The sequence below is a fragment of the Crinia signifera genome, chromosome 2 (assembly GCF_055691185.1).
Source record: "Crinia signifera chromosome 2, ASM5569118v1, whole genome shotgun sequence".
Lineage (NCBI taxonomy): Eukaryota > Metazoa > Chordata > Amphibia > Anura > Myobatrachidae > Crinia > Crinia signifera.
The window spans coordinates 89,872,294-89,944,382 of NC_139218.1; the positions used below are offsets into that span (position 1 = coordinate 89,872,294).

At 47.6% G+C, this 72,089-nt stretch overlaps 2 protein-coding genes across 9 annotated transcripts; one reads left to right on the forward strand and one right to left on the reverse strand.

Moving 5' to 3' along the window:
• Positions 1-1,878: 1,878 nt before the first annotated feature.
• LOC146059904 (uncharacterized) lies at positions 1,879-21,564 on the reverse strand. The gene is made up of 6 exons (XM_083172555.1): positions 21,446-21,564; positions 10,412-10,693; positions 8,137-8,303; positions 6,842-7,013; positions 3,064-3,155; positions 1,879-2,296 (listed from the first exon to the last, which is right to left on the reverse strand). The coding sequence occupies exons 2-6, from the start codon at positions 10,641-10,643 to the stop codon at positions 2,126-2,128; spliced, it is 834 nt and encodes a 277-aa protein (XP_083028681.1). The 5' UTR covers positions 10,644-10,693; positions 21,446-21,564; the 3' UTR covers positions 1,879-2,125.
• On the forward strand, positions 21,011-57,472 carry LOC146059905 (uncharacterized). Of its 8 annotated transcripts, none has more exons than XM_083172556.1 (7): positions 21,020-21,111; positions 30,609-30,671; positions 35,101-35,254; positions 35,557-35,649; positions 41,076-41,183; positions 43,384-43,491; positions 57,236-57,472. In XM_083172556.1, exons 3-7 carry the CDS (start codon positions 35,202-35,204, stop codon positions 57,372-57,374), a joined length of 501 nt encoding a protein of 166 aa, XP_083028682.1. In that variant the 5' UTR covers positions 21,020-21,111; positions 30,609-30,671; positions 35,101-35,201; the 3' UTR covers positions 57,375-57,472. The 8 variants fall into 8 exon arrangements, 6 of the variants coding, with proteins under 6 accessions (XP_083028687.1, XP_083028682.1, XP_083028686.1 ...); XM_083172557.1 differs by lacking the exon at positions 21,020-21,111 and adding an exon at positions 21,271-21,479; XR_014470331.1 differs by lacking the exon at positions 35,557-35,649 and having other exon boundaries at positions 21,017-21,111.
• Positions 57,473-72,089: the final 14,617 nt, after the last annotated feature.

The window sequence follows — 72,089 nt, forward strand, 5'->3', positions numbered from 1 at the left end:
GAACTAGAATAAGGCCCTATGTGCACTGCAGGTGGGGCAGATGTAACATGTTCAGAGAGATTTACATTTAGGTGAGTTGTGTTCAAACTGATAACTAAATTGCAGTGTAAAAAGAATGATGTCAATCGTCTGTGGGCTACATGCAAAAGCAGCCAGTATTTACCCTGCAGAGAAACACTATAAAAGTATTTGCTCCCCTTGCAAAACAACATGGTTTGTTCCAGACACAAAATAACTGGCTTTTCTTGCTTTACTGAAATCTTCTCTATATACCTGGAAGGTGCAAAAAGCATTCTATTAGAAGTATAGATTGAGGGACAATCTACAGTACATCACCTTTTCTGCATATTTAAAAATTAATTGTCATGAAAATGAAGACTTTGGGCCATATTCAATGAGAAAAATTTGCCGTGTTTTATGGCGAGTTTGTGCTATTTTCGCGTTGGAAGGAGCATTTTGCTCTCCAAAAGTGAACCACCCTATTCAATGTGATATTTTCGCCGTCTTTCTAAGTGATTTTCGCCGTGTCTCTCCGTGTAGCAATTCTCCATCTTTTCATGGAGAACTGGAATGTGAACTTTTAAACTAAAAGGTTTTTTTTTTTATTTTGGTGTAAAAAAATCAGGAATTTTTTTCTGTGAAGGGGCATGTTATTTTTATTCATGTGCTTATAGCACATGAATATATATTTAATTAAAAATATATATATATTTTTTTAATATTTTTTTTTTACACAGAGCAGCCAGCAGGGGGCCGGAGCTCTCGAGCCGCTCATTAGATATTCATATATTCACTGCACCCAATCATTAAATATGCATGGGTCCCCCGCTGGCTATAGGGGGGGGCAGCTTGTGCTGCCTGGGTCCCGGGGAGCCCTCCTCCCCGTCACATATGTTCTGGGGCAGCCAGGGAGACTTTAATCTCCCTGGCTGCCACCGTCCCCCGGCTCCCTGCCAGCTCCCTGCCGCGGACGTTCGTCCGCTGCAGAGGTTAAGACTCACCGTGAGTGGCGGCGAGTCTTAACCACATTGAATAGTGGGAGCAGGAGTGGCAGCGAGCCCTCTGGAACAGGGCGAGTGCATGGCGAGAGAAAAAATCTCTCGCCATGCACGGAGAATATTTCTCATTGAATACTGCCCTTTGCCTCTCTCACTGACCTATACAATAAATGCCTGCCTTAAATAACCTATAAAATGTTGTGTACCATAAACAGGTTGAGTGCATTTTTGCAGAATACATACTTATATTATACTGTAATAGGGTTTTTAGAATGCCCTGTGTTCTCTAGCTTTCTTCCTGATGGACTCTGATCATTTAGTGGAGGACAGGTCCTCAATCTGATCACCCCCTCTAAAACAATGTATTATTTATTCATTAGTGTGTGTGTATGTATATATATATATATATATATATATATATATATATATATATATATATATATATATATATATATATATATATATATATATATATATATATATATAGCACACACATATATTCCGCAGCATTTTACAGAGAATGTTTGAACATTCACATCAGTCCCTGTCCCAGTGGAGCTTATAATCTATATTCATTACCACATATATACGCACACACAGACATTGTAGGGTTAATTTAGTTGGGACCCAATTAACCTAACAATAAATTTTTGGATTGTGGGAGGAAATCGAAGTAAAACCACACAAGCACTGGGGAGAATATACAAACTCTGAACAGTAAGGGCCATGGTGGGAATCGAACCCATGACCTCAGTGCTGTAAGGCAGTAATGCTAACCATTACACCATCTGTGGAAAACGCCTGCTTTCCGAGCATTGTCTCTTTTTGAAATTGAAGACATTTAAGCCACAATACATTTTAGCAATTCTGTCCGTCAACAACAAGGAGCATTCATTAATGAGATCAGTAAAAGTTCACATCCAGACAAGGAGAATGAAGGTACTTCAACACATAATGCCTAAAAACTACAGAAATTTAATGTTTTGCCAAGGTCATATCATTTTGTAAAAGTGCTGGAGGCTGATGTAAATAAATACAGGACCTGGCTTGAGCCCCAGTCAGAAATATATTTGAAGGCAAGATGTACTAAGCCTTATCAAGTGATGAAATGTCCTTATGATGTAAATTTAGGACAGCATTGTTCTTCTATAAAACCTATATGGCATCCTCTTATAGACCAGGTAGTCCAATAGCAGATGGTCATCTTCCATGTTTGGTTTATAGTTCTCGACTACTACTGCCTCTGTTCTTCTCCGCTTCACCTGGGGTGGTGCTGTGGCGGGGTCAACTGCAGGAAACTGTGGAAGTGATAATACATAAAAGCATTTTATAAAGGTCCAGTGGCTTCAGAATGAGAAATTTTACAGTGACATGGTGTCAGACCAAAATACTAAATTATATACATTTGTAGACTATTTGATTTGCAAACTTTGGTGCTCAATTACCTCATAGCAACTTTAGTATTTTTAGGAACTTACTATAGTTACTATAGATTTCAGCACAGAAAATGACATTATCATCACAATAACCTGTACCTATAATAACCCACACCAGTAAAGGCAGCCATCTCGTAAATTCAGCTACCAATGTCCTAGGAACATGGTAGCATGACCCTGTTTGTCAGTGAGGGCACTGGTTTTTAGTGAACAGGCAGGCTACATTGTTATAAACATCAGCATAGTTTATAACATGATGAATGTGTGATTTATGTTGCTTCACTGTTCAGTTGCAGAACCCTAATGAAGAATTTATACTGTATATTCCAAAAATAAAGGACCTCTCCTCACTTCCAGGTGGCTGCATTCTCACGTCACAGCTCACCTACCTCAGGAGAATATGAAGCAAGGAATTCCCAGGGCCAGGTCACCAGTTGTACGGCCCACTGTTCTGTGCTCTCTCCACAGAGGAAAGAGTATAGAAATACTGTGGGGGATTTTTTTCTTTTTACAAGCAATAAGTGCACTAGGCTTATGTTAAATGACTGCGTATTTAGCTGAGATGTAAGTTTTTCTATTACATTTGTAAAACTAAACAAAACAGGTGAATAAGTCAAAGGTTTCCTTACGGGTGCCACACTTGGTGTAAACGTAATATCTGTATACAAGCGTTTTCTGGCAGCTTTAGGAGGTGTTTTTATATTCTCCACCTTTGATTTATCTGTAATGAAGAATACCGGTGAGCTCGTTTACACAGATAATAAGCAAAATACATCTTACTGTATTATACTTTCTATAAAGTAACAATTCAAAACAAAAAATGAAGAAACACAATAGTTGGGAATAAATCCAACATCTTTCTGATTTGTACAGGGTGTCGGCAGTCAGAATACAGATGCCGGTGGGCACTGGAATGCTGACATTGATGTGAATGCCAACGCTGAATTCCCAAATGCTGGAAACCTGAATGGAAGTATGCGGAGAGGGTTAGCATGCATTATGTGGCAATGCAAGAGATAAAAATACATATTTTTCTACATGCAGGGTAAATATTGGCAGCTTTTGCATGTACTCTGGACAGCATTATTTTTATACTCCTCTTCTTAATCTTAAATCTACTCTAACAGCAGTTATTGAAGCAGGGAGTGATAGATTTATCCACACCTGTGCACCATGACTCCTGCAGAGCAGGAGACTCCTATTGTAATCATGGCTGATGACTAAAGAATAACTCTTTCAAATTAAGGTAACCTGGAGGTTGCCTGTATGGACGAGTCAGAGAACTTTTAATGAATCCCCTTATTTCTTATGCTATAAAAATGTCTGCAATGTTCTCTCCTGGATTTAGCAGTAAATTATGTAATTGTAGGACCTCCGTAACAATGCCATTACATACCTCCCAACAGTCCCGATTTTAGAGGGACAGTCCCGATTGTCAGGGCCTGTCCCGCTGTCCCACCCGCGGGCGGCAGTGTCCTGCGGTGTGTGGGGGCTGTTGGGAGTCCCCCCTGTCAGCTGCTAAGCAGCGGGGAATAAACGCTGTGCGCATGCGCACAGCGTCTATTCCCGCAGCCAGGGGGCTGGGGGCATGGCTTGAGGCTCACAAAGCCTCTGGGTCATGCCCCCATAGCGGCAAAATGGGGGGCGTGGCCTCGTGGGGAGCTTCGAGCATAGGCCACGCCCCAAATTAGGCCACGCCCCCGAAAATTTCGGCGCGCAGCAGCAGCGTCCCGACTACTGAACTGCAAAAGTTGGGAGGTATGCCATTAGGCTCCCTCCCTCCCTGTTCCAAGGCACAACATTTATAAATGGAGGACTTTAGGCAAGTTCCCTCTTCTGCAGAGCTGGATTAAGGGAGGTTCACTGGGTACTTAACCAGGGCTCCCCTGTCTCTTAAGGGTGTCCCATCAAGCAATGCACTAAGCAATGTATACAGGCTTGTCTCTGTCTCTGCACTCCTCGGACGGCCTCTCACGTGGCACGATAGTTGCAGTGCTGCTGCTCCTGGCAGAGAGAGCTCTCTGCATATCGCAGGCACCAGCAGAGGGAGCTACTGAGCAGCCGTAAAGATCAGCAGCAGCTCCAAGCTTACATGGACCCCAATATTGGTTGATGTCCTTCTGCCCTCTTTTGGTTAGTTATGTGTTTGTGTGTATACATGTATGTATTCAGTGTGAGTGTCTGATGTATGTATGTATGTATGTATTATTTATTTACAGTTTCAGCATATTCTGTGTGTGGTAGGGCATTCCATAAGGTGGGTGCTGCCCGACAAAAATCCTGCAAGTGTAAGTGGGAGCAAGTAAAGATTGTGGATGAGAGACGCAGATCTTGTGCAGAGCGAAGAGGTCGGGTGGGAATATATTTTGAGATAAGCAAAGAGATATAAGTCAGTGTAGTCAGAGTGATGTCTTCGTATGTAAGTAGAAGTATTTTATATTGAAGACGGTAATATACAGGCAACCAATGGAGGGACTGGCAGAGCGGATCAGCAGATGATGAATATCTAGCCAGGAAGATCAGCCTTGCAGCTGCATTCAAAATAGTTTGTAGTGGTAAGAGTCTTTTCTCAGGAAGACCGGTAAGTAGGCCATGGCAATAATCAATGCGTGATATGAGTGCATGGATTAGAGTTATTGCCGTGTCTTGTGTAAGGTACAGACGAATTTTGGATATGTTTTTTAGATGCATGTAACACGATTTATAGACAGATTTAATGTGAGGAATGAAGGACAGTTTAGAGTTGAGGATGACCCCTAGGCAGCGAGCTTGTGGCGTAGGATTAATTGTTGTGTTCTCAACAATGATAGAGATATCAGGTTGGTAACTACTCTTGGCTGGTGGGAAGATAATTAATTCTGTTTTGGAAATGTTGAGTTTGAGGTGGCGAGATGATATCCAAGAAGAAATGGCAGAAGGACATTCAGAGACACGGAGCAAAACTGACGGTGACAATTTCTATGTACTGTATGTATGCAGTGTACGTATGTTGTGTATGTATTTATGCAGTCTATGTGGTGCATGTATGTGTATGCTGTGTTTGTGTATGTATTTATGCAGTCTATGTGGTGCATGTATGTGTATGCTGTGTTTGTGTATGTATGCTGTGTGTGCTATACAGTATGTATGTATATAGCCCCAAAAAGCAGCAGTACATTGAATTAGATTTAAAGGGGTAAATATAATAAGATTGGAGTTCTGTTGAAGATGGGATGTTGCCCATAGTGACCAATCAGATTCTATTATCTTCTAGTACAGTGATTCGCAAACTTCTTTGAATCACGGCACCCTAGAGCATCAAAATATTTTCAAGGCACCCCTAGGCCAAATGCTTCTTATTGAGAAATTCAGAAAAAGAATATTAAATTAAGTGCATTGTGTTTATATGTCCCATTTATCTAGGGAGGGACAGGATTTGCTCCTGTTTGTCCACATATATTATGATTGGCAGCCACCAGCACTGGTTTTGCCTGGTACATTGACCATAAATTATATGAATTGATCTTGGTCCACCAACCCAAGGCTCCCCTGCAAGTGTCCTGAGGCACCCTAGGGTGCCTAGGCACACAGTTTGGGAACCACTGTTCTAGTAGGTACTGTATAGATAGTATAATCGGATTGGTTGCTATGGGCAAAGTCCCATCTTCAATAGAACTTCCATCTTAGTAAATTTATCCCTAACTTGTTAAGAAGATTACGTGTAAGATGCTGTCATAATCTCATCAGTCTAATCCATGTTTGTATGCAATGCCTATGTTCATATAGATTGGGCATGTGCCGGGATCACACTGCGCACGCACCAAGATACTGTCATGTTCTTGCTTACAGGTCCTGCTCCAGTTTGCTTGGTAAGCTGCAAGGATCTCAGCTTACTGAGCGCCTGTGACTCTGCCCCACCAACCTGCTGAATACATGCCCCGCACCCCCCTCGCCAATTCCCCTCACTCCTATGGGAGGGGATGTGTAACCAAAACACATCCCCTCACATGCCTCCACTGCAGGAGAAATCATTTGATGGTCACCGACCACATGATTTATCCTGGCTTTACAAATAGAAGTCAGTGGTAAACTGACTTTTTTATTTGCGAGCGCCGGGACAAAGACGGGGCTTGTGGCTGACATCCTGTGACGTCAACCGCCTTCCCCCAGCACACATCATCCCCATCCCCCGCATACCCATGGGAACGCCCAGCTTTTTCATGGGGATGCCCATAGATCGATGGGCGTTCCCATGGACGATCCCCGTCCCCACCGCTTTCTGCCCCGATCCTTGTGAACGGCTTGGTGACTATGCACTATCACTTGTGATGATTAGCGATTCCATAGCCTTAACATTTGCTACTATGAAGACATGTGCAGTACAAGCATGAATCAGGCCATAAGTACTATTGCCAATATTCAACCCACCTATGGTTATTTTTAATTCCATACAGACATCGGTCTTCAAGTCTGTCTCTGATGTTCCCAAGATCTGTCTCTGATGTTCACCAGCTTTAACAGAAGGCTCCTCTACTATTACTGCCTCAATGCTCCTTCGCTTTGCTGGCGGTGGCACTGTGGAGGGGTCCACTACTGGAATCTGTGGATGTGACAATACATAAAAGCATTTTAAAAAGCTTCAGAGTGAGATCTTTTACAGGGACATGGTATCAGACAAGAATACTAATATATATACACACTTGGGGACTATTTCATTTCCAAACTTTGGTGCTCAACAGTCTCATAGCAACTACAGTATTTTTAAGAACTTTGCTTACCTGATAGTATATACATTGTACTTAAAATAACATTTTGAATAGTTACAGCTTATGCGGGGTACACACCAGGACGACCCGCTCACGATGCACATCGTGAGCGGGTCGTCAGTGTTTGTTCCGACCCGCTCACGATGACGCGGGGGGCATGACCCGCTCACGATGTGCACTGTGAGCGGGTCTGATCCGATGGCGACCCGCACCCTAGAGTATGGTCTTTATTCAGATCCTACCTGCTGCAGGTAGGATCTGAATAACGGCAGACCGACCCACGGGACCGCGTATCGGATCGGTATCGGTCCACACCAGGACAGAAACGGGCCCAATCACCACACAATCTACATCCAATCGGTCGGAATTGGATCTAGATTGATGGGATCAGACCCTTGTCGTCCTGGTGTGTACCCAGCATTACTACAGAGTTCATCACAGAAAATTACATTTTCATCACAATAACCTGTATCTGTAACTCACACTCAGTAAAGGTAGCCATTTTGTAAATTCAGCTACCAATGTCCTAGGAACATGGTAGCATGACCCTGTTTCTCAGTGAGGTCACTGGTTTTTAGTAAACATACAAACTGCATTGTTATAAACATCAGCATAGTCCATAACATGATGAATGTGTGATTTATGTTGCTTTACTGTTCAGTTGCATAACCCTAATGAAGCATTGATACTGTATATTCCAAAATAAAGGACCTCTCCTCACTCCTCACTTCCAGGTGGCTGTATTCTCACGTCACAGCTCCCCTGCCTCAGGAAAATATGAAGCAAGGAAGTTCCCAGGGCCAGGTCACCAGTTGTGAATGTACGGCCCACTGTTCTGTGCTCTCTCCACAGAGGAAAGAGTATAGAAATACAGAGGGGGATTTTTCTTGATTTTTACAAGCAAGAAGTTCACTAGTCTTATGTAAATTAAAATATTTCTATGTAAAATGACTTCACCTGTAGCTGAGATGTATGTTTTTCTAATGTAAAACTGAACAAAACCGGTGAATAGGAGGCAGGTTTCTTTACAGGTTCCCTCAGGGGTGCCACTTTTGCTGCAAAGGTCATATCTGAGTATCTGGCAGCTTTAGGAGGTGCTGTTATTTTCTTCACCTTTGATTTATCTGTAATGAAGAATACCGGTGAGCTCATTTACACAGAAAATAAGCAAAATATATCTTACTATACTTACAAGAAAGTAAAAATTCAAACCAGAAAAAAATGAATAAACACAATTTATAGTTGGGCATGTCACTACATCCAATATCGATCTGATTTGTACAGGGTGCCGACAGTCAGAATACAGATGCCAGTGGACAGAAGACTGGTGCTGGAAAGCTGACATTGATGTGAATGCCGACTCTGTAAAAATCCAAACTGCTGACATCCTTAATGTAAGTATGCGGATAGGGTTAGTGTGCATTATGTGGCAATGCAAGAGATGAGTATACAGCAGTGGCGTAGCTATAGCTCCGCAGCCCCCGCGGTGGCGGGGAGGCGCAGAGAACCTGTGGGTGACGGGGGTCTGCGGGGCTATAGCTACCACTTACCCGCTGCTGTCCGGCCGCATCTGCCTGTCATGGTCCCGTGTCTCCCGGCGCCGGCTCCTGCTGCTATAATGAAAACGGACTCTTAGAAAATGGCTGCCCCCATACTGCAGACAGTTTTCTGTCTGCAGTATGGGGGCAGCCATTTTCTAAGATTCCGTTTTCATTATAGCAGCAGGAGCCGGCGCCGGGAGAGACGGGACCGTGACAGGCAGATGCGGCCGGGCAGGTACGTCGAGGGGGTCGAGGGGAGGGGGCGCCGAAAAATATGCGACGGGGGAGCGACAATTAGGTAGTTACGCCACTGGTATACAGTACAGTCCCACTCTTTGCTTGCAGTTATGGGATCAAAATATATTTAGAACAGTGCAGAGCAACAGAACACAGAAGATAGAGCAATTGTGAAATCCAGAATGAGGCCGGATGTTGAACCTGCACCGATCATGTCCAAGACGCAGAGGTACATGGAATTAGATTCTAAGGGGTAAATTTACTAATACCCCTTTTAGACCAAAACGAAGGGTCGCACCCGGCTTTTTGGACCCTGGTTGAAGCCGGGTGCGACCCGGCGTTTAGGGGCATTAACACCGGACGGGCTTAAACGCCCGCACCCCCCTCCCGCCCCTTCCCGGCGCTTGAAGATGACAGCGCAATGTCATCTTCAAGCGCAGATCGACGCCGCCGTACCCGGAACGCTGCTGGGGGCAGCCCAGCACTAAGGTAAGCTGGTAGGCTGCCCCCAGTCCCTGCACGCACCCCCCCGCCATTGGACAGGAGGTGAATGGATGCCGCACACAGGCATCCATTCACCTCCCTCCCCCGCCAACACTGCTGTCTGCAGAGTATAGCAGACAGCAGCGCCGGCTGTCAGTGTCAGACTGACAATACGTCCAAGCTGCGGTCCGCAGGTTGGACGTTCCCCATTCATGTAAATGGGAGCCGGGTCATCTGACCCCCCGTTCCCATTTACACCGCCCTCTACCCAGGTCCTAGCCGTGTTCTACCCAGGTCAGGACCTGGGTAGAAGTCCCGTGTAAAGGGACACGGCGTTAGGGATTTACACCGCCGAAGATCCAGGTCTGACCCGCCGCTGACCCGGATTTTTCGGCGGTGTAAAAGGGGTATAAGATGGGAGTTTTGTTGAAGATGCTATGTAGACTATAGCCTTCAATCAGATTCTATTATCTTCTAGAAGGTACTAAATAAATAAGAACTCTAATCTGATTGCGTATAGGCTGTGTATGTGTACGCAGTTTCAGTCTGACTTTGCCAGGGTTCCAGTGCCCTTGTAGTTTCTATTCTGTGCAGCCGCCTTACTTGTGATGATTCCATAGCCTAAACCTTTGCTATAGTGAAGGCATGTGCAGTACAAACATGATCCCTAAGTACTATTGCCAATATGCCGCCCATGTGATAGAAATAGTGTTCTTAGCACTATAGATGACTAGAACACATAGCATAAGTATTAGTTTTCTAGCAGCAGAATACAACCTGCCAGTGGCGTTGCAGTGAGGATCAGCATGTATGAGTAAATGCCCGGCCATGTAATAAGAAGAGGAAGCAATTACAGGTACTCTGATAAACACTATAGAAGACTGGACAGTGAAGGGCAGGTATTGGTTATGGCTGAAATTTAAGCACCAATGAATTACAGGTCCTTTGAGTTTAAGGACTGTGCGCATTACCTGCTGGCTTGGAAATCTGCTTAATCTCTGTAGAACCTGTCGCCTGTAAGCCCGATGAAGCCTCATCAACAGCTTTTTGGCGCTTGAGAGCCTTTTCCTGCATAATCTCTGCAAACGTCTTTACTCTCACATGTTCTACTGATTTTGATGCGTCACTGATCGCTTTTAAATTCAAAATGGTCTTCTTTTTTGGTCCGACATTGCGGCCAAAAGTATTGTCCTTGCTGGACATTTTATCACTGCTGCTTGGCAGGGTAATACCTGCGGCGCGTCCACAACTCTCTACAGAAGAGATGGTAAAGAAATGGAATTAATGATGAAACAAATCTTGACAACACATTGGTTAATATTATCTGCATTCATTTGTTATGTGTGACGTGCTATGGCCAGATGACTCAGCCTTCACCATGTTCTTGGCGTTATTGTGCTCGTTAAGCAGTAACCTATAATTATTATGATTCTGTAATGATGTAGTTACATTTTCCTGGTAATGTTTAGGTGCAGTGACCAGGGGCTTAGGGAGGGCGGAGCCGGTGGAGCACAAGCTCCAGGCGCTGAGAGCTCCAATGGCACAAATGCAGGGCAGGCGGTAGTTGCAGAGCGGAGAGCAGCACCGCTCCCTCCTCCGCCCGCTCCGAGTCCCTGCTCTGCCGCTGGAGAGACAGCGCTGCTCTCTTTCTCTACCGCCCCCCTCTCCCCCCATCCACTTTGGTGCTTACAAACGCACATATGGGATATATATATATATATATATATATAGACGTGGAGTTTTGAGCCCTCTCCACTTTATCAAACCCAGTTATATCGGTGTGGACCACTTGATCTTTAATGTTACGTCCACGTGTGTAGCACGACATTGGCCGTGCGGATTTGAAACATGGAAGAGTGTGGTCAGATTTGACGATCGGCCACAGCGCCTTAGTGGCCCGTTGGACAATGGGGCTGGATCTTGAAAATTGTTGCTTCCATGGAATGATGTTTTTAACTGCCCGCTCTTTGGTTGCTAACAGGGTTTGACGTGGGATGGACAACACCTCATGCTGCTGGGTGCGTAAGGTTCTTAAATTGTAGCCTCTTTCTGTAAAGCGCTGAACAACCTGATTGGTCCCCTCTATGGCTCCTTCCTGGGTGCTTGCTATTCTTGCTACCCTCATCAGCTGTGATTTCGGGAGTCCTTTCTTTAACGGTCTCGGATGATGGCTGGAAGCCAATAGTAAGTTATTACGATCTGTTTCTTTTGAATACACTTGCGTTTGGATCAGGCCATCTTTTAGGTTAACCTGCACATCCAGATAATTGATACTTTGTAGCTGTATATTATAAGTGTATTTTATGGGGCTGGCACTGAGGTTGATAGCTGCTATATGGTCTTCCAATATTTTTGTAGGGCCTGACCACAGACAGAATAGATCATCAATAAATCTAACAAAGAAAATTATATGGTGGTTGATTGCAGGGTTACACAAGAACTTCTCCTTTTCTTCTGAGAACATAAAGATGTTTGCCAGGCTCGGTGCCACTGGGCTTCCCATGGCACACCCATTGTTCTGCTGGTAGTAACTGCCATTATACAAGAAATAATTCCTTTCCAGGGTCAATCGTAGTAGTTGTAAGAACAGGCCATGATTTACGTCTTGGATGTTACAGTCTCTCATGAACTGTGCTACCGCTGCTACACCTGCTGCCTGAGGGATCGAGGTATACAGGCTATTAACATCCAGTGTTACCAACACTGTATCGGCTGGAATCGATGTCAACGACTGGAGTCTGAGCAAGAAGGCTGTGGTATCCTTAATAAATGTTTGCTGTTTTTGGACCCATGGCTGTAGGACTATGTTAATAGCCTGTATACCTCGATCCCTCAGGCAGCAGGTGTAGCAGCGGTAGCACAGTTCATGAGAGACTGTAACATCCAAGACGTAAATCATGGCCTGTTCTTACAACTACTACGATTGACCCTGGAAAGGAATTATTTCTTGTATAATGGCAGTTACTACCAGCAGAACAATGGGTGTGCCATGGGAAGCCCAGTGGCACCGAGCCTGGCAAACATCTTTATGTTCTCAGAAGAAAAGGAGAAGTTCTTGTGTAACCCTGCAATCAACCACCATATAATTTTCTTTGTTAGATTTATTGATGATCTATTCTGTCTGTGGTCAGGCCCTACAAAAATATTGGAAGACCATATAGCAGCTATCAACCTCAGTGCCAGCCCCATAAAATACACTTATAATATACAGCTACAAAGTATCAATTATCTGGATGTGCAGGTTAACCTAAAAGATGGCCTGATCCAAACGCAAGTGTATTCAAAAGAAACAGATCGTAATAACTTACTATTGGCTTCCAGCCATCATCCGAGACCGTTAAAGAAAGGACTCCCGAAATCACAGCTGATGAGGGTAGCAAGAATAGCAAGCACCCAGGAAGGAGCCATAGAGGGGACCAATCAGGTTGTTCAGCGCTTTACAGAAAGAGGCTACAATTTAAGAACCTTACGCACCCAGCAGCATGAGGTGTTGTCCATCCCACGTCAAACCCTGTTAGCAACCAAAGAGCGGGCAGTTAAAAACATCATTCCATGGAAGCAACAATTTTCAAGATCCAGCCCCATTGTCCAACGGGCCACTAAGGCGCTGTGGCCGATCGTCAAATCTGACCACACTCTTCCATGTTTCAAATCCGCACGGCCAATGTCGTGCTACACACGTGGACGTAACATTAAAGATCAAGTGGTCCACACCGATATAACTGGGTTTGATAAAGTGGAGAGGGCTAACACGTCTTTTTTGAAAAAACCTCCGGGATGCTACCGTTGCCTCAACTGCACGACGTGCAAAAATCTGGTCGTGTGTAGGTCCTTCAAACACCCACACACGGAAGCTATCATCCATATTAAGCAGGTCCTGACATGCCAACTGACTCATGTAATCTATCTTTTATTTTGCCCCTGTCAACTATTCTATGTCGGCAAAACGATTCGCACGATCAAAGACAGAATGGCACTGCACAGATCGGCTATTAACCAAGCAATCCGCTTGGGCAAAGCCGACCAACCAGTAGCCAGACACTATCTGGAGAAGGGCCATACAGTGTCTGATATTAACTTTATACTTATTGATCACATCCCCCCTTTCCGCCGTGGAGGTGATAGAGATGGTTCGTTATTAAAATTGGAGGCGCGATGGATCCATAGGCTACAGACTGTTAGACCGCACGGTCTCAATGAAAGATTCAACTGGAGCATATTGTACTAAACACTACCCTTGTGAATTGCACCGGTGGACTTCTAGTACAAACATCAGTGCTCTTATAACGCAAGCATTAGTGGACGCTTTAAGTGATGCTTTATTTTGTTGTTGCATATTCATTATTCTTGCATATTTATTATTCTTGCTTTAATTTGCCATCACAGCTATGCTTGCTTATGTTGTACTATTGCCTGTAGTCATTGAATGTACCTGTCATTCATACAGGTTTCAGTGTATCCATACTACGTGCTCCGTATGGTAGATTGTGATTGGCGGCTGGGGACAGCGCCTCTGGTCTGACGCGCACCCTAGCAACGGACACACAGAGGAAGCTGTCAGCGCTTCTCATGCCTCATTTCCGGGGGCGTGCGATCGGCGCACCCGGCCGCCGGTCAGAATCATTAGGAATGGTGAGTACATATAATCTCATGTCTGCATGTATTGTTGTTTGCTACCTCACACCACACCTTGAGGAAAATGTCTGCGGACATTGAAACGTCGGTGGACTGGTGTTGATGGTTATCTGATGTATTGATTTATTACATATATATAAAAAATTCTGAAATAAGTCCCCTGGAGTGACGCTGTCTTTTGCTAAGTATATATATATATATATATATGCAGGGGTCACAGGTGGGCGCTTTGACATCATGCAAGTCAAGTACTTTACAAACATAGGTTGGTGCCCCGACGTTTCAATGCCGATGTAGGCATTTTTATCAAGGGCCCATGTTGTAATCAGTTGATGCAATCATGGGCCCTTGATAAAAATGCCTACATCGGCATTGTAACGTCGGGGCACCAACCTATGTTTGTAAAGTAATTGACTTGCATGATGTCTGAATAACCTGCTTTAAATACAAACAAAAACTTCATTTACAAGACCCTTTGAGTGCCGCAAGTCTTCAAAAAACTTGCATTTACCTTGTTGGAGGCACCTGGGCAAAATACAGCAAATTGAGGAGAGTGCCGGATCACCAGGAATTATATATATATATATATATATATATGTGTGTGTATGTATGTTATTGAAAATAGCGGCAGACAGGGCTAAGCTAAGCTGGGCAGAGCAGGGAGCGGGCGGGGATTGCAGGCTCCAGTCCCACTTGGCAACAAGCTATTTTAGTCCCCCTTGGTAACGAGCTATTTCGGTCCCCCTTGGCATCGAGCATGAACTTCCTAGCAATGAGCATGTAGGTAAGTGGCACTTATGTGTAATGGGCATTACTGTTTGTTATATAGTATGTAATGGGCATCAGGTGTGGGGCATGTGGCTTTATGTGTATAATGGGTATTACAAATTTTGCTAAAATGTGCAATGGGCATTACGGTGTGTGGCATAATGTCAGGCCATGCCCCCTTTTTGCCGTGCAAGAGCCACGCCTACTTCAAATCGGGAAAGGGGGGGGGGCGCGAAACATGCCCTGAGCACTGTGGCACCTAGCTACACCACTGGCAGGGACTCGCATTGAAGCCAAGATCTATGCTATATGCCATAAAATAATATGGAATGATCTAATGTAGCATCATGTGCAACATGTATTTCAGAATAACAGTGCACCCAATCAGGGCAGTAGAGCAGTGGTTCCCAACCCTGGTCCTCAAGTACCCCATCAGTGCACGTTTTCCAGGTCACCCTGCAGGTGCACTCATTATTCAGGCACGTTTGAAAAGATCACAGGTGGAGCTAATTATAGCACTTGTGATTCTGTGTGGATACCTTCAAAACATGCATTGTTGGGGGTACTTGAGGACCAGGGTTGGGAACCACTGCAGTAGAGGGACCCAGGTACTGTGGGGCATGGCCTAATCATGGAAGGCATGGTCATCCTTAGAATAAAATTGAGAAACAAATAGCACTTAAAGCACCTCCCTGGCCACACTGCAGTTGAGTAGAGCTGATGCTGCCCCACTGGGCCCCACTTGAGGAAGGAGTTGTGTGTACTGAGTGCAGGGATGTGTGAGGACCACAGGCTAATAGTGACAGAAGCCACATTGAGTGCAGGAGGGATGAGGGTAATGAATTGGAGGTGACAGAGGCCACAATCATTGTGGGGGAGGTGTGTCAGGGCATGATTGGGGTGACGGGCAACATTTAGTTCAGTGGTGTGTGATGAACATAGGTTGGGATGATGGGGGCCATACTTTTTGTAGGGGTATGCGCAGGCCACATTGTGTAAAGTAGTGTGTGTGTAGGGGATATATGAAGGATAAGGGGCAGGGGCGGATTTAGGGGTCAAGCCGTTCCTAGGCACAACATTTTTGTCTGCCCCCCACCACCCCCATATTAGGCGTGTGGCGTGATACAGGACACATACCCTGCACATCACCTACTGTAACTGCAGCCTCCTGTGCCACTACTAAGGGCTCCCAGGTAGGGATGGCCGCCGACCATCGATGATTCAAAATCATCTATGGTTCATGGCCGATGTTGAATACTTTTGCCATCGATGGGGGAGAACCAGATGGTTTCCCTCCATCGATGGAACAGCAAAAGGTACTTGTTTCCTAGCACGGCGCCCATCGCATACCATCGTATGCCTTAATTAGTGGTATGCGATGGTATGTGATGGACCCGATTTTCGGGTCCTAAGAGCCCCACTGTACAATTTTTAAATCGCATCTCATCGCATGCCATTAAAATGGCATGCGATCAAAATGATGATTTAATTGTACATTATATAGTGTGGCGAGCGCAACGAGCCACCGAGCCCAAAGTGTGGCGAGCAGACGCGTAATACATGCAAAGTTATCCACGTCCCCTCGCGGGGCTCGATACGCTCGCCATGATTCGGGCTCGCTGCGCTCTCCACACTATATAGAATCAACTCCACGCCGACGTGGATAGTGGGCCTATGAAAAGGTCGGAGGACGCGTACCGCCGCCCCTCGCGGGCTCGCCACGCTTCGGGTTGGCGTTAATTGTGGCAGTGACGTTAACAATGGGTGTGCATATAACATACTAATCACCCATCAGGGTGATTGTACAATGAAATCATCGTTTTTATTGCATTGATCGCATCGCATGCGATCTGGTCGTGGGCGCTGTGCTAGGAAACAAGCACCCAGCAAAACAATGTTTTGCTTTTTTTTTCTTCAAAGTGCCGGGACACGGAGCATAGCTCCGTCCCCAGACACCCGAGAAGCCCCGCCCCCATGTTTTGATTGGCCCACATGCCAATCAATCAAACACAATGGATGACCATCGATATGTAAAAATATCGATGGTCAGCCATTGCATAGTTTAGCACTATCGATGGGCAGTTGCAGAATTGCCATCGATGGCAACCATCAATGGCAATGGAAACAATGGCCATCCCTACTCACACAGGAGACACTCTTTCACAACTCGGGGCCCGCTCCCACCACCCCGCACACCCTCTTCACCCAGCATGAGGCTGTGTATCACTGCAGGCTCCTTTCTTCAGTGGGGTCGTTCTCTCCGGTGACCCGTGAGAGGAGGGGGATGCGTTGCCACCCCAGCGCAGCCCTGCAGAGATCGCCCCTCCCCAAACTCTCTTCAGGAACCCCTTCCCCCATGAAGCTCCTCTCCTGGGCCCAGCTGTTACCCAGGGGCGCTTGCCACTTGTCACGTTTCGTGTGCTTGGTGAAGCACCAGCCAGAGTATAACGGAGGCTGGGTGCTTTGATGTAGGGCTGTTGCATGAACGACAGAGCGGAGTGAAGCAATTGGTTAAAATTAAACCTTTTTTAATGAAGATACTGCGTTACAAATTATATGATGATGGCACAATAATATAACTGTAGATATTGGATGAATGAGACAATAATAATAATTTGTTGAAGAAGATTGAGAAGGATGGCAAATGAAGAAGTTGTTGGAAGGATTGAAGATATTGATGATTTGAAGAATAATAATGAAGGATTGAAATAAGATGAAGTCAAATGGAAGGGATCTCGCTGATTGAGGTCGTGGCTGCTATGATATCAGGGATACTGGCCACGGATGATGACCGTCAGGAACAGAAGGAGGAAGATGACACCTTTGGGGTGTTTAACCTAGGGATGGCCATCGTTGCCATTGCCATCGATGGCAATTCTGCAAGTGGCCATTAATAGTGCTTAACTATGCAATGGATGACCATCGATATTTTTACATATCGATGGTCATCCATTGTGTTTGATTGATTGTCCTGTAGGTGTCGGGGCGGAGCTATGCTCCGTGTCCCGGCACTTTGAAAAAAATAAAAAAAGCAAAACATCGTTTTGCTATTCCATCGATGGAGGGAAACCATCTGGTTCTCCCCCCATCGATGGCAAAAGTATTCGACATCGGCCATGAACCATCGATGATTTCGAATCATCGATGATCGATGGCCATCCCTAGTTTAACCTTGTCCTTGTATCCTTAGAGGCGGTAAAGAAGATTCCATGGTAGAATATGGTTTAGGCAGTGGACGACCAGCAGGAGTAGATAAAGAGAAGACTTCACCCAGAGGATAGGAGTCAGCCTGCAGCGGAGACTGCAGGGATTGCCAGGGATGCACGGAGATGCTATCTGGTGGACAACATTGTACTGACTACCGGTCTGGCCCGGCTAGTCAGTATTTAAGTGCTGAGCGGGATGATGATTGGCCGCAGGAGTGACATCACGGCCTCACGCTACCCGGAGCCAGCACGCCAGGACCCTGCACACCAGAACCGACACCCGGCAAAGGGACACGGAGCCCGACTGGTGACAGAGTGACAGAATGTAGCATGTCGGCGCTGGCATCAGAAGTGGAGGTAAACGCCAGAGCAGAGGGCATAGCGTCAGAGCACTGCATGTCTGAAACAGCACAGGGAGCAAGGGTAGCTGCAATGGTGGTCGTGACACCACTTACACGCTGCACTTACATGCAGTTTGCGTATCCGCCGGCCAAAGAGTGACAGGTGCCAGCATGTGTGCCCTAGGCTCCACTCTCATGTGCCGGCTCCCCCTGATGCCGCTGTCTGATTCAAATGCAGCAGTGACAGCCAGCTGCACACAGCACACACGAGACAACCCCAGCACCCCGGCATACATGCACAGGGGCAGCCGGGATCACTGCCACAGAAAGCTCCTCTCCTGGCTGCTGCGTGCAGTCAGATCGGAGCGCTCCTCTCTTGCTGTGTGAGTGGGAGGAGGGGCCAGTGTGTGAGCAGCCTCCGTCTCTCCTGTCACGCTGGCTGCTGCCGCCACACACACCCCTCACACTCTCTCTTACATGGTGTGGTGGCTTACGTCCTGCCCAGGGGCAGGCCCATACACACTTGTAGATTTTCATTTCAAAAGACTTTGCCAAAATCTCTGATAGATTTATCTTTCACCAAAGTAGTGTGTACACACTGAGCCATTTTCCCCAAAGAGAAAAATATTTTCAGGAGGCAAAAGACTTTGCTGAAAATCTTTCATTATAAGGCTATTTACATAATGGGCGGGGTTTAGGACCCATTTTATTCACTGCATTTCTGTTCTTGGGGCCTGATTCAGAGCTGATCATTGGGCTGCGTATATTCAGAGCCCAGTGATCAGGTAAATCGAGGGCCAGCGCCACCACTAGACAGCTTTAGGTATTTCCCTAGGGTGCTAGCCACTGGAGGGCGGCATTTGGGAGCAGCTTCCCTACTTGGTTGGAGCCAGGTGAGCGTCGCCCCACACCAGCTCCCCCAAACGAGCATCAAACCCCCCCCCCCAGACTTGGAGGAGGCAGCCGCATCAAGCTCCCCCCCACCCCTGGATTTGGCGGCTGCAGGGGCCGCTTCACCCCCTGGACTCGGAGGGGTGGCCGCATCAAGCCCCCCCACTTGGAGGTGGCTGCTTCACCCCACCCCTGGACTCGGTGGCGGCCACCACATCACCTCTCCCCCGGTGAGCAACGAGCCCCCCCTCCCCCACCTGGGGCTATGTGGTGCGTTGCACTGGCCCTGGGTAAACGTGGCCCCATGCGGCACCGCCAGGGTGAGATCCCACCCACCTACAAGGCTGCGATTTAATTTGCTGCCCTGCACATAGGTAGAAACAAAACAAACATACATTGGTGGGCAGTGGTGCCAGTTATATATACATTGCTGGCATGTGCCAGCAATGTATACATTACTGGCTTATACATTACATTGGTGGGCAGTGGTGCCAGTTATATATACATTGGTGACATGTGCCAGCAATGTATACACTACTGGATAATACATAATGTTGGTGGGCAGCGGTGCCAGTTATATATACATTGCTGGCATGTGCCAGCAATGTATACATTACTGGCTTATACATTACATTGGTGGGCAGTGGTGCCAGTTATATATACATTGGTGACATGTGCCAGCAATGTATACACTACTGGATAATACATAATGTTGGTGGGCAGCGGTGCCAGTTATATATACATTGCTGGCATGTGCCAGCAATGTATACATTACTGGCTTATACATTACATTGGTGGGCAGTGGTGCCAGTTATATATACATTGCTGACATGTGCCAGCAATGTATACACTACTGGATAATACATAATGTTGGTGGGCAGCGGTGCCAGTTATATATACATTGCTGGCATGTGCCAGCAATGTATACATTACTGGCTTATACATTACATTGGTGGGCAGTGGTGCCAGTTATATATACATTGGTGACATGTGCCAGCAATGTATACACTACTGGATAATACATAACGTTGGTGGGCAGCGGTGCCAGTTATATATACATTGCTGGCATGTGCCAGCAATGTATAAATTACTGGTTTATACATTACATTGGTGGGCAGTGGTGCCAGTTATATATAAATTGCTGGCATGTGCCAGCAATGTATACACTACTGGATAATACATAACGTTGGTGGGCAGTGGTGCCAGTTATCTATACATTGCTGGCATGTGCCAGCAATGTATACATTACTGGGCACTGGCTTATACATTACGTTGGTGGGCAGTGGTGCCAGTTATATATACATTGCTGGCATGTGCCAGCAATGTATACACTACTGGATAATACATAACATTGGTGGGCAGTGGTGCCAGTTATCTATACATTGCTGGCATGTGCCAGCAATGTATACATTACTGGGCACTGGCTTATACATTACGTTGGTGGGCAGTGGTGCCAGTTATATATACATTGCTGGCATGTGCCAGCAATGTATACATTACTGGCTTATATAGTACATTGGTGGGCAGTGGCTTATTAATAACATTGGTGCCCAGTGGTGCCAGTAATATATACATTGCTGGCACATGGCAGCAATATATATATTACTGGCTTAAAAATAGAAAACATTGGTGGCCAGTGGTGCTCCGTGTGGAGCAGGGCGGAGGGGGGCGGGGCGTCAGCAACAAGCCCCGGGCGGCTGAAGTTAACACAGTCACAATGCTGGGGGACCAGCGCGGTGGAGCAGGGCGGGGCATCATCAGCAAGCCCACCCCGGGCGGATGAACATGGAGCCGGGAGGACGTTATCGGGGGACCAGCGCGGTGGACGCCGTGAGTATGCAGCAGGGGGAGGGAGCAGGGCGGTCCGCCCGGCTGAAAGTGGCTCATCTTTCAGCCTGGCGGCCGCACACACACACAGCGCGATGATTGATGACAAACCATCCATCATCGCTGCTGCACCAGTGGGGGGACAGGCGGCCAGAGAGGGCGCTGCAGCATTGTGCTGAGGGTCAGGCTGCGGCTCTCTGTCCCGTGCACCCAGCGCCAGCACCGAGCCACACACAGAGGTCACAGTATACTGTATATGCTGTATATAGGATAGATCATTTTTCTACTACAACTTAATCTCCAGGCCTTGTACCTAATGATGACTTTGATATTTTACCTATTCCTGCAGTATGCTCTGATCCTTGGGGCAGGTAATTCTCCCACTATAAATGTGAAGTTTAAACTCTTCAACAAATTCTCCTACGATGCTGTATGCATGTGCTGCTCTGAAGTAACGTCAGACAAAATTGAGACCTAGTGGACAGGGCAGCATTGTGATGTCACCATGCTGCTCAGGCAACCAACCAATCAGCTCATAGCTGTTATTTTTCAAACACAGCCTGTAACATGGCAGTTACAGGTAGGAGCTGATTGGCTGGTACTTTGGGGCAGATGTATTAAGTGATCAACTGGTCAGTGTTAATGCACCTGCCAATCTGCTTCTAACTGTCAATTACTTTTCTACATACCGTATGTGAGTAACATGTTTCACAGAATAAAAGTGTAAGGACTCTGTTACTAATACCACTGTCATACCTGCAGCAGTGGCCAGGGCCGTTTCTAGAGGCAGCAGCCCGGGGCGCCTGGCAGCTCCCCCCCCCCGCCATCGCCACCTCCCTTTCTCCCCCTCTCCCCGGCCACCACAGGCTCAGCTGATTTCTCAGGGGAGGGGAGGAGAGCGCATCGCGCATCTCTCCTTCCCCTCGCTCACTGTGTCACTGGGCTGTCAGCCAATCAGAGCTTGCGGGCCGGCAGCCAATCAGGAGCCAGCCCGTGAGGTATGAATGGCTGACGGCACAGATACACAGTGAAGGGGAAGGAGAGACGCGCGATGCGCTCTGCTCCTTTCCCCAGGAAGGCAGCAGCACCATCAGAACCAACACCAGTGATGGCAGCGGCGGGGGACTGGAGGGGGAGACCCAGGGCCACAGTGAGTTGTGCTGCTTGTGGCACTTTGGGGGAATATGTGTGGCACTGTGGGGGCATATCTGGCACTGTAGGGCAGGGATGGGGGAACCTTTTTTGTGCCAAGGGACATTTGTATGGGGGAAAAAAATCCTTCGGGGGCCATGTTTAAAAATTTCTCATACAAATTGTCCTGCTGCAGTCGTCCCACACTCCGGCGGCTGCTGCTGACTAGGACTGACAGTCTCCGGCTGCTGTTGATAATTTTTACTGTCTAGTCTAGTGTGTAGTGTATGGGGCTTAAGTACTCACAACAGGTGTATACAGTATAGAGCAGGGCTGGGCAACGCCAGCCCTCCAGATGTTGATAAACTACACATCCCAGCATGCCTTGCATCAGTTCCAGCATGGCCACATAGCAAAACTAATGCAAAGCATCCTGGAATGTGTAGTTCATTAACATCTGGAGGGCCGGTGTTGCCCAGCCCTGGTCTAGCGTATGTACATTCTATGTAATATGTACAGTTAGAGAGAGCACAAAGGATGGACAGTGTGCAGATGGGTACAGGTGTGTCTTCATTACCCATCCATTCTGTGCCAAGTGGTGCGAGACGAATGGTTTGACTTAAGCTGGGTACACACCTACAGATTTATCTATTCAATCTATCTGGCATGAGCAAAAATCAGGAAATGTATGGGAGCATACAGTATGAGAATTGACATTTGCTCCCAGAACTGGAAAACAGACAAATTGGATAAATACATTTCATTTAACAAATTTATAGGAACAATGTTTTTTGGCCATTTTCCAGTGTTTGGGAGCAGATCATTGATAGTCATTTGCTCCCATACATTACCAGATTTATATTCCCACCAGACAGATAAATCTGTAGGTGTGTACCCAGCATTAGACGCCCTTCCAGTCCAGTGATTCCTGGACTTTCATAACGGTTTCGGGCAGGCTGCTGGCAATTTTGACTAAGCAGATTTTGGCTTATGGTGAATACACGCGTTTAGGTTTCCACTTATACTGGAGAAGCAAAATTGAATGGGCATCCATTGGTTTTTCCTCATTCATTGGGAGATGCGCTTGGATGGAAATTGAAAAGGAAAATAGACTTGCCAGGCAAGACTGTATATAAGAAATTGAATCGAAAGCGATATCGAATCGACTTTGTCATCTAACCGTGTGTACCCACTATTAGAGCACTAAATGATTTTGACTATGAGTGATTTAAGCCAAATACACACAGACGTGTGGCTTAGTTAAAATTGCCTTGCCTTGCATAGTCTATCGCAGTGCACACACACACTGTGATTTTGGCTAACCTTCTAGGCGATTTTGACTTTCTAATCAAAAACTCCTGGGCAAATCACACCGTGTGTACATGGGTTTAGTAGTCCATACTATGTGATTGGGTCCGAGGGGTCTGGATTTATCTCTCTAGTGATTCCATGACACCTGAGTGGGTGTGATCCCTGCAAAAAAAAAAAAAGAGACCGAACCAACCTCTGAGGGGATGGGAACGGGGGGCGCTTGGTATGAGTGGTTTCTGAGCAGCTGCTTAGAACAGGTTAGTTAGACCTGTATAGGTATAACGAAGAAAAAACAAAAGTGCAGCGCTAGTAGAAAAAATGAAATTTGCAATTGGATGATCTTTACATGAACATTTTTAATAACCAAAATAAAAATACACAACTGAGTATATGGCCATAATAAAGAAATAAAAAAATAAAACAGTATAATAACAGTGCCTACTTCCACAATTTTAGCAGCAATACTGGAGTGTCCGTTCCTATTAATGCCCAAATAGTGTTAGTTTGATGGGTAATAGTTACCGCCCCTGATGGTATAGGCTGTGGGGCACAGAGTCCAAGTTTTCAGCCCAGATGTTGGCAAAAATTAATGGTCCCATTGGATGGATGTTTGAGGTAGTAAGGTGGAATGTCCTTGATTCCCCAGTTGGGAAGTGCCTGGGGGCCGGTAGTCTGCAGATTCCAAATGCTGCAGCGGCATCAGATGGAGAGCAAGATGTGAATCCTGAAGGGCTTGTCCGGACTACAATCCAATGTATGAGGGTGTAAAGCAGGTAGCAGCAGCGGCTGACGCGTTTCGCTGCACTTGGCAGCTTTATCTTTGATCCCTGCAAAGGAGGGTGTAACTGACAATAAACAAACGCTGCTTTCCTTCCGATCACCTACAGTAGATCTCCCTTTCGCCCTCCCTTATATGAAGTGCACACTACAAACTGGAAGGTGAAATAGTTCCCCGCTCTCCATCTAGCTAAGACCGCAGCAACAGGCCAAAAATCAAGACGTCTCTCTAGAATCTGGACACTTGGGAATCCTGCCATTGTACTGATTTATTTTCCCCTTTCTGCATTTTATTTGACTATGATTTGAAGCTATTAAATACTTGTGTTTGCTTGATGTGTAAACTTTTGCAGATCATATGCAGCACGTTGCTCTGTAAATACATCCGTTTATGTATAGAAAATAAGCATTTCCCTATAAAACAACATGAGCATGTGAATCTAAACCCCCTTCATACTTCTGTGCCTCCAAACACCATCATCCTCCTTTGTGGGTGGGGATTATTAGATAGACAGTGTCTAGATAGATAGTTAATATGACAACCACAAAAGGTTGACGGTCAAAAATTCAACATGATCATGTGTCTACATTTTTTATGTTGACATTTTGACACTGTCGGCATTTTGACCCTGTTGACCTATTGCATTTTAAGCTTTTCATGTTGACATTTTGACCCTGTTGACCTTTTGAATAGACCTATTCACTGTCTAGACACTGTAGATCTATCAACCTGAACCACTACCTTATTTATGTGGTACCACAAGATAAGGTCAGGAGCTGCAGATAAACTAAGCCGTGCTTATAGGAAGACACATACAGTATATACCTGCCAACAGACATTACTGGCCTCCCCTTCAGAATTGTCTGTAACCCCACTTTCTCTGATCTTTTCCCATTCTTCTTCTCCCTGCTGCTCTTTTAGCCTTGTCATTGTAGCATTCCCTTAAGGCCCATACACACTGGGCAATTTTGAGTGGAAAGCAGCTCAAATCCGCCCAGTGTTTTTGCCCTGGCTGGCGATGAACGCTGATGCGCACTGCCGTATCATTGTTGGTCGCCGCCATTCATCTGCTGCTATTACCAGCCGAGTGGACGGCTCTCCATAGCATCCTGCTATAGAGAGCCGTCCACCTCCGCTTGGGCCATCATTTTACTATCGTTGCTATGTATACATGCTGGGCAGAAACGCCCATTGTGTTTGCACCGTAACTCCCTCCACCTTCTGCCCACGTTCACACTGTATTATTCCCACACCATCCCTGCATCCCCCTCTCTCCTTCCGGCCTCCCATAGTATTCCACCTGCTAGCATACTTTTGCTTCTTCTACAGTATATACAACCCATATAATTTCTTATTCCCCCAGCTCATTGCATCTTCCTTCTGTAATGTCATCTCTGCTAAATTGCATCTCCTTTAAAATTACTGTGGGCTCAGCAACTACGGGGACGGTAGAAAAAGGGGTCTGATAATGCCCATAAAGATTTCCACATCTTCTGCACAAGTGTGGGGCCAGTGCATGCACGCTGAACCCACAAATGTGGCTTCTATGCATTTGTGTCACTTTGATATGCTCAGAAATGTGATACATTGGTATGGGATAAATTTACTAAGATGGGGGTTCTGTTGAAGAGGGGATGTTGCCCATAGCAACCAATCAGATTATACTTTTTATTTATTTTTCACCTTGTAGAAGATAACAGATAGAGGGCCTAATTCAGGTATGATTGCAGGGCAAATTTGTTCACAAAATGGGCAAAACCATGTTGCACTGCAGGTGGGGTTCATGTAACACATGCAGAGAGTTAGATTAGGGACCGAAATCTAACTCTCTCTGCACATGTTACATCTGCCCCACTTTTAGTGCACATGAATTTGCCAATTTTGGGAACAAATTTTCCCTGCAATCAGGCCTGAATTAGGACCAGAATCTGATTGGTTGCTATGGGCAACATCCTATTTTCAATGGAACTCCCACCTTATTAAATTTACACTTCTTGGAGAGTGGATCAACACTCTACTGTATGTGCTACTTGCTCTCTTCCGAACACTAATCACGCTACTTCCCAATAACATTCCACCTTCTCCTCCTATAGCCAACGTGCACACATACTTTTTTTTGTTCAATGATTTTTACTTAAGGTGCCCATACACTTATACAATATGGCCATTTCTCACACAATTTCAACCCATCGGACCGATAAATTGTGTGAAAAGTGCCATATTGTATGCGTTTTACCTCCAGATCCGATCATATGCGCGGTCCCATGCACATCAAATCAGATCTAGAAATCTCCATGGCTGCCACAAGGATTAGTTGTCTTCTGTAGCAGTAAGTACCTGTCAGTGCATATGATACATTGTATACAGAAGGAGTTCTATCGCCAGCCCCCGCCAGTCGCCAGCCGTTGGAAGGGGGCTCTCGCTCGCCCCGTTCTGATGGACCTCCCCCCGGGTCCTCACCGACCAGTTGCAACCCCTGCCCCCACCTCCCCGCACCCCTCTTAACCCTACCCATCTCCCTGAAGCGGGGACGGTCAAAGTCCTGCCGCCAAGAGACTGGGATGTGCATGCGCGTGAGACGCATGTGCGACCCAGTCTGATGGAGTCCCTCTCTGCCGGCTCTCGCCAGCAGGGACGTTCTGGCGCGCGCCGGGCACAGAAGAGAGGGGCTCCATCTGTATGTATATCATAAGCGATCGTGCAGCCCAGGAGCATGGAGGCTCCCTGGCAGGTAGTTGTCAGGTAATCGCAGTGGTATATGGGCGCCTTAAGTCTTATATGTACTTTCAACATACAGTATTAGGCTAGGTGCACACTAGAAAGTGTGATGTAACATGTGAGAGAGTTAGATTTGGGTGTTTTAATGTTTCTGTGCAGGGTAAATACTGACTGCTTTATCTTGACACTGCAATATAGATCTCACTTTAATAAAATACATATGATCAATGTGTAGACCAAACACTAGTGCCGCATCGCGTAAGTTCCTCTCTCTCTGTCACAGTATACACAGCAATGCTGATTTACAGCTGTCCTACATATACATTTTACGGTACTTGTTTCCTAGCACGGTGCCCCCGATTTTGATTGTATTACATCTTATACAATTGCATCGCATGCAATATAGTGGCATGCGATGCTATGCGATCGTATACGATTTTTGATTGTACAAGCACCCTGATGGGTCCTTACAATGTTAAATGCCCCCCCCCCCATAGTCAACGCCACCCCCACTATCAACGCCAACCCAAAGCGTGGTGAGAGCGGTGATACGCGTCCTCCGGCCTTTTCATACCCCCACTATCCATGTCGGCATGGAGTTGAGTTTAGATAGTGTGGCGAGCGTAGCGAGTCACCGAGCCCGAAACGCCCCGAGCCCCGCAAGGTGACACGGATTACTTTACATGTATTGCGCGTCCCCTCACGGGGCTCGCTTCGCTCGCCACGCTTCTGGCTCCTATTCAGCGTCCTCTCGCCACGCTTCAGGCTCGGTGGCTCGCTGTGCTCGCCACACTATCTAAAGTCAACTCCACTTCGACGTGGATAGTGGGGGTATGAAAATGTCGGAGGCCGCGTACCGCCGCCACTTACCACGCTTCGGGTTGGCGTTGATCCTGGGGGTGGCGTTGACTATGGGGGCCATTTAACATTGTAAGGACCTATCAGGGTGCTTGTACAATTAAAAATTGTAAACGATCGCATCATATGCCATTGTATGTATTGTACAATATGGCGTCGCGTCGCATCGCATCCCATCGTATACCTTATTTAGTGTTATAGTATACGATGCGATGGGCGCCGTGCTAGGAAACAAGTACCCATTTTACACATAAATTATAACTAGTTTTACATGGAACTTGCAGTTTAAAAAAAACTGAATAGCATGGAAAATCAGAACATAAAAGCACTAGTATCTTCAATTATGTGGAGAGCGAGCAGCTCTCCACATAATTGAAGATACTAGTGCTTTTATATTCTGGATCCCAGGATATAATCACAGGATCCCACGCACATTATTACAGTTTCTTATATAGCTCACACATATTCTGCAGAGCTTTAAAGAGAATATTTGAACTTTCACAGCAGTCCCTTGCCCAGCTTACAATCTATATTCCCTACCACATGTACACGCACACAGACATTCTAGGGTCAATTAACGTACCGTACCAGTATATTTTTGGAGGAAACCGGAGTACCCCGAGGAAACCCACACAAGTACGGGGAGAATATACAAACTCTGCACAGTTAGGGCTATGGTGGGAATCGAACCCATGACCTCAGTGCTGTGAGGCAGTAATGCTAACCATTATACCATCCGTACTGTCCCATAGAGAAATCTGTCAAGAAAAAGAACATAGGAGCAATTTCCACTGTCTAACTACACACTTCAGATTTATTATACCAAACCCATTTGGGACACACATGACCAAAAATATTATGGTAAAATAAAAAAAATGCTAAGCCTTAAACAGTCAGTTTAGCTGGTACTCTAATTATATTAGACTCGTTAATCCACCCCCCCCCCCCTCCCAAAAAATGACCGCTTTTCATTATTGGGCTATTCAATTGAAGCCTGTTTTTTTCCTCTCGGTATAGATGTCCCATGTGATGGGATCTGAGATAAGGCATACAGGCCCAGAAGACAACAAATAGGCCAGTATCCCAAACCCCTCCCACATCTCATGTATGCAAATCTCTACCTACAATTTAATTTGTTCCTCCGGCGCAGGGGGAGGACAGACTGCTGTGCCATTACCTAGGTAAATGCCACTCGTGCATAGTGGGAAATCCGACGCTGTGTACCATGCCATTTTATAAATATATAATCTACTAAATTGGTGAATTAAGCCAACCAATTTTCTGTCTTAAAAGTATACTAAAAGAAATAGATGTGCATAAAGCTGTTCAGAATTTGGTACTTGTGTACTAGCACGGCGCCAGCGATATTTGGTCGCACACCATATAATCGCATCACATGCCATACACCCGATGCACTGCGATGCGATTTAAAATTGTATAAGCCCCCTATACAATGTTTAATTGTAAAAGCTCCCTAATGGGGGCTTACAATGTTAAATGCACCCCCACGCCACCCCCAGTATGAACGTGAACCCGAAGCGTGGCGACCAGTACGCGTCCTCTGACCTTTTCATACCCCCACTATCCACGTCGGCGTGGAGTTGATTTTATATAGTGTTGTGAGCGCAGCGAGCAACGGAGCCCGAAGCGTGGCGAGGGGACACGTATTACTTTATATGTATTCCGCGTCCCCTCGCGGGGCTCGCTGCGCTCGTCACGCTTCGGGCTCGGTGGCTCGCTGCGCTCGCCACACTATGTAGAATCAACTCGACGTGGATAGTGGGGGTATGAAAAGGTCGGAGGACGAGTACCGCCGCCCCTCGCGAGCTCGCTGCGCTCGCCACGCTTCGGGTTCACGTTCATAGTGGGGGTGCATTTAACATTGTAATCCCCATTAGGGTGCTTATACTATGTAAAATTGCATTGTATGGCATTGTATTCCATATACAATGCTATACAATTTTAACATTGTATGACATCGGGGGACATCTCGTCACATCGCATACCATCGCATGCCAGTCCAGACTGAGGAAGCCGCCGACTTCACGAGCAGGCGGAGAAACGCGTTTTTGAGCCCTATCTTTGCCGGTCCTGTGTTCATCTGCAAGTGCACTTTGAAAAATCCGTGGATTACAAATACTACCAAACTGGCTGGTCCAGTAGGTGAAGGTTCCCAACACAGCTTCTTCCGGAGTGCATCTCTGGTAATATACCAGTTGGAGAGACTGACCTTTATTATCCACCACAGAAAGATCATGCAGGACTGGTAATTATGAGATTATATCACTGCCTATAGTAAGCCTCTTATTTTCATTCCTGATTCAGTGACTTTAATACTCACAAGAAAAACGGCAATCCCAGCAAAATCAGCTTTTTTATTGCAAATATATGTTACATGTTGTCTGTCATGTCTGTCTGTTGAATTGTGCACAATTGTATCGATATATGAATTTTTATGTGGATTGATTCCACTTTATATATATATTTAATAAATTGATTTATATATTTCTAAAAACTGTAAGGACATTCTAATTTTTTCTGGGCAGGATTGCGCTTCTTAAAGTGCCAGATGCTTAGGTATCTGACACTATCTTTTGACCTTATGGTCTGCGATGCGATGGGCGCCGTGATAGTACACAAGTACCCAAAATTTCTTTACCTTCTTTGTTCTGACTTGGAAATGCACTTATCACTCCTGTTTCAGATTGGAGCATATGGCCAGCAAATATGGGAGAAATCCATAGAACAGAAGGAGATCAAGGTGAAGGTAATGCACATTTCTGACCTTGGGCCTTATTCTAGTTCACTCTTTCTGACAAATTCCTTCTTAGATGGACAAAACCATGTGCTCTGCAGGTGGGGCAGATGTAACTTGTGCAGAGAGAGTTAGATTTGGGTGGGGTTTAACTTCAAAGTGAGATCTATATTGCAGGGCAAAAATAAAGCACCCAGTATTTCCCCTGCACAGAAACAAAATAACTCACCCAAATCTAATTCTCTCTGCACATGTTACATCTGCTCCCCTGCACTGCACATTTGTTTGTCCATCTAAGAAGGATTTTGTCAGAAAGAGTGAACTAGAATAAGGCTATGTATGCTAAACCTTCCAGTATAAAATGTAAAAAAAATAAAGTTCTGGAGTCTTCTATAAATTCAGAATGACCCCTGTCACAGTTATGTAAGAACCAGGTACACACTTGGTAGCCATTCTTGCAACCTACAGAACATTATCCTTTCCAGAAGGCAGACATCCTGGTATTTATAGCCTGAAAATGTTAAAATAAAAAAATAATGACATATTGTATGTGCAGTACATAACATTTATTTGTGTTAACAATAATCCATAGGGGTACCTGTGGAAGGCAGATGTTTCATCTTCCGCGCCTCTCCTCCGAATGATTCTATTGGACGCCTAGCGGCCAATCAGGAGCCGAGAAAGTCCAATAGAATCATTCGGAGGAGAGGCGTGGAAGATAAAACATCTGCGTCTCTCCTCAGTACTTCGCGGGTACCGGCCGGAATAGTCCGGTGTTTGTTATTTTCTGAAGACCTGGACTAAGTCGGAACGAAGAGGACAGATCTTCGCCGGATGACCTTGGTGAGTTGGATTTCCTTCCACATGTACCCCGTTGGATTTCTTTGGATCCTGGAACCCCGGACTTTACAGACCTGGAGCCCCTGGACCGGACCCAGGAACCAATTCCCCTAAATCTGCAGCCCAGGAACCAAGACCCAGGACCATGGAGCCCCGCGCCCAGGAACCTACCTACGGTCTCAAGATAGGTAAGTATCAGTATGTATGGGCTTTGGATGTATTAAAGTTTTATTTTTCATGTGTCAGTGTGTGTTTATTTGACAATTTTTAATACTGTGAAACTACAAGTGCCAGCAGGCCCTTTATTGCCCGCATGCTGAGACTTGTGGTTCTCCAAGTCCCCGCTTTCGGGGGGGGGGGGGCTTGCTGGGACTCATAGTTCCACAGTATTAAACAATAGTAATATCTTTTTACACTGAATCAGCCCGGTGACCACCGCTCCAGGGTCACCGGGGACAGCACCAGGCTTCAGCCTGGTCAGGTAAGTCTTGGAAGGGGGGGACCCCTTTATTGGGGGGTCCCCACTCCCCCAGCTCCCCTGGTCAGGCTGACTGGTCAGTAGGGTTAATGTTTTGGCCGCGGGACCTTATATAATAAGTGTCCCCTGGCTGTGACATTACCCTGCTGGCTGGTTTGGCCTGGGGCTGGTTCTTAAAATACGGGGGACCCCTAGTCATTTTGTCACCCGTATTTTGAACCAGCCCCGGCCCTGGAGCCTGGGGCTGGGTTTAAAAAATCGGGGAACCCCTATTTGCCAGGTTTCCTGATTTTGTTAATACCAGCCCCGGCTCTTTCAGCCTGGTGCTGGTTACGGCTGTGGGGGGGACCCCACGCCGTCTTTTTAATTTTTTTACACACTGCAGCCTGCACGGATCTGACTGATCCATGCACACTGACTATACGAATTCGTATTAGCGGCCGTATAGACATAGTTTACATAGTAGGTAAGGCTGAAAAAAAGGCTTGCGTCCATCTAGTTCGGCCTAGTTATGCTGTATATTATGTTATTATATTTTAAAGACAGATTATGTTACTTATTTATAACCCTAGATATTTTTAGCTAATAAGTGTTTGTCCAACCTTATTTCGAATGTATTTATTGCGGTGGCCGACACCACCTCTCTGAGGGAAGAGAGTTCCAGAGTTTGACTGCTCTAACCGTAAAGACATTTTTTCTGCTAGCTGAACAAAATCTTTTTTCTTCTAATCTGTACTCATGCCCCCTCATCCTAGATTCCTTTCTAGTAGAATAATGGGTGTTTGACAGTTCCTTATATTGGCCCCTGATATATTTGTACATGTTGAGCATGTCCCCCCTTAGACGTCTCTTTTCTAATGTAAATAGTCCCAAATTGTTTAATCTCTCCTCATAGATTAAATTCTCCATTCCCCTAATAAACATTGTTGCTATTCTTTGTATTGTTCTAATTCAATGATGTCCTTTTTATAGTGTGGGGGGCCAGAATTGTACTCCATATTCGAGGTGAGGTCTAACCAATGCCTTCTACGGGGCATAATTACTTTTGATTCCCTAGTTTCCATGCCCCTTTTGATGCATGCTAGAATTTTCTTGGCCTTTTTTGTTGCTACATTACATTGGGCACTACACCCCAGTTTGCTGTCTATTAGGACTCCTAGATCCTTTTCGAGTCATGAGTTACCCAGTTCCTCCCCGCTAAGATTATAACTAGCACACTGGTTGTGTCTCCCAAGGTGCATAACCTTACATCCACGTTGAACCTCATCTTCCAATTATTAGCAGATTCCTCTAGTTTTTCAAGATCTTTTTGGAGCGTCGTGACATCTTCCGATTATTTAATAATAGCAAAGATGGATACATTGCTGAGCAACCCCTTCCCAATATCGTTGATAAACATGTTAAATAAAATGGGCCCTAAGACCGAACCCTGAGGCACTCCACTTAGTACCTGAATCGTGTCTGATACGGCACCGTTCACAGCCACTCTTTGTTCCCTTTTACACAGGCAGTTCCCTACCCATCTGCAGATGTTCTTACCCAATCTCATGTCCTCCATTTTATTTATCAACCTCTTGTGTGGTACCGTATCAAAGGCTTTAGCAAAATCTAGGAACATCACATCCACAGCGTTTCCGCTGTCAAGATTTTTGCTAACCTCCTCATAGAAACCTAGTAGATTAGTTTGGCATGAACATTTTTTTATGAACCCATGTTGGTTCGTACTGAGTAAACGGTGAAGGTCTAAATATTCCTGGATACCATCCCTTAAAAAAATCCATCAAATAGTTTACCCACTATTGATGTTACACTTACAGTTCTGTAATTAGCTGGATCCTCCTTTTTTCCTTTTTTTTTTAATATTGGTACTACCTCTGCTATTCTCCAGTCTTTTGGTACTATACCTGTTGACAGGGAATTGCTAAAGATATAATGTAGTGGGGTAGCTAGTTCATCCCTTAATTTCATTAGTACCCTGGGATGCATCCCATCTGGCCCCAGTGTTTTATTTGTTTTTATTTTGCTGAGCCTCAGTGCTATTTCATTGGGCGTGAAATCAACAATGAGATCTGGCTTGTTTGTCCCATTTGTAGTAGATGTTCTTTCCTCAGTCTCCTCTCCCTTAGTAAACACTGATGAGAAGAACTCATTTAACAGTTTTGCTTTTCCTTTATCCTCTATAACACTTTTTCCATTGGTGTCCGTTAATGGGCCTATGTTTTCCTTAATTATACGCTTACTATTTATATATTTAAAAAAAAAAGGGGGTTGGTTTTGCTTTCAGTGGCTATGCGTTCTTCATATATTCTTTTAGCTGCTTATTTTTATAGAATTTAAATGCTCTTGTTTTATTGTTGATAGCTGACCTTACTTTTTTGTCTAACCATGGTGGCTTTTTTTTATTGAATTTACCCTTATTTACTTTTGGAATGTATTTAATAGTTAATGATTTAAGTACATTTTTTAGAGTATCCCACATTTCTTCTGCATTTTTTCCCTTCATAACAGTTTCCCACACAATTCCTTTAAGGGCTTCCCTGAATAGTTCAAAGTTCGCTTTTCGGCCGGCTAATACAAATGGATACACCATCGGTGGGTTACAAAGCAGTCGTATTTGACTGCTTTGTAAATTACCCTCCAGAACACGAATTTGCATACGGCTGAAACAGCCGTATGCAGTCGTATTAATTCATATTAAGCATACGAATAAGAAATTTTGTATTCTTAGTAAATTTCCCCCATATTGTGTAAGGGTATTGTGGTGTGTAGCATATTCTGTAAGGGGCATGACAGTGTGTCGCATAATGCATAATGGGCAATGCCAGGGGGCATAGTATTTTCCTATGGGGCCCACAAAGTTCTAGTTACGCCTCTGCTGGGACCACTTCCTGGCGCATACCATGCCGGAGGGCTGGCTAATTGGTAAGTGAGTTATCAGTGTTTTGTTAATTTTTGTAAAATTAACCCTACAAGCCATTTAGGGTTGCTTATGTTCAACATATGAATAATGCCATTTATGTTGATTAATTTATTTAGAGCAATATAGTGTGCAGTGCTACTATTACTTGCTAAATTCCCACATGAAATGTGACCACAAAATCACTTTTTTTTAAAAATTTGTAGGTGACTCAGGATATGGGTGTCATCCGTTGCTCACGTAACCCACAAAGCCCTGCACAGCACCGCTACAACGCTGCACACATTGCCACCCGCAATGTAGTGGAATGCACCTTTGGGGTGCTGAAAAGCCGATTCAGGTGTTTGGACAGATCAGCAGGTACACTGCTTTACCACCCTACCAAAGTAGTATTGATCATCCAGGCTTGCTGCATGCTACATAACATAGCTCTGGGGCAACCTAATTATGTTGATGTTGGCAATGCAGCAAGTCGTGCAGGAAGCTGAAGCTACACAACATGTGGTAGTTAGGAGTACGTGGAGGGGGGATGTGGTTCGGGCAGAGATGATACGCCAGCATTTCTCGGGTATTTTTGCATGCAAACCTTCACAGTTAAGCAAAACACATATGACATTGTGTACCTTACAAAACAACCCACTGGTTTCTTTTACATTGCACAGGGCCATTTGGGGAATAATGCACACCGCCTGCAAGTTCTGCCATAACTGCTTTGTCATTTCTTTGAAAAATGGTGGTACCTATGACAATATAATGTAAGTAATCCTAACATGGTTGATGTATACAATTCATTGTTAAAGGTAAAAATCAAAGGTGCAAGGGGTGGAGGTGCCATGGAGGCCTGATCTGAGGGGATTCAAATGTAATGGTTAAATTACATGGTACTTACACTCTGCAGTGGTAAATGCTGGACCATTACAAACTTCTGACATAGCCCCTAATGATATCTCATTAAGCCCATGGTAAGTGTTAAACAACCTTTGAGGGTCATATTGAAATATTCAAACACAAAACAAAGTATGCTTTCAGTATTCAACGGAATCACACCAAGGTTTCATTGTGAAAAAAATGTTTACTTGCAGAAAAAGGCACGTTTTAGCAAATGTAAAAAAATAGTGCCATATTACAATGTAAACATCCATATGGATGCATGTAAATTGACAAAACAATCCACAATTTGTATACCCTTAAGCATTTTTGCCCTGAGACCGGGAGCTACCACCCTTAGAAATAGAGCCAATCCCACCCCTAGTACGTATACTACAACGCGGGGAAGTAGTGGGTGACCCACTCATGGGTGTTGAGGACACACTGCTGCTTTGAGTTGATGTGGTTTGTTGCTGACCTAACACATTGGTTGCGATTATGCTTAACTGTGTTTTGTAGGGACAGCAATGCATTTTTGCTCAAAAATCGTATGCGATGGCATCCGATGCGATGCGATGGCACCCGATTACGATTTTTACCGATTTTTGAGCATTTTTGCTCAAAAATCGGATGCGATCGCATCGGATGCCATGCGATGGCATACGATGCGATGCCATGCGATGGCACCCGATTTTGCACTGAAATGCATCAAAATGCATTGAAATGTGTATTAAACTTGTGAAATGCCCCCAAATGCCATTTTTCATAGTGCACCACCCCCACTATCAACGTCAACCCAAAGCGTGGCGAGGGACGGCGGTACGCGTCCTACGACCTTTTCATACCCCCACTATCCACATCGGCGTGGAGTTCAGAATAGAAAGTGTGGCGAGCGCAGCGAGCCACCGAGCCTGAAGCGCGGCGAGCGGACGCGGATACCTGTGAAGCCCGCGAGGGGACGCGTATAGCTGTGAAGGTATCCGCGTCCCCTCGCGGGGCTCGCTGCGCTCGCCACGCTTCGGGCTCGGTGGCTCGCTGCGCTCGCCACACTTTCTATTCTCAACTCCACGCCGACGTGGATAGTGGGGGTATGAAAAGGTCGTAGGACGCGTACCGCCGCCCCTCGCGGGCTCGCTGCGCTTGCCACGCTTCCAGTTCACGTTGATAGTGGGGGTGGTGCACTATGAAAAATGGCATTTGGGGGCATTTCACAAGTTTAATACACAATTCAATGCATTCTGATGCATTTCAGTGCAAAATCGGGTGCGATCGCATCGCATGCGATTTGATCGCATGCGATGCGATTTTTAGCATACAATCAGCATACGATGAAGGTCGTGGGAGCCGTGATACTCCACAAGTACCCGAATTTGTGTTCGTACACTTGCTTGCAGACTTTGAGATACATTTCTCATTTGTTGACCAATGCTTCGCACATACCCCTTTATATGTTCAATTTGGAGGCTTTTTCGACTCCATAAAAAAAAGTAGCTTTTCTTTAAATGTGTGAATGGATCTGGCCAAATCATTGGCATTTCTAGGAATGTTGGTGTGAGGTTAGCAAACTGACCGTAAGACTGTAATTATTATATTTTATTAGGTGTAGTAATTAATGTACTATTTTAGTCCGTCGGTACCCTCTTGTTCTCCATATATGTCTATATTCCCCATAGCTGCGTGTATTTCCAGATCAGATCACTCTTGCCCAAATATGGTCTGACAGGAAATAGCCAGGATAGAACATTGCATGGATTCACCCATATGTTATGTCCACAGGGGGTAATCAGGACATAATGTAATCAGACTGTGTTTGTGTCTCTATCTTCAGTTCCTTTGTGTCAATACCAGACTTAGTGGAACCGGGCACCACAGGGGGTGATCAAATTCCCCTGCTATCAACAGGAAGGTTGTCCACAGGGGGTGACCACCACACAACGTAATCAGCTGGTTATTGTTCGTTGTATTGACACTGCTCTGCATATCTCTGGCCACTTCCAGACTTTCTGGAACCGACCCCAGCAGGGGGGGGGGGCAGCAGCAGTAGCTGGGAGGGGGTGATACCTGACTCTTGAATCCACCAATCAAGATCCACTGCAAGCCCACTTTCGGTTTGTGCACCGTGGGAATTGAGAAGTTTTTAAAATGACTTGCAGACAAGCCAGGAGAAGATTTGATGGACTGTCCTGGACTAAGAGGTTATGCTCTGTCTAGGTATCGTGTGGACTTATCTGCTATCACTGCTGTGGGGAGGAGTGATAGTTTTGTGCTTTGGAACTGCTGCTACAAGGACTGCCATTGGACTGCTACCCGATAACGTTTATATGCTACATTTGCCTCTTGTTCCTGTCTTTATCTACATGTGTGTGCTGTGATAAAAATAAACCATATTTTGGTTTCATCTGCTCGGTGTCTGAGTGATTGAAGAACCCGTATCTTCACATTTGGCGGCAGCGACAGTGGGATCATTCAGACACCAACCATCGAGCACAGAAAGCACAGAGAACAGAGATCAGACCATATGTAAGGAAACGGAAAATGCAATAAGGTGAAGTTCTGTAAGTGAGCAGGTGTCATTCCTGTGGAAAGGGAAAATGTTTCCAAGGAAAGAAAATCGATGCCTCAAGACCCCTGGAGCAGAGGAGCTCAGGGATGGAGGTTCTTCAGTGTATCGGCAGGCTGGGAAGCCGGATCTGTTATTTATTGTCAGAAAAATGCAGTATATCTGGGAGTACTGGGAAGAAGCTCAGCAGATGATCAGCGTGTGGAGAGTATCCAGCATACAGGACAAGTTGTGTTACCTGGGGGATGCATTCCTGCACTGTAAAGGTGAGGCCACCTCGTGGAATCTGCTGGGGGAGCCAGAGTTTGTAGAATTTACAGAGGAAGTGATTGCTACAGTTACCCAGATGCTACAAAGAGGACAATATTCTGAGGCTGAAGGACAAGTCCAGAATAAATTGATGCCCCAGATAGAACCAGAGGAAAGGTCTAGAAGGGGGCTACTGCAATCTGGGCAGACAACCGAGGGGTCTGCCACAGAATTAATTGTTACCGCAAGAGAAGGGTCGTTGTCAGGGGGGCCCCTAACTGCCCTTGAAGAAATGAGTATGGAGGAGCTGATAGCAGAATTTCAGCTGCGAGGTATATCCATCCAATCCTGCACTCGCGGGGAAATCCTTCAGCAGATCCTTCACGATCAGGGAGATCCTACAAATGCATTTGCTGATTATCGGGCATGGATCCTCCATTTCGGTGCACAGTTGAGTGTGTGGGAACAATTGCAGTGTCTGGAGGAGTGCTTCGTGGTGGCAGAGGAAGAGGCGATTGATCGCGGGCTCCTGGATACCCCAGCATGGCAAGATCAGTGTCGCAGGGGGCGTGATGAAAGGCACCGCCTGCAACAGCTTCTCCCACAGCCTAGGGGAGAAGCTGCTCAGTGTTCTATACAGGGGAAGGTTATCCTCAAAATGAAGGAAGTGGGGCCTGTGAGCCAGGCACCCCTGGAGGAGCTGCACTACTGCTTCCCTTTTGCTGAGGTGGGAGATGCAGAATTATTAACCTGCTGCCAGGGGATCTATGAGGACTGCGTCCAGGAGGAGATCACCGTGGTTAGAGGAGTATCCGACAACATCCAGGCCACAAGCATACCAGTCGCAGATGATGTCGTGCTTCAGGCTGCCCAGCATATTCAGCTGGGGAAGGTGGTTATCCTGGAGACTGAGGACTGCGCAGAGGAAGCGGCAGGTGAGACCCAGGCTTTTGAGGGGGTAGGACTGGCCTTGGACCAGCCTGCCCTGCAGCCACCAGCGGAATTGTTCCTGATGGAGGGTCCCTTCTCAGCCCTGGGCATTGAGACCAAATGCTGTACTGAAATTTGCCATGCCCCTAGTTTGGGTTTGAGGGAGGAATGACTTGACAGAGTGGCGGAAGTGCCAGGGCCAGGGCTCCAATATTGGGCTGCCATTTGGCAGATGTTCCTTGGGCAAGAGGGGGAGGTGGAAACTGCTCCCTGCCCCATTGTGCCAGAGACAAAAGTATTAGCACACCCTATAGGTGTGCCCGGTGTGAAAGTTTACGATGTTGCAGAGGGGGGGTACCCAGCATTTGAGGACGGGGGATTGCTAACTCACTTGGTAGTTAACATGCATAACTTATATTGTGATATTGCCCTTGCTGATTCTGCAAACCAGCCGCCTCTTCCAAGATGGGTTTGGTATGATGTCACTCTGTGGGACTCAGGTGGTCCATCCAAACCTCAGATTCTCTGCTCTGCATCCCACTAAAGGTTGTTATTGGTTCCTGAACAACTTATACCTGGACTAAAATAGTAGGGGAAGGAATGTGAGGTTAGCAAACTGACCGTAAGACTGTAATTATTATATTTTATTAGGTGTAGTAATTAATGTACTATTTTAGTCCGTCGGTACCCTCTTGTTCTCCATATATGTCTATATTCCCCATAGCTGCGTGTATTTCCAGATCAGATCACTCTTGCCCAAATATGGTCTGACAGGAAATAGCCAGGATAGAACATTGCATGGATTCACCCATATGTTATGTCCACAGGGGGTAATCAGGACATAATGTAATCAGACTGTGTTTGTGTCTCTATCTTCAGTTCCTTTGTGTCAATACCAGACTTAGTGGAACCGGGCACCACAGGGGGTGATCAAATTCCCCTGCTATCAACAGGAAGGTTGTCCACAGGGGGTGACCACCACACAACGTAATCAGCTGGTTATTGTTCGTTGTATTGACACTGCTCTGCATATCTCTGGCCACTTCCAGACTTTCTGGAACCGACCCCAGCAGGGGGGGGGCAGCAGCAGTAGCTGGGAGGGGGTGATACCTGACTCTTGAATCCACCAATCAAGATCCACTGCAAGCCCACTTTCGGTTTGTGCACCGTGGGAATTGAGAAGTTTTTAAAATGACTTGCAGACAAGCCAGGAGAAGATTTGATGGACTGTCCTGGACTAAGAGGTTATGCTCTGTCTAGGTATCGTGTGGACTTATCTGCTATCACTGCTGTGGGGAGGAGTGATAGTTTTGTGCTTTGGAACTGCTGCTACAAGGACTGCCATTGGACTGCTACCCGATAACGTTTATATGCTACATTTGCCTCTTGTTCCTGTCTTTATCTACATGTGTGTGCTGTGATAAAAATAAACCATATTTTGGTTTCATCTGCTCGGTGTCTGAGTGATTGAAGAACCCGTATCTTCACAGTTGGTGCCTTGTAGGAGTGGGGGCTGCTGCCCAAGTGACTGAGTATAGGGAGGAACATTGATTGACTGTGTTGTTTGTTGTGCAGGTTCCAATGTGTTGACGGGCTCCAGGATTATTCATATCATCCAGCATCTGTATGGGATCGGTTGTCTCTGGCATCGGCTGTGATGTTCCTACAAATAAGATTACAGAGGTAAGTATGTTAAGCAGAATGTTGGGTTGTGGCAAATGCAAAATCAGTTATAATGATGTGGTCTGGCAGATGCATATTGCATCTACTGTATGTTGTGGGTTACTACGTCCACCATGAAGGAACTATGGTTGATGGTGTTTTACAAACCTTTCTATCGATTCCTTTGTTTAAAAATGGCACATTACATTGCACTGTATTTGTAGGGCAAAAATTTCCAACACTATCATCGTCCATTGCAATGTCATGTGCTGACAGAACACATCTCAATCATAGTTGACAAGTGCATGTGTTGTGTACAACCAGGGGCGGATCCAGGATAAAATGACAGGGGGGGCACATAATTATGATCACATAATGCCACACAGATTGAGCCAAAATTCATAACATGCCAACTGGATTGAGCCAAAATTCACATAATGCCAAATGGATTGAGCCAAAATTCACATAATGCCACACGGATTGAGCCAAAATTCACATAATGCCACACGGATTGAGCCAAAATTCACATAATGCCACATGTATTGAGTCAAAATTCACATAATGCCCCACGGATTGAGCCAAAATTCACATAATGCCCCACGGATTGAGCCAAAATTCACATAATGCCACACGGATTGAGCCAAAATTCACATAATGCCACACGGATTGAGACAAAATTCACATAATGCCACACAGATTAAGCCAAAATTCATAATACGCTTCATAAACAGGGACATTGTCCACCAAAGGCGCGCATTAAACATTTACACCATAATGTCCATTGCACGTTAAGTTACACAGCATGATGTCCATTATGTATTATGCCAAACACCATAATGCCTATTAAAAATTATGCTACATACAGTAAGTGCTGCTTATCTACATGCTCATTGCCAAGGGTTCCATGCTCATTGCCAAAGGTTCCATGCTCGTTGCCATGTGGGATTACATGCTCATTACCAACGGGGAATACATGCTCGTGGTAAATGGGGGACAGCCGCCAGGCAGAAGTGATAGCCACTGACAGTGGCAGAGCCTGGCTGTATTCTGAGCACTGCAGGTCCCAGCTATTTGAAATAATACCCATTTCACACCAGAAAATGCATTCCCAGGTTGGCCCATTTTACACCAGCCTAGTCCCTGCATTTTCTGGTGTGAGGGGGAGAGAAAACCACCCCTCTCCCCCCTTTAACCAGTTATCTAATTTAACCGGCTACATCTTCGGAACTAACTGACCCATTTACATGAGACAAGTATCATATTGAAGAACTTTTGAGTGGGCTTTGAATGATTTTGGTCCAGTGAAACTGGAACATTTGGTTCCAGAGTAATCTTCCCTCAAAGAACATGAACAGCCATGAAATTACATTTAAAAAATCGATTTACACGCTATATCTCTGGAACCGATTGACCGATATGGACCATCTTGATATTATCAGTGACAACAAATAGGTGTAAATACTAGGGCGCACAGTGTAACCTTTCCACAATAATAAATTGGACAAAATCACCGTATTTGAGTTGATGATCATGTAATAACAGGATTCAACACCTGAAACGATAGCCTCCTATTCACACAACATATGTGACATAGGGGCAAAATAGATAGGAGAGAAATAGTGCAGATTATCTTTGGTAAAAAAGATTTTTAATAACAGTCCACACTTACAAGGGTAGACGTTTTGTAAAGCATAAAAGATATCCCCACAAGGCAAGACAGCTGGGCACAAGATGAACAGGCAGGCTGGAATGGGATCCCACATACAAGTCCGGAACAGGCAGATGGAGTCCCAAAAGTCACTACCACGATGTCCACGGCTGCAAGCTTGCTTCTCAGGCGGGGGTATCGGTAACACTCAACGCGTTTCGATATCCTTCGTCAGGAGTGTATAATAAACATGTCTAGGTATCGTGTGGACTTATCTGCTATCACTGCTGTGGGGAGGAGTGATAGTTTTGTGCTTTGGAACTGCTGCTACAAGGACTGCCATTGGACTGCTACCCGATAACGTTTATATGCTACATTTGCCTCTTGTTCCTGTCTTTATCTACATGTGTGTGCTGTGATAAAAATAAACCATATTTTGGTTTCATCTGCTCGGTGTCTGAGTGATTGAAGAACCCGTATCTTCACAGTTGGTGCCTTGTAGGAGTGGGGGCTGCTGCCCAAGTGACTGAGTATAGGGAGGAACATTGATTGACTGTGTTGTTTGTTGTGCAGGTTCCAATGTGTTGACGGGCTCCAGGATTATTCATATCATCCAGCATCTGTATGGGATCGGTTGTCTCTGGCATCGGCTGTGATGTTCCTACAAATAAGATTACAGAGGTAAGTATGTTAAGCAGAATGTTGGGTTGTGGCAAATGCAAAATCAGTTATAATGATGTGGTCTGGCAGATGCATATTGCATCTACTGTATGTTGTGGGTTACTACGTCCACCATGAAGGAACTATGGTTGATGGTGTTTTACAAACCTTTCTATCGATTCCTTTGTTTAAAAATGGCACATTACATTGCACTGTATTTGTAGGGCAAAAATTTCCAACACTATCATCGTCCATTGCAATGTCATGTGCTGACAGAACACATCTCAATCATAGTTGACAAGTGCATGTGTTGTGTACAACCAGGGGCGGATCCAGGATAAAATGACAGGGGGGGCACCATGATAAAAGAGGGTTTAGGTGGGGGAGGGCCAGTGTTAGTGGTGCCAGTGTACATGCTGGCAGAGAGAGGGTGGCAATGGGATTAAAAATAGGCCCTGGCATTTAAAGTACGCAGGCCCACCATGGCAACAAAAGTGAAGTGTAGTTGTGCGTGCGCCAAAGGTGCGCTCCGGAAAAGGGGGTGTGGCCACTCAACGGGGGGCGTGTCCTTGAGTGTAGTTTACAACACCATATACAACTTCTACACATTATGCAACAAAATACTAGACCCCATTATACTTGCCCCTTACACATGATGCCAAATGGAATGAGCCAAAATTCAAATAATGCCACATGGATTGTGTCAAAATTCACATAATGCCACACGGATTGAGCCAAAATTTACATAATAACACACGGATTGAGCCAAAATTCACATAATGCCAAATGGATTGAGCCAAAATTCACATAATGCCACACAGATTAAGCCAAAATTCACATAATGCCACACGGATTGAGCCAAAATTCACATAATGCCACACAGATTGAGCCAAAATTCATAACATGCCAAATGGATTGAGCCAAAATTCACATAATGCCAAATGGATTGAGCCAAAATTCACATAATGCCACACGGATTGAGCCAAAATTCACATAATGCCACACGGATTGAGCCAAAATTCACATAATGCCACATGTATTGAGTCAAAATTCACATAATGCCCCACGGATTGAGCCAAAATTCACATAATGCCCCACGGATTGAGCCAAAATTCACATAATGCCACACGGATTGAGCCAAAATTCACATAATGCCACACGGATTGAGACAAAATTCACATAATGCCACACAGATTAAGCCAAAATTCATAATACGCTTCATAAACAGGGACATTGTCCACCAAAGGCGCGCATTAAACATTTACACCATAATGTCCATTGCACGTTAAGTTACACAGCATGATGTCCATTATGTATTATGCCAAACACCATAATGCCTATTAAAAATTATGCTACATACAGTAAGTGCTGCTTATCTACATGCTCATTGCCAAGGGTTCCATGCTCATTGCCAAAGGTTCCATGCTCGTTGCCATGTGGGATTACATGCTCATTACCAACGGGGAATACATGCTCGTGGTAAATGGGGGACAGCCGCCAGGCAGAAGTGATAGCCACTGACAGTGGCAGAGCCTGGCTGTATTCTGAGCACTGCAGGTCCCAGCTATTTGAAATAATACCCATTTCACACCAGAAAATGCATTCCCAGGTTGGCCCATTTTACACCAGCCTAGTCCCTGCATTTTCTGGTGTGAGGGGGAGAGAAAACCACCCCTCTCCCCCCTTTAACCAGTTATCTAATTTAACCGGCTACATCTTCGGAACTAACTGACCCATTTACATGAGACAAGTATCATATTGAAGAACTTTTGAGTGGGCTTTGAATGATTTTGGTCCAGTGAAACTGGAACATTTGGTTCCAGAGTAATCTTCCCTCAAAGAACATGAACAGCCATGAAATTACATTTAAAAAATCGATTTACACGCTATATCTCTGGAACCGATTGACCGATATGGACCATCTTGATATTATCAGTGACAACAAATAGGTGTAAATACTAGGGCGCACAGTGTAACCTTTCCACAATAATAAATTGGACAAAATCACCGTATTTGAGTTGATGATCATGTAATAACAGGATTCAACACCTGAAACGATAGCCTCCTATTCACACAACATATGTGACATAGGGGCAAAATAGATAGGAGAGAAATAGTGCAGATTATCTTTGGTAAAAAAGATTTTTAATAACAGTCCACACTTACAAGGGTAGACGTTTTGTAAAGCATAAAAGATATCCCCACAAGGCAAGACAGCTGGGCACAAGATGAACAGGCAGGCTGGAATGGGATCCCACATACAAGTCCGGAACAGGCAGATGGAGTCCCAAAAGTCACTACCACGATGTCCACGGCTGCAAGCTTGCTTCTCAGGCGGGGGTATCGGTAACACTCAACGCGTTTCGATATCCTTCGTCAGGAGTGTATAATAAACATGTCCCAGAGTCCAGTTTTTATAGTGAGCGGCGGTTACCGCCATCAGCGTCACGGCATTTAGCCGGCGGATGTCCGGGTTTCAGGTGCCGGAAGTAAGATGGCCGTGCGTTCCACGGCTTATTCATTTGGAACGCAAATACGTAGTTGGAACGCAAGATGGAAATAGCTGGTTCAAAAAACCCCCTCACTTTCTCTTTTATTCTGCTCGCTCTTTTTTCTACCTATTTATTGATATGTACTGTATATGAATTTGTTCACGCTGTATATTGATATTTGTTTTATCTTTTGCAGATCATTCTTAGCTTTTAGTGCAGATTTTTTAATGTCTTTTTATTGTATTTTTTAACTGTATTTATGTATTTATATATAATGTGCTTAAGTAAGATTGCCGTGCAGCCGGAAAATTCTCTCAATTAACTTGTGCTCTAAATAAGAGGTATCTGCCGTGTGAAAATACATTCCAAATGAATAAGCCGTGGAACGCACGGCCATCTTGCGTTCCAACTACGTATTTGCGTTCCAAATGAATAAGCCGTGGAACGCACGGCCATCTTACTTCCGGCACCTGAAACCCGGACATCCGCCGGCTAAATGCCGTGACGCTGATGGCGGTAACCGCCGCTCACTATAAAAACTGGACTCTGGGACATGTTTATTATACACTCCTGACGAAGGATATCGAAACACGTTGAGTGTTACCGATACCCCCGCCTGAGAAGCAAGCTTGCAGCCGTGGACATCGTGGTAGTGACTTTTGGGACTCCATCTGCCTGTTCCGGACTTGTATGTGGGATCCCATTCCAGCCTGCCTGTTCATCTTGTGCCCAGCTGTCTTGCCTTGTGGGGATATCTTTTATGCTTTACAAAACGTCTACCCTTGTAAGTGTGGACTGTTATTAAAAATCTTTTTTACCAAAGATAATCTGCACTATTTCTCTCCTATCTATTTTGCCCCTATGTCACATATGTTGTGTGAATAGGAGGCTATCGTTTCAGGTGTTGAATCCTGTTATTACATGATCATCAACTCAAATACGGTGATTTTGTCCAATTTATTATTGTGGAAAGGTTACACTGTGCGCCCTAGTATTTACACCTATTTGTTGTCACTGGTTTACTTTTTTTGGGGTATAATTGGATGTTTACCCTCTTTGGTGTTTTTTACATGTGGCTGCACTCTGTTTAATTGCGCACTTGTATGGTATTTTTCAAACTTTCCGCATCTTGATATTATATTGAAGGCCCAGCGATTTGGAATTGAATGACATCAACGACAAGCTCCTGTGATGCCAGGGGGGAATTGGCAGCCATCAGAACCGGGTGGGGGTTGGAATTGACGGGTCCCATCTCTTATATATTTAGCCAGATCTGTCACTCAACCCCTGTGGAGAACGTTCCTGTGTAAAACAGTTTCACTTTCATGTGTCTGACGTTCCACCCCCTTGACATCACCTCCCCCCGCCCAGCCAGGGCTACAGTACACGCCCACCATCTACCATTACTCCACAGCCACCATTCACCATTACTCCTGCACATCCCTACCCTCTGCCAGGACCCCCGCGACCCCCCTCCCGCGATTCGCGGGACCCCCCGCGACCCCCCCCCGCGATTTGCGGGACCCCCCCGCGACCCCCCCTCCCGCCATTCGCGGGACCCCCCGCGACCCCCCCTCCTGCGAATCGCGGGACCCCCGCGACCCCCCCTCCCGCGATTCGCGGGACCCCCGCGACCCCCCTCCCGCGATTCGCGGGATCCCTGCGACCCCCGCGATTTGCGGAACCCCCGTGACCCCCCCCTCCCGCCATTCGCGGGACCCCCGCGACCCCCCCTCCCGCGATTCGCGGGACCCCCGCGAGCCCCCCTCCCGTGATTTGCGGAACCCCCGCTTTCCCCCCTCCCGCGAATCGCGGGACCCCCGCGACCCCCCTCCCGCGATTCGCGGGACCCCCGCTTTCCCCCCTCCCGCGAATCGCGGGACCCCCGCGACCCCCCTCCCGCGATTCGCGGGACCCCCGTGACCCCCCCTCCCGCGATTCGCGGGACCCCTGCGACCCCCCCTCCCGCGATTTGCGGAACCCCCCGTGACCCCCCTCCTGCCATTCGCTGGACCCCGCACCCCCCCGCGATTCGCGGGACCCCCGCTTTCCACCCTCCCGCGAGTCGCGGGACCCCCGCGACCCCCCCTCCCGTGATTCGCGGGACCCCCGCGAACCCCCCCTCCCGCGATTCGCGGGACCCCCGCGACCCCCCTCCCGCGATTCGCGGGACCCCCGCGACCACCCCGGTATCCGGACTATTGTTAGACAGCACTTACATCGACAGCCATTACATCGACACCATTAGTTCGACAGCTCAATAGGTCGACATACCATTAGGTCGACATGTCATTATGTCGACAGCTCATTAGGTCGACAGCTCATTAGGTCGACATGTTTTTAGGTCGACACTGCCATTAGATCGACAGTGTCTATGTCGACAGTCAAAATGTCGACATGGGTTTTTTCAATGTTTATTGAGCCGACATGTGCCGACAGGCGGTATTTCATGCCCTACTATCCACACTAGGGCGTGGTGGGAGAATAAAATAGTGTGCCGAGCGCGGCGAGGCACCGTGCCCGAAGCATAGCGAGCGGCTGCGGTACACTTCAAACTGTGTCCATGTCGACTGTGTCGACATTTCGGCCAAAAAACAGTGAAAAAACCCATGTCGACCTTTTGACTGTCGACATAGACTCTGTCGACCTAATGGCAGTGTCGACCTAAAAACATGTCGACCTAATGAGCTGTCGACATAATGACATGTCGACCTAATGGTATGTCGACCTAAAACCATGTTGACCTATTGAGCTGTCGAACTAATGGTGTCGATGTAATGGCTGTCGATGTAAGTGCTGTCTAATATCCGTCCCAGACCCGACCACCCCCTCCCGCGATTCGCTTGACCTCCGCGACCACCCCCTCCCACGAATCGCGGGACCCCAGCGACCCCTCCCTCCCGCGAGCCCCCTCCCGCGATTCGCAGGACCCCTGCATCCTCCCCTCCCGCGATTCGCGGGACCCCCCCTCCCGGCATTAAAAGGGCCCCCCACGACCCCCCTCCCGCGATTCACGGCACCCCCCCCCCTACTGTGATTTGCGACCCCCCTCCCGCAATTTGCGCCGCCCCCTCCCGCGATTCACGGAACCCCCCGTAGCACCCCCCTCCTGCGATTTGCGGGCATCCTCGGCACTTCTCCCGATTTGCGACCGCCCCCATATTCACACATTCGGGGACCCCACCTCCCGCGATTCATGCCCCCCTCACGCAATTCACGGCACCCCCCACACCCCCCTTCCTGCGATTCGCATCCCCCCACGACCCCCCTCCCACGATTCACGAAACCCCCCGTAGCGCCCCCCTCCCGCGATTTGCCGGCCCCCTCGGCACCTCTCGCGATTTGCGACCGCCCCGTACACATTCGGGGACCCCCCCTCCCGCGATTCATGCCCCCCTCACGCAATTCACGGCACCCCCCATACCCCCCTTCCTGCGATTCGGAACCCCCCACGACCCCCCCTCCCGCGATTCATGCCCCCTCCCGCGATTCACGGACCCCCGCACCACCCCCCTGCGCCCACCCTCCCTTGATTCACGCCCCCCTCATGCAATTCACGGCAACCCCCCACACCCCCCCTCCTGCGATTCGCAGCCCCTCCACGACCCCCGCCTCCTGCGATTCATGACCCCTCCCGTGATTCACGGACCCCCGCACCACCCCCCCTTGACTCACGGCACCCCATGCGCCCCTCCCACAATTCACGGACCTACGCAACCCCCCCTCTTGCAATTCACTAACCCCAACAACCCCCCTCCCGCAATTTGCGGACCCCCCTTCCCACGATTCAAGCCCCCCCGCGCCCCCGCCCATGATTTGCGGACCCCCGCCCCCTCCCGCTAACCGCGGATCCCCACACACCACCCCCCCTCCCGCAATTTGCAGACCCCCCAGACCCCCTTCCGGCAATTCCACCCCCCAGCGGACCACCGCGGCCCCCGCTCCCGCATTTCACGTACCCCCGTGACAATGGGGGATCCTGTACCACCACAAGCAGGTACCTCCCCTAGGTGGGAAATCCGGCCCTGGCTGCCGCACTGCAGGTTTCCCCACTGCCCTCTGCACCAGCGCCACAACTTTTATCAATGTCTTGCCCACATACCACTATTATACAGCCTCCTGCTCTCATGCACGCTCACTCCCTCCCAGTGGGAGGAGACGCTCACCCACTGCCGGGAGCTGCATACTGTCCCCCACCCTCCTCCAGTTCTAGGGATGCCCATCGACCATCAATGATTTTCAAATAATCGATGGTTTATGGCCGATGTTGAATACTTTTGCCATCAATGTGGGAGGACACTGCCCTGCCTCCTGTTCTCCTGCCCCGTAACTTCCGCCAGTGGAGACCCGCTCACCCTGTGTTGCCCACATTCCCCTATCATGCTTTACCGCCCAGCCTCCTGCTCTCATGCACCCTAACTCCCACCCAGTCGGAGGAGACACTGACTCCTGTATTTCTGTGCTGCCATGCTGGACCCTCACCCACTGGCAGAAGCTGCACAGTGTCCACCACCCTCTTTAGTCCCCCGTATGCCCACACACCCCTATCACTACCCAGCTTCCTGCTCTCCTGAACCGTAACTTCCACCACTGGGTAATCGCTGACGCTGTGTTGCCCACATACCCCTATCATGCCTCATATGCCAGCCTCCTGCTCTCATGCACCCTAACTCCCACCCAGTAGGAGGAGACACTGACTCAGGGCCACCGTCCGGTACTCCTGTGCTGCCACGCTGGACCCTCACCCACTGCCAGAAGCTGCAATACAGGGCATCTTTCATACAATTCTAACCATATTTCTCACAATACAAATGTTCACAAATTAAGGGGCGTAGCCCCTTACGCCGGTGTGAAGAGCGCCCGTAGGGCGCGATGAATCACCTAGTATTATCATATGTGGAAAAAATGTTACAGCTTTGCCAGACGATATCTCCGGTTCCCGGGGGGCTAGAGACATGGGGCTGGGCTCATTTGAAAGCTCTGGTCCTCATCTTCAAAATGAATGACAGGGGGGGCACGTGCCCAGGTGCCCCCCCCCCTGAATCCGCCACTGTGTACAACACATGCTTCACTACATATTAATTTAAATCAGGATGTGCAAAGTATTTTACAATTCCAGTAATGGTTGTGTAGTTGTAGAGTGCAGGCTGTAGGTTACATAGTGTTCACTCTAGAAATTTTTTAGGGCAGGGTGCTGACCACGGGGAGGGCACATTTTTCAGTCAGGAAGTCACATTTTAATTTTAAAGGGCAAAATGATGCGATATAATATATATATCTCTTATATATTTAGCCAGATCTGTCACTCAACCCCTGTGGAGAACGTTCCTGTGTAAAACAGTTTCACTTTCATGTGTCTGACGTTCCACCCCCTTGACATCACCTCCCCCCGCCCAGCCAGGGCTACAGTACACGCCCACCATCTACCATTACTCCACAGCCACCATTCACCATTACTCCTGCACATCCCTACCCTCTGCCAGGACCCCCGCGACCCCCCTCCCGCGATTCGCGGGACCCCCCGCGACCCCCCCCCCCCCCGCGATTTGCGGGACCCCCCCGCGACCCCCCCTCCCGCCATTCGCGGGACCCCCCGCGACCCCCCCTCCTGCGAATCGCGGGACCCCCGCGACCCCCCTCCCGCGATTCGCGGGATCCCTGCGACCCCCCGCGATTTGCGGAACCCCCGTGACCCCCCCTCCCGCCATTCGCGGGACCCCCGCGACCCCCCCTCCCGCGATTCGCGGGACCCCCGCGAGCCCCCCTCCCGCGATTTGCGGAACCCCCGCTTTCCCCCCTCCCGCGAATCGCGGGACCCCCGCGACCCCCCTCCCGCGATTCGCGGGACCCCCGCTTTCCCCCCTCCCGCGAATCGCGGGACCCCCGCGACCCCCCTCCCGCGATTCGCGGGACCCCCGTGACCCCCCCCTCCCGCGATTCGCGGGACCCCTGCGACCCCCCCTCCCGCGATTTGCGGAACCCCCGTGACCCCCCTCCCGCCATTCGCTGGACCCCGCACCCCCCCGCGATTCGCGGGACCCCCGCTTTCCACCCTCCCGCGAGTCGCGGGACCCCCGCGACCCCCCCTCCCGTGATTCGCGGGACCCCCGCGAACCCCCCCTCCCGCGATTCGCGGGACCCCCGCGACCCCCCTCCCACGATTCGCGGGACCCCCGCGACCACCCCGGTATCCGGACTATTGTTAGACAGCACTTACATCGACAGCCATTACATCGACACCATTAGTTCGACAGCTCAATAGGTCGACATACCATTAGGTCGACATGTCATTATGTCGACAGCTCATTAGGTCGACAGCTCATTAGGTCGACATGTTTTTAGGTCGACACTGCCATTAGATCGACAGTGTCTATGTCGACAGTCAAAAGGTCGACATGGGTTTTCACCCCCCCGCGATTCGCGGGACCCCCGCTTTCCACCCTCCCGCGAGTCGCGGGACCCCCGCGACCCCCCCTCCCGTGATTCGCGGGACCCCCGCGAACCCCCCCTCCCGCGATTCGCGGGACCCCCGCGACCCCCCTCCCACGATTCGCGGGACCCCCGCGACCACCCCGGTATCCGGACTATTGTTAGACAGCACTTACATCGACAGCCATTACATCGACACCATTAGTTCGACAGCTCAATAGGTCGACATACCATTAGGTCGACATGTCATTATGTCGACAGCTCATTAGGTCGACAGCTCATTAGGTCGACATGTTTTTAGGTCGACACTGCCATTAGATCGACAGTGTCTATGTCGACAGTCAAAAGGTCGACATGGGTTTTTTCAATGTTTATTGAGCCGACATGTGCCGACAGGCGGTATTTCATGCCCTACTATCCACACTAGGGCGTGGTGGGAGAATAAAATAGTGTGCCGAGCGCGGCGAGGCACCGTGCCCGAAGCATAGCGAGCGGCTGCGGTACACTTCAAACTGTGTCCATGTCGACTGTGTCGACATTTCGGCCAAAAAAACAGTGAAAAAACCCATGTCGACCTTTTGACTGTCGACATAGACTCTGTCGACCTAATGGCAGTGTCGACCTAAAAACATGTCGACCTAATGAGCTGTCGACATAATGACATGTCGACCTAAAACCATGTTGACCTATTGAGCTGTCGAACTAATGGTGTCGATGTAATGGCTGTCGATGTAAGTTCTGTCTAATATCCGTCCCAGACCCGACCACCCCCTCCCGCGATTCGCTGGACCTCCGCGACCACCCCCTCCCACGAATCGCGGGACCCCAGCGACCCCTCCCTCCCGCGAGCCCCCTCCCGCGATTCGCAGGACCCCTGCATCCTCCCCTCCCGCGATTCGCGGGACCCCCCCTCCCGGCATTAAAAGGCCCCCCCACGACCCCCCCTCCCGCGATTCACGGCACCCCCCCCCTACTGTGATTTGCGACCCCCCTCCCGCAATTCGCGCCGCCCTCTCCCGCGATTCACGGAACCCCCCGTAGCACCCCCCTCCTGCGATTTGCGGGCATCCTCGGCACTTCTCCCGATTTGCGACCGCCCCCATATTCACACATTCGGGGACCCCACCTCCCGCGATTCATGCCCCCCTCACGCAATTCACGGCACCCCCCACACCCCCCTTCCTGCGATTCGCAACCCCCCACGACCCCCCTCCCACGATTCACGAAACCCCCCGTAGCGCCCCCCTCCCGCGATTTGCCGGCCCCCTCGGCACCTCTCGCGATTTGCGACCGCCCCGTACACATTCGGGGACCCCCCCTCCCGCGATTCATGCCCCCCTCACGCAATTCACGGCACCCCCCATACCCCCCTTCCTGCGATTCGGAACCCCCCACGACCCCCCCTCCCGCGATTCATGCCCCCTCCCGCGATTCACGGACCCCCGCACCACCCCCCTGCGCCCACCCTCCCTTGATTCACGCCCCCCTCATGCAATTCACGGCAACCCCCCACACCCCCCCTCCTGCGATTCGCAGCCCCCCCACGACCCCCGCCTCCTGCGATTCATGACCCCTCCCGTGATTCACGGACCCCCGCACCACCCCCCCTTGACTCACGGCACCCCATGCGCCCCTCCCACAATTCACGGACCTACGCAACCCCCCCTCCCGCAATTCACTAACCCCGACAACCCCCCTCCCGCAATTTGCGGACCCCCCTTCCCACGATTCAAGCCCCCCCGCGCCCCCGCCCATGATTTGCGGACCCCCGCCCCCTCCCGCTAACCGCGGATCCCCACACACCACCCCCCCTCCCGCAATTTGCAGACCCCCCAGACCCCCTTCCGGCAATTCCACCCCCCAGCGGACCACCGCGGCCCCCGCTCCCGCATATTACGTACCCCCGTGACAATGGGGGATCCTGTACCAACACAAGCAGGTACCTCCCCTAGGTGGGAAATCCGGCCCTGGCTGCCGCACTGCAGGTTTCCCCACTGCCCTCTGCACCAGCGCCACAACTTTTATCAATGTCTTGCCCACATACCACTATTATACAGCCTCCTGCTCTCATGCACGCTCACTCCCTCCCAGTGGGAGGAGACGCTCACCCACTGCCGGGAGCTGCATACTGTCCCCCACCCTCCTCCAGTTCTAGGGATGCCCATCGACCATCAATGATTTTCAAATAATCGATGGTTTATGGCCGATGTTGAATACTTTTGCCATCAATATGGGAGGACACTGCCCTGCCTCCTGTTCTCCTGCCCCGTAACTTCCGCCAGTGGAGACCCGCTCACCCTGTGTTGCCCACATTCCCCTATCATGCTTTACCGCCCAGCCTCCTGCTCTCATGCACCCTAACTCCCACCCAGTCGGAGGAGACACTGACTCCTGTATTTCTGTGCTGCCACGCTGGACCCTCACCCACTGGCAGAAGCTGCACAGTGTCCACCACCCTCTTTAGTCCCCCGTATGCCCACACACCCCTATCACTACCCAGCTTCCTGCTCTCCTGAACCGTAACTTCCACCACTGGGTAATCGCTGACGCTGTGTTGCCCACATACCCCTATCATGCCTCATATGCCAGCCTCCTGCTCTCATGCACCCTAACTCCCACCCAGTAGGAGGAGACACTGACTCAGGGCCACCGTCCGGTACTCCTGTGCTGCCACGCTGGACCCTCACCCACTGCCAGAAGCTGCAATACAGGGCATCTTTCATACAATTCTAACCATATTTCTCACAATACAAATGTTCACAAATTAAGGGGCGTAGCCCCTTACGCCGGTGTGAAGAGCGCCCGTAGGGCGCGATGAATCACCTAGTATATAATATATATATATCTATATCGAGAGAGATCGAAGCAGAAATTTTAAAGGGCGGGGGGATTGAAAAGTGAAGGATGGGGTTATGTGCGCGCCGAAGGCGCGCTCGCTCCAGAAAAAAGGGTGTGGTCACCTAAAGGGGGAGTGGTCACCTAAAATGGGACGTGTCCTTGAATGTAGTGTGCCACGCCATATACCTCTTATGTACATTATGCAACACAATAGTAGACCTCCTTATACTTGCCCCATAAACATTATGCCACACGGAATCAGACAAAATTCAGTTTAAGGTGCCCATACATGGAGCCAAAATTCACGTCAGGCCACCCAGATTAAGAAATAAATTCACGTTTTACAGTGTAGAGCGATAAACTAAGTCAGCTCCTCTTAACACAGCATTTAACATGGCAGCTAGGAACTGATTGGCTGTTACATTATCTCTCTCCACTTTACAGTCTTCAATCATTAGTACATCTCCCCCATATAAAGAAGTACTGTAAGGTGATTGCACATGCGTTGCCTTTGGGGCATATTCCCACTGCAGCCTAGTAACCCATGCACAGCAGCAAGTGGGCACACCAGGGACAGGGCTTGGGCAATCTGCAACACAGTTATACAGCAAATGCAGAGCAGAGTAGCCAGGTTCCCAGTAAGGCAGAGTCCAGCCAGGCACGGCAGCTACAGACACACACACAGAGCCATCTCACCTCTTTTTAGTTCGTTCACTGCCCGTTAAACCAGCCCTGGCCCCCGGCTGATTTCACCACACACCACTAGACTGGAGCAGCAAGGATGCAAATTTGTGGGGACAGGACAAAAGGCAAGGCAGGACCGAGTTAGACTGCGAGGGGGGTTAGGCAAAGGCCGCAGGAAGTGGGGGTTAGAGTTAGGCACTTTGACAATGGGGTTATGGTCAGGCTAAGGCAATAGAGGGGAAAACTGTGGGTGTGTGTGTGTGTGGGGGGGGGGGGGGGGGGCTGGGTTAGGGGGATAAGGTTAGGGCACTGTTGGGGTTCTCTGTATTGGGATGCTGGGAATACCGGCATTCTCACTGCCGGTATATCATATGTATTCCATAACATAGACATGGATTGAACAGCGTCAAGACCAGGACAGATGGAGCAGAGAAAGGACAGAGGGGACAGTTGAGAGTAGTGACAGGGACAGTAGTACATAGGTGACACTTATAGGTATAGAGAGGATAGGGACAGGAGAGAGGAATGACAGCAACAGATAGAGGGGACAGGAACATGACATTGAGGAGAGGACAGAGGTGCCAGGACAAGGGGACATGACAGATCAGTGCAGTGGGGGTCAGGAAGGAGGCAATGGTGACAGTATAGAGTGGGCAGGTAGAAGACAGTGGGGAGAGAGGTGTCTCGCTGGCTGTAACAGAGAAACATTTTTATATGTAATCACAGCCAGCTCCGCACCCGATCAGTCTATCAGCAGCGTCAGCACCTCTTCTATGGCCGGGACAAGGATCAGCAGGTGCTGGATCCTAGTGTTGGAGAGAAGTGATGGGGCCACATGTACTTTCCACGGAGCAGCACTCATAAGGCCTCGGCAGATGGCAGGATCACCGGGGAAGCCGGGTGAGCCCGGCAGCGGTGCGCATGTAGCGGGTACTGCGTGCGCCTACCAGGTGCCCGCTGCTGCTGCGCTTCCTGTTCTCGTGAGATGATATCACCATCATCTCACGAATTTCCGACACTGACAGCCACCAATGAGAAAGTTCTCAGCGGCATGTCAGCGCAGCAGGGATGGAGGGGCGGAGAGAGTGGCAATATCTGACACTGACAGCCACGAATGAGAGAGTTCTCAGCGGCATGTCAGCGTGGCCGCGGACAGTGAAAGGGCGCATAGTCCTACACAAGAAAAGGGAAGGGCGCATTTAGAGGTCTAAAAAACAGGCAGGGCGCAGCGCCCTGCAAAAGAAGCCTAGCGGGAACACTAGTTACAGGCATGTGTGATGTGTAAAAATGCTTTGGTTAACACTATCAAATCTCACCTGCAGGTTCAAAATCCGCTACATTGCGATGATATGGATGAACCACAACAGCAGGCTGGGAGTCTGGAGCTTTGGAAAAAACATGGCAGACTTCTCAATATGGACATTACCACTTAAACTGCACTTTTATTTCTGCCTAATGTAAACATTTGTTAAAATATGTATGGTAGCCTTACTCAACTTCCTAAACCAAAAATGTAAGAAATATTATGCACCCATCATGCTTCATCTAAATAAAACATGAACACATTTCAGTATATAATGGCTGTTATTTTAATTAACCATATACATAATCATGTTCAACATGTCAAAGTTTCACAGGAATAGTTGTAATCCTAACCAGTGTCTAGGTGTACAATCACATGAACAACCACTACAGGTCGACAGTGATAACGTAAACATGGTCTAAAGGTCGACAGATCCAAGTCAACATGGTTGTTTAATCACCACAATTTATGATCAAAACACACACTATTGGATGTTAATTTAGTAAAAAAACACCTTTTGCACATGTAATCTGTGAACAAATCATACCAAATGCATGTATACCTTCTCCATATCGACATTTACAGCATGTTGATATTTATTGGGGTTACAATTAGGGATGTGCACCGGCTACTTTTTGGGTTTTGGGTTCTGATTACCTTCAGGTTTTGGGTTCTAATGGGTTTTGCCAAAACACCCCCTAAACGTTTTGGGTTCTGATTTTGTTTAAAAAGCATAAAAACTGCTAAAATCGAAGAATTATTTATTTATTTTGCTCCTACACTATTATTAACCTCAATAACATTCATTTCCACTCATTTCCAGTCTATTCTGAACACCTCACACCTCACAATATTGTTTTTAGGGCAAAAGGTTGCACCGAGGTAGCTGGATAACTATTTTTAGCCACACAAGTGTGCGGCACAAACACGTGGCTCATGTAAGAGTGGCACTGCAGCGGCAGACAGGATGGCAGTTTAAAAAACTAGGCCCCAAAAAGACCCCTATCTGGCTTGATCGTTTATCATGTGCAGCCAAGGAGCAGTGGGCATTTCGTGCAGCACAGAGTTTGTCTGCAAGTGTGTAACTGTTTCGATCAGTTTAACATCCAACAAGACCCCTATCTGGCTTGATCGTTTATCATGTGCAGCCAAGGAGCAGTGGGCATTTCGTGCAGCACAGAGTTTGTCTGCAAGTGTGTAACTGTTTCGATCAGTTTAACATCCAACAAGACCCCTATCTGGCTTGATTGTGTGATTATGATTATTATTAATTAATGTAATCTGATTGTTTAATTTTGTGATTATTATTCATTTATTAGCAGTCATCTCTTAAATCATTGCCTAATGGGTGGAGGGGAGGGGGCTAATCAATTTTAAGGTGGCAGATGGAAGTTCCTCCACCTCTCTAGGACCCCTGGGTTGGAGATGTATCGCTTTTCAGCAACCGGTGTCTTACTATCTAACCGTACATGTACGGGTAAGCAGCCAACAAGACCCCTATCTGGTATGTGAGGGCTATCTGGCTGCTTCTTCTGTCACTCAATTGATCGCTAAGGTGTATTCAGCTATCTGGCTTGCTAGGCGGGTGTTCCCTTTCCTCACTGCTTCATATGCGTCCCTCCCGAAGCTGCGCGCTTGGTCGATTTGGACGTTCTTTCCCGATAGAGAAGTACTGATCTTCGCTCAAGGTTTAACGAGTAGCTGCACTCCCCTGCTACAACCTCAAAATAAGTACCACGACCCCTATCTGGCTTGATTGTGCACTGTTTACACAGTGCAGCAGAGGAGAGGTGGGCGTTTCATGCAGCACGTAGTTTTTGTGCAAGTGTGTAACTGTTTTGATCAGTTTAATATTCAACAAAACCCCTATCTGGCTTGATTATGTGATTATGATTATTATTAATTAATTTAATGATCTGATTGTTTAATTTTATGATTATTATTCATTTATTACCAGTGTGAATATGATTATTATTAATTAATTTAATCTGATTGTTTTATTTTTGGATTATTATTCATTTATTAGCAGTCGTCTCTTAGGGAGGGGAGGGGGCTAATCAATTTTAAGGTGGCAGATGGAAGAGTTCCTCCACCTCTCTAGGACCCCTGGGTTGGAGATGTATCACTTTTCAGCAACCGTTGTCTTACTACCTAACCGTACATGTACGGGTAAGCAGCCAACAAGACCCCTATCTGGGATGTGAGGGCTATCTGGCTGCTACTTTTGTCACTCAATTGATCACTAGGGTGATTCAGCTATCTGGCTAGCTAGGCGGGTGTTCCCTTTCATCACTGCTTCACATGCGTCCCTACCGAGTGCAGCCAAGGACCGGTTGGCGTTTCGTGCAGCACAGAGTTTCTGCGCAAATGTGTAACTGTTTCGATCAGTTTAATATTCAAAAAGACCCGTATCTGGCTTGATCGTGTTTACGATGTGCAGCCGAGGAGCAGTGGGATTTTCGTGCGGCACTGAGTTGTTCTGCGAGTGTGTATCTGTTTTGGTCAGTTTATTATCCAATAAGACCCATATCTGGCTTGATCGTGTTATTATTAATAAATGTAATCTTGGGAAGTAGGAAGACCCCGTGGACTCAAGTAACCAGGTATCCGCGCGACAGAACAGCGGCCGCTAATGCAGCTTTTTGGTGCTAAGTGACAGCCCCGGAGACAACGGTGCGGAGAGTCTAAGGGGGGTAAGCCACTGGGAGATGATTTCCTCAAGTTTCTCTAAGAGGTTGTTGGCAGTGTGCCTCTTCCTGAAACCGGTAAAACACAGCGTGGCCTGCCTTGGAAGGAGCTGGTGTGCAGGAGATGCTGCTGCTGCTGTGGAAGGCGATGCATCTACCCAGTGGGCTGTCACAGTCATATAGTCCTTAGTTTGCCCTGATCCACTTGTCCACATGTCCGTAGTTACGTGTACAGTGGGTACAGCTGCATTATTCAGGAAACTGAGGACACTTTTTCTGACGTGCCTGTACATCGCGGGTGTCGCCTGCCTAGTGAAGTGGAAGCTAGATGGGATTTGGTACCGGGGACACAATATCTCCATCAACCATTTAAATCCCACTGCATTGATGGCGGACCACCGGACGCACGTCTAACACCAACATAGCTGTCAAGGCCGCAGTTATCCGCTTTGCCTAAGGGTGACTGCAGTCGTATTTCATCCTCATGGAAAACGACTGTTGGACGGTCAATTGCTTAGTGAAAGACGTAGCGGTCTTACGACTTCCCCTCTGGGATGATGACTGACTTCCAGGAGCAGCGGCAGTAGAAGTAGGCGTAGCGCTGCAGGATCCTCCAGAGGAATCTATGGAGTCAATCATGCAGGTGAGATGGCCTGCAGGACTTCCCCCCCCACCCCCGATCTGGATCGAGGAGGAATTTGATGAGGAGGGAAGTTGGTGGTGTGCTTTTCAGGCGTTTGACTCCAAAAGGAGGATCAAGGGATTTAGGTGGGTACTTGTTTCCTAGCACGGCCACAATCTCGGCCATCGGGTGTCATTTTCAGTGGTCTGCGACGCGACCGACGCAATGCCCCCGATTTTCCCATTGAAATGCATTGAAAAAAGTCAATATCGCGTCGGTCGCGTCGTATGCGGCTAAAAAAGGCTTAAATGGTCCAGACGCGATGCCCCCGATTTCCCCATAGGGAACAATGTTAAATGCCTCAATTTACCCGTGATGCCCCCGATTTCCCATAGGAATCAATGTTAAATGGCTCAATTTACCCAAATCATCATAGGGAACAATGGTAAATGGGCCAGAAAACCCAAAAAACACCCCAGAACCGTGAAATGTCCCTCCAAAAGTAGTTGACGCCACCCCACGATCAACGCGAACCCGAAGCGTGGCGAGCGCAGCGAGCCCGCGAGGGGCGGCGGTACGCGTCCTCCGACCTTTTCATACCCCGGATACCTTCACAGGTAAACGCGGCCCTTCGCGGGCTTCACAGGTATCCGCGTCCCCTCACTGGGCTCGCGCTCGCCACGCTTCGGGCTCGGTGGCTCGCTGCGCTCGCCACACTATTCTATTCTCAACTCCACGCCAACGTGGATAGTTGGGGTATGAAAAGGTCGGAGGACGCGTACCGCCGCCCCTCGCGGGCTCGCTGCGCTAGCCACGCTTCGGGTTCGCGTTGATCGTGGGGTGGCGTAAACTACTTTTGGGAGGACATTTCACTGTTCAGGGGTGTTTTTGGGGGTTTCTGGCCCATTTACCATTGTTCCCTATGATGATTTGGGTAAATTGAGCCATTTAACATTGATTCCTATGGGAAATCGGGGGCATCGCGGGTAAATTGAGGCATTTAACATTGTTCCCTATGGGGAAATCGCGGGCATCGCGTCGGGACCATCGCACCCGATTTTTTAGTGCATGCGATGGCCGCGATGCCCCCGATTTTTCCTCACGATGCCCACGATCATGATCGTTGTGGCCGTGCTAGGAAACAAGTACCTTTAGGTGTCCCTGGACTGCTAGCCGCAGTTCCTGAACTAAACACTGATTTATGAAGGTTGTTTAGGTGATGTCGTAGGGAGGATGTCCCTAGGTGGGCAAGATCCTTACCCCTGCTTATTGGAGTTTTACATAAGCTACAAATGGCAATACATTTGTTGTCCGGATTCGGATAAAAAAAATTCCAGACCGTAGAGGTGGATTTATTGGTCCTGTGCCCAGGCATGACGATGGGCTTTTTCATCCCATGGACAACAACTTTCCCCCCCCCCAGGTGCCTCATTCCCCCCTGGTGCATTATTTAAGCAAACCACCTCTCCATTCTCCTCGTCAACTTTCTCCTCAGTGCCAGCTACATCAATATCCTCCTCCTGGTGTACAACATCACCTTCATTAATAAAATCTGGAACTAGACTGTGGGTGACCCTTCCAGCATATGCAGAGGGCGTACTGCAAATGGTGGAAGGAGCCACCTCTTCACGTACAGTGATGGGAAGGTAAGGCATCACAACTACTGCCACCCTAGGACTCTCCTTGGGAATTTGGGATATGTCTTTAGAAGGCAGAGTTTTTTCAGAGTTTTTTGAGTCGGTGTCAGCCTAACTCTCTTAAATTTCCTATTGGGTGGGGGGAGAGGAGGAGGACTTTGATCGTCATGTGAAGCTGCACCACTAGTCATGAACTTAGGCCATGGCCTTTGCCGTTCCTTGCCACTCCGTGTCATAAATGACATATTGCCAAGTTTAAGTTTCTCTTCCATCGATTTACATTTACTTTTTCGATTCCTTCTACGAGACTTTGGTTTAGATTGTACATGCCCTCTGCTTTCACACTGGGCATCGGCCGTGGCAGACGACGTTGTTGGCATTTCATTGTCTATGTCATGACTAGTGGCAGCTGCTTCAGAACTATGAGGAAGTGGATCTTCATCTTTCCCTATTTTTTTAACCTCCATATTTGGGATCTCCATTATTTTTGTGGAGTTATGTCACAGGACAGCACCACTGGAGTGCAATTAATATGTCAGTAAGTATGCACCAGCAGGCAGGTATTACAGATACGGCAGTACTAGGCACCAGACAGGTAGATAAGGCAGTACTAGGCAGTGGGCACCAGACAGGTAGATACGGAAGTACGAGGCACCAGAAGGTAGATACGGCAGTATTAGGCAGCGGGCACCAGACAGGTAGATAAGGCAGTACTAGGCACCAAACGCTAGATACGGCAGTATTAGGCAGTGGGCACCAGACAGGTATATACGGCAGTACTAGGCAGTGGGCACCAGACAGGTAGATATGGCAGTACTAGGCACCAGACGGTAGATACGGCAGTATTAGGCAGTGGGCACCAGACAGGTAGATACGGCAGTACTAGGCACCAGACAGGTAGATTAGGCAGTGGGCACAAGGCAGGTAGATATGGCAGTACTAGGCACCAGACAGGTAGATACAGCAGTACTAGGCACAAGATAGGTAGATACATCAGCAATACTAGTATATGTGCACCAGCAGAATTTATAATAATTAATTTTATTAGGTACTGGTTGGCTGTGGCACACGTCAGTGCACCAGCAGCATGGAATTATTTTTTACAGTTCCACACAGCACTGCAGGACAGGTATTATTTTTTAATTAAATGATATATAGCAGCCTAGTAGGTACTAGGTAGGTACACTTAGGCAATAGCAGTGCCAGTGGCAACAGTGGACTGAGTAAATAATACTGGCAGCCTCTATTATACTACTATATATAATTAAATATTAATATAGCAGCCTAGTAGGTAGAGAAACTACTACGTAGGTAGGCAGTAGCCCTGCCTGTGGCCACCACAAAAGGTATTTACAGCAGTAGCAGACTACTATATGCACCAGCAGAATTTATAATAATTAATTTTATTAGGTACTGCTTGGCACTCACTGGCACACGTCAGTGCACCAGCAGCATGGAATTATTTTTTACAGTTCCACGCAGGACAGGTATTATTTTTTAATTAAATTATATATAGCAGCCTAGTATGGAAGGTAGTGGTAGGTAGGTACACTTAGGCAGTAGCACTGCCAGTGGCCTGAGTAAATAATACTGGCAGCCTCTATTCAGTGCAGGCAGCATCAGTGGACTATATATATAATTATAATTATTAATGTAATATATAATATTAGGTACAGCACAGCACCAGAGGTAGGCCACAGCACAGAGGAGACAGTAGTACTACAAGTACACAGTTAGACTGTCCTCCTTGCTAGGGTGATCCCACCCTAAGCAGAGAGGAGAACAGAGTACACAGCAGCACTGAGGGAGACAGCCCCAACGAATAAAATATTGCGGTCAAGCTCAAGTTTAAGCCCCAGCAGCAGCACCAACACACCCTCTCCCAACCCACTACTAGACTGGAGTGAAGATGGCGGGCACGGGAGCCGCTATTTAAAGCCTCGCAAAATCCGGCGCCGGGTGATGATGTTTTGCCCACGCGGCCGGACCCGAGTCAGGTGGGAATCTCCGAGCTCTGCTCGGAACCGTGCTCGGATTGATGACGTTCGTGGGGACTCGGATCTCCGGAATCCGAGTCCGCACATCTCTAGTTACAATATGAATGTGTGTGTTTCCTCAGTCTCTGTTTATTCACTATTCCACTTTCACCCAGTCACATTACTTGTATGTTTATCACACAGTAATTGCTTTTGTGGAACTACATGACCCAGACAAACCCACAATGTATAAACTATCAACCAACACTTTCATAAGGCCACCTTCTTGGGATATGTATGAACAGACATAAGAACACGTCATAATTGCAGGTGAACATGACAATGCAAAGTTGAATGTGTACATGTGTTGACACTTACCAGTTTGCGGTGGAGTGGGGGGCCTTTCTGTGTCCGCAATGTGCACGCCTGGTAGCACCTCGGGTGGTATTATTCTGCGTAGCAGCCTCTCGTATGCCTTGAATGTGACATGCTGCCTAGGTCCGACTCCCGTGCGACAGGCCTCTTTCTGTTCCATGGCAAGCTTTGATTTGAGGAGGCGCTTAATGTCGTATCATTTTTTAACATTCTCACACTCCTCTACTTCATAGTAGTTTTCATCAGAGGTAGTTGAAACAGCTGTCAGGATACAGCTGTCTGTTTGTGCAAACGATGTATGTACAATAAATCTACTTTTTCTTCACCTACAATTCCGCGTGCCGGTTCCATCCTTCCAAAAGAAGGGGGGTAAGTGCTCTCATATTGTTCATTAGGTGCCTGGCACCAGAGCCCTGCTATATGCTTATTGAGTGCCATCCTGTTAAACCAACTGCTATATATATATATATATATATATATATGTTATATCTTCAGCCCGGCACTCCCTTAGTACAGACGTCCACCGTGGTTGCCCTCAGGTAAGAATGGTATAGGATGGCAGAAACAAACAGCGGCACTCCACGGGTTTTCAAAAAGGTGATTTATCTGTGTCCAGCATTTTGGGGTAGTGGTTACCCTGTTGTCAAGGTGTACAGACTGTACACCTTGACAGTGGCGGATTCAGGGGGAGGGCACCCGGGCACATGCTCCCTATCATTTTGTAGCTGAGGACCAGGGCTTTCTAACGAGCCCAGCCCCGTGTCTCTAGTCCCCCGGGAACCGGAGATATCGCCTGGCAAATCTGTAACGTTTTTTTCCCCATAGGATAATATGGGACCCGTCAATTCCGACCCCCACCCGGTTCCGACGGCTGCCAGTTCCCGCCCTGGCATCACAGAAGCTTGTGGTTGATCTCATTCAATTCCAAATCGCTGGGCCTTCAATATGATACCAGGCTGGTCCATATCGGTCAATCGGTTCCAGAGATATTGCGTGTAAACCGATTTTTTTATTTTTGAAATGTAATTTCATGGCTGTTCATGTTCTTTGAGGGCAGATTACTCTGGAACCAAACGTTTCAGTTTCACTGGACCAAAATCATTCAAAGCCCACTCAAAAGTTCTTCAATATGATACTCATGTAAATGGGTCAGTTGCCTCCGAAGATATAGCCGGTTAAATGAGATAACTGGTTAAAGGGGGGGTGGGGGGGTGGTTTTCTCTCCCCCTCACACCAGAAAATGCAGGGATTAGGCTGGTGTAAAAGGGGCCAAACTGGGAATGCATTTTCTGGTGTGAAAGGGGTATTATTTAAAATAGCCGGTACCTGCAGTGCTCTGAATACAGCCAGGCTCTGCCACTGTCAGTGGCTATCACTTCTGCCTGGCGGCGGCTGTCCCCCATTTATCGTGAGCATGTACTCCCCCTTGGCAATGAACATGTAATCCCACATGGCATTGAGCATGGAACCTCTGGCAATGAGCATGGAACCCTTGGCAATGAGCATGTAGATAAGCAGCACTTATGTAGCATAATTTTTAATAGGCATTATGGTGTTTGGCATAATACATAATGGACATAATGGCGTGTAACTTAACGTGTAATGGACATTATGGTGTAAATGTTTAATGCGTGCCTTTGGTGGACAATGTCCCTGTTTATAAAGCGTATTGTGAATTTTGGCTTAATCTTTGTGGCATTATGTGAATTCTGGCTCAATCCGTGTGGCATTATGTGAATTTTGGCTCAATATATGTGGCATTATGTGAATTTTGTCTCAATCCGTGTGGCATTATGTGAATTTTGTCTCAATCCGTGTGGCATTATGTGAATTTTGGCTCAATCCATGTGGCATTATGTGAATTTTGGCTTAATCCATGTGGCATTATGTGAATTTTGGCTCAATTCGTGTGGCAGTATGTCAATTTTGGCTCAATCCATGTTGCATTATGTGAATTTTGGCTCAATCCATATGGCATTATGTGAATTTTGGCTCAAGCCGTGTGTTATTATGTAAATTTTGGCTCAATCCATGTGGCATTATGTGAATTTTGGCTCAATTCGTGTGGCAGTATGTGAATTTTGGCTCAATCCATGTGGCATTATGTGAATTTTGGCTCAATCCATCTGGCATTATGTGAATTTTGGCTCAATCCATGTGGCATTATGTGAATTTTGGCTCAATCCATGTGGCATTATGTGAATTTTGGCTCAATCCGTGTGGCATTAAGTGAATTTAGTTTCATTCCATTTGGCATCATGTGAAAGGGGGAAGTATTTTGTTGCATATTGTGTAGATGTTGTATATGGTGTTGTAGACTACACTCAAGGACACACCTCTGTTGAGTGGCCACACCCCTTTTCCGGAGCGCGCCTTCGGCGCGCATACAACTACATCCTTCGCTTTTGTCGCCATGGTGGGCCTGCATACTTTAAATGCCAGGGCCTATTTTTAATCCCATTCCCACCCTCTCTCTGCCGCTCTCTTAGCATGTACAACTGGCACCACTAACACTGCCCCTCCCCCACCTAAACCCTCTTTTATCATGGTGCCCCCCCTGTCATTTTATCCTGGATCCGCCCCTGCACCTTGACAACAGGGTAACCACTCCCCGAAACGTTGGACACAGATAAATCACCTTTTGAAAACCCGTGGAGTGCCGCTGTTTGTTTCTGCCATCATACTGTGTGTATATATATATATATATACATATATTTATTTATTTATTTATTTGTAATGAGCTATTTAGGAATTTCTAAATGTCACATTTCTACAACATAATTTAGCTTAAGTATAAGCACTTTGGTAATGTGTTGCAACCCAATGCAGATTCAGGTGTTGCAGTACCATGCAATTCAAGTGAGACACTTTTGTTGTATAATTTTTAGTTTTTGGTGGCGTTAGCAGATATATTGATACTAGGTGATTCATCGCGCCCTACGGGCGCTCTTCACACCGTCATAAGGGGCTGCGCCCCCTTAATTTGTGAACATTTGTATATGAGAAAGATGGTTAGAATTGTATGACAGATGCCTGTATTGCAACTTGAGTTATAGGTGAAATGTGTTAAATAGAGAGCATATGATGTGGAAGGGGGTGTGTATTGTTTTGTTTAATTAAAAAGCGGTTACAGAGTAAGATGTACATTGATAGTGTGGATGGTACAGTGACATTTGTGGGTGTGGGGGGGGGGCTGTGTGTGCATGTTGTTTAAGTGTGTGTGTGTGTGCAATAGTATAGTAGGGTGTTTTTGAGTCAGCGGCTCCCCACTGGCGGAGGTCACAACACAGGAAAACAGGAGGCTGGGTAGTGATAGGGGTGTGTGGGCATAAGGGGGACTAAAGAGGAGGGTGGGAGATACTGTGCAGCTTCTGCCAGTGGGTGAGGGTCCAGTGTGGCAGTACAGGAGTACAGGATGGTGGCCCTGAGTCAGTGTCTCCTCCTACTGGGTGGGAGTTAGTGTCCATGAGAGCAGGAGGCTGGGCTATGAGGCATGATAGGGGCATGTGGGCAAAACAGCGTCAGCGACTCCCCAGTGATGGAAGTTACTTATCAGGAGAGCAGGAAGCTGGGTAGTGATAGGGGTGTGTGAGTATACAGGGGACTAAAGAGGGGCTTAGGGGTGCCGTGAATTGTGGGAGGGGCGCGGGGGGTGCCGTGAATCAAGGGAGGGAGGGGGCGCAGGTGTCCGCGAATCGCGGGAGAGGGCGGGGGTCTGCAAAGCGTGGGAGGGGGCGTGAATTGCGGAAGTGGGGGGGTTGCGAATTGTGGGAGGGGGTGTGTGCGGGGGGTGACGTGAATCGTGGGAGGGGGCGTGAATCGTGGGAGGGGGGGTGCGCGGGGGGTCCGTGAATTGCGGGAGAGGGGGGCACGGGGCGCGATGAATCACCTAGTTGGTTATATATTCTTGGAGAAGGATGGTAGGATGTTGCTGTCATTCAGAATGCATTTACATAAACAGTAATAGTAGCAGTAAAAGATCTGACTTTTAAAACACCTACAGTAAAACAGAACAGGTGTTATATATTATACAAAGAATTGGTTGATGATGTGTAGGTTGACGTGCACATAGTTGTCACTGGAAAAAAATTGCTACAAGAAAAAACACAGAAAGGTCAACACATGTAAATCTTGACATAAGTGTGGCACTTCATTGGTGTCCATGTCAACACATGAGAATGAATATGAAAACATTCAAAAAAGAAAAATAAATCTTCAAAAACTCATGTCAACCTTTTTCATTGTCGACCATAGCCGTGTCAGTGTTTTGCATGTGCCATTTAATCCTGGGGTTGCCGTGAATCGCGAGCGGGGGTGGGGGGTAGGGAGGAGGTGAGGGGTGTCCGCGAATCATGGGAGAAGGGGTCGTGGGTGGATGTTGTGAATTGCGGGAGGGGGGGGTTGCGGGGGTGTGTGGGTGCCGCGAATCGTGGGAGGGGGGGACGCGGGGGTATGCAGTGAATCGTGGGATGGTGAGTCGCGGGGGGTTTGCCGCAATGACAGGAGGGGGGGGTCAGGGGGGGGAATCGCGGTAGGGGGGGTCGCAGGGGGTGGGGGGTACCACGAACCGCAGGAGGGGGGGCCCGGGGGGTTGGTGCAAATCGTGGGAGGGGGGGTCGCGGGGTGTCACGGGTGGGGCCGCAAATCGCGGGAGTTGCCGCGAATTGCGGGGGGTGTGCTGCGAATCGCGGGAGGGGGGTCGCCGGGGGGTGCCGCGAATCGCCACAAGAAAAAATCAACATAGAAAGGTCAACACATGTAAATGTTGACATAAGTGTGGCACTTCATTGGTGTCCATGTCGACACATGAGAATGAATATGAAAACATTGAAAAAGTGAAAAATAAATCTTCAAAAACTCATGTCAACCTTTTTCATTGTCGACCATAGCCATGTCAGTGTTTTACATGTGCCATTTAATCGTGGGGTTGCCGTGAATGGGGGGGGGGGAGGTGCATACCTCCCAACATGACCCTCTCCAGGAGGGATACATTGCTCTGTTTCTGGACTTTCTTCTTAATTTATGGATTACCATCACCTGTGCTTAAACACCTTTCTTATCAATTACCCTGTTTAAAACAGGTGATGACAATCATATATTAAGATGGAAGTTCACAAACAGAGCATTCTGTCCCTCCTGGAGAGGGTCATGTTGGGAGGTATGGAGGTGTGGGGCGCTCACCTGGTGTGTCTGGTGAGTAGCTGTGTCTTTGCTGTGTAACATGGAGAGGCAGAGGGTGTGTCTGGCACTGTGGGCTCACTGGGCTGGTTCTCTGTCATGTGAGTCAGTCATGTGAGTCAGAGGCTCCACCCAGCGTTACAGCTTCAGACACACTTTGAGTGACAGATGTAGCCAAATATATAAGAGATGATGGTACACAAGATAAAGACAAATAGATTTTAAGCATATGGCTCTTTTAAAATATCTTTATTTTATTTTAACATTAAATTATTGAAAATGTATTTTGTTTATTCATTTGTGGTTGAACTTGTAGGTAACAGATGCAGTGATTTTTCTAGACCAGAAGTAGCCAACCCTAGCCCTCGAGAGCTACCAACAGTTCACATTTTCCAGACAACCTAGCTGCTGCACAGCTGCACTCAATAATCACTGACACATTTTAAAAGATACACAGATGGAGCTAATTAGCTCACTTGTGATTCTGTGAGGAGACCTGCAAAACATGCACTGTTGGTAGCTCTCGAGGACTAGGGTTGGCTACCCCAGTTCTAGACCATACTTGCCTACTTTAAAAATCTAATCTCCGGGAAAAAGCCTGATGTAGACGTCATCAAGCCCCGCCTCCAGCACTGTAAACACCCCCGATTTGCGGGGCCTCGCGGAGTGGTGGAGCTACATGACACTATTTGCATATTTAACCCCTCCCCTCCTGGTGAATACCCGCAAATCGCGGTAATTCAGCGATGCGGCCGGGAAGGTGAGGCAGAATCCGGGAGGACTGCCCACCTTTCTGGGGGGCCGAGAGGGGAACCCGATTTCCGGGACCCTCCCCACCAAACCGGGAGGGTAGGCAACCCTGGTCTAGACTGTTTAAACATTCTGGGCCAGATTCTCTAAGCTTCAAAAGTGATAAAATGGAGAGTGATAAACAGCCAGCCAATCAGCTCCTGTCTGACATTTTTCAAACCTAGTCTGTGACATGGCAGGTAGGAGCTGATTGGCTGGTTGTTTATCACTCTCCATACCCCTATCTGGTATGTGAGGGCTATCTGGCTGCTTCTTCTGTCACTCAATTGATCGCTAAGGTGTATTCAGCTATCTGGCTTGCTAGGCGGGTGTTCCCTTTCCTCACTGCTTCATATGCGTCCCTCCCGAAGCTGCGCGCTTGGTCGATTTGGACGTTCTTTCCCGATAGAGAAGTACTGATCTTCGCTCAAGGTTTAACGAGTAGCTGCACTCCCCTGCTACAACCTCAAAATAAGTACCACGACCCCTATCTGGCTTGATTGTGCACTGTTTACACAGTGCAGCAGAGGAGAGGTGGGCGTTTCATGCAGCACGTAGTTTTTGTGCAAGTGTGTAACTGTTTTGATCAGTTTAATATTCAACAAAACCCCTATCTGGCTTGATTATGTGATTATGATTATTATTAATTAATTTAATGATCTGATTGTTTAATTTTATGATTATTATTCATTTATTACCAGTGTGAATATGATTATTATTAATTAATTTAATCTGATTGTTTTATTTTTGGATTATTATTCATTTATTAGCAGTCGTCTCTTAGGGAGGGGAGGGGGCTAATCAATTTTAAGGTGGCAGATGGAAGAGTTCCTCCACCTCTCTAGGACCCCTGGGTTGGAGATGTATCACTTTTCAGCAACCGTTGTCTTACTACCTAACCGTACATGTACGGGTAAGCAGCCAACAAGACCCCTATCTGGGATGTGAGGGCTATCTGGCTGCTACTTTTGTCACTCAATTGATCACTAGGGTGATTCAGCTATCTGGCTAGCTAGGCGGGTGTTCCCTTTCATCACTGCTTCACATGCGTCCCTACCGAGTGCAGCCAAGGACCGGTTGGCGTTTCGTGCAGCACAGAGTTTCTGCGCAAATGTGTAACTGTTTCGATCAGTTTAATATTCAAAAAGAACCGTATCAGGCTTGATCGTGTTTACGATGTGCAGCCGAGGAGCAGTGGGATTTTCGTGCGGCACTGAGTTGTTCTGCGAGTGTGTATCTGTTTTGGTCAGTTTAATATCCAATAAGACCCATATCTGGCTTGATCGTGTTATTATTAATAAATGTAATCTTGGGAAGTAGGAAGACCCCGTGGACTCAAGTTACCAGGTATCCGCGCGACAGAACAGCGGCCGCTAATGCAGCTTTTTGGTGCTAAGTGACAGCCCCGGAGACAACGGTGCGGAGAGTCTAAGGGGGGTAAGCCACTGGGAGATGATTTCCTCAAGTTTCTCTAAGAGGTTGTTGGCAGTGTGCCTCTTCCTGAAACCGGTAAAACACAGCGTGGCCTGCCTTGGAAGGAGCTGGTGTGCAGGAGATGCTGCTGCTGCTGTGGAAGGCGATGCATCTACCCAGTGGGCTGTCACAGTCA

Bases quoted from the DNA above. Each gene is read 5' to 3' on its own strand.
- LOC146059905 (XM_083172556.1), top strand. From the start codon at position 35,202: ATGCACCTTTGGGGTGCTGAAAAGCCGATTCAGGTGTTTGGACAGATC. The intron at 35,650-41,075 runs GTAAGTAATCCT...TTTGTTGTGCAG, and splicing joins GGTACCTATGACAATATAAT to GTTCCAATGTGTTGACGGGC. The intron at 41,184-43,383 runs GTAAGTATGTTA...TTTGTTGTGCAG, and splicing joins CTACAAATAAGATTACAGAG to GTTCCAATGTGTTGACGGGC.
- LOC146059904 (XM_083172555.1), bottom strand. From the start codon at position 10,643: ATGTCCAGCAAGGACAATACTTTTGGCCGCAATGTCGGACCAAAAAAG. The intron at 3,156-6,841 runs GTGGGTTGAATA...TCTTCATTACAG, and splicing joins GGAATTAAAAATAACCATAG to ATAAATCAAAGGTGGAGAAT. The intron at 2,297-3,063 runs GTAAGGAAACCT...TCACTTCCACAG, and splicing joins TTACACCAAGTGTGGCACCC to TTTCCTGCAGTTGACCCCGC.